At 25.7% G+C, this 72089-nt stretch overlaps 1 protein-coding gene across 1 annotated transcript; it reads left to right on the top strand.

The window, feature by feature from the left end:
* The first annotated feature begins 22210 nt into the window (after positions 1 to 22210).
* LOC129610389 (probable G-protein coupled receptor No18) lies at positions 22211 to 52566 on the top strand. Its single transcript, XM_055522955.1, has 3 exons — positions 22211 to 22255; positions 41397 to 41454; positions 50560 to 52566. The coding sequence occupies exon 3, from the start codon at positions 50779 to 50781 to the stop codon at positions 52564 to 52566; it is 1788 nt and encodes a 595-aa protein (XP_055378930.1). The 5' UTR covers positions 22211 to 22255; positions 41397 to 41454; positions 50560 to 50778.
* Positions 52567 to 72089: the final 19523 nt, after the last annotated feature.

Genomic DNA, 72089 nt, shown 5'->3' with positions numbered 1-72089 from the left:
TTTAATTTTATTTTATATTTTGCGACAGTATTGTTGTGTATGTGCGATTTATCCTTACTCAAATAATGTTGTAGGTCATTTAATTTTTAAGTTTTCATATTTTTCAGAGATGCATGTATCTGTGTATGTGCGTTCATAAGAGAAAAAATTTATTTTAATTAAAAAATTAAATAATTTTATTAGCTTTTATATTTTTTTTTTTTAATTTCCTTTAAAGTGGTAAAAATTTATGAAGTGGGTTGGTTTAAAAAAAAAATGAATTACACTCGATGTTCTATGTAAAATTTTTTCATAAGGGAAATACAAATTTTTTTTAATAATATTATTAAATTAGAATGGTATGAAATTTGTTCAACTTGTTTTTTTTGTCATTTTACGGCTGTATAACATTTCGGTACAGTTTTGAATTTTTATTTGTGATTTAATTATAAGTAAAAGGAACTGATGCTAATATTTTCAGCACCTTTGATATTTCGAGTTGAAAAAGCTAGAATTACTTAATTACGTGATTTAAGATTGTTAGGATTGTAAAATTAGAAATTTTTTGAAAAATTTATATTAAGCGTATATGCTAAAATTTTTAAATCAACAAAATATTAGTTTGATTTCTGCAACGAATTACATACAATTTAAAAAAATTATATTATAAGGTTTAAAAAGTCTTTTTTTTTAAATAACATAAAATAATTTGGAAAGCATACTCGTATAAATATATTCAAATGCAAATAATAAAAAAAAATTTTTATTGTACCCACACAAACATTATAAAAATTCGATTATAATTTAAAATTTTTTCATTTTTATTTTAACAATAAAATTGTCTGTACAAATATTTGGATTTTAAAATAACAAAAAAAATCATTGTTTCGCAGACTAATAAAATATTTATTTTGCTAAATCGCTTTTTCAATTTTCAATTTTTGGTAGCTATGCATTCTTTTTTCTAAATTCCGAAAAAGCAATATGGTTTATAAAGAAGCACATTTCGCTTCAAAATATCCAAATATTTTTCTAAAAAACAATCTTCTATCTGAGCCACCTACCTATTCCTAGTAATATAACAAAATTGTATTAACTAATAAATAATTTTTGCATACTTTTGGGATGATTGCAAATATTAAAATAAGCGGTAATATAATGGTTAAATTTGACTGCTAATTACGGAAGCTTTTTGATTTAATTAAAATTTGAAAAAGCTTCAGATTACAAAAATGAGACACGAAAATTCAGAAGGCGAACGAGATAGAAAAGGGCGGTCTTTAAGAAATAGTGACAATTAATATTGAAATTCAAAATTTTGAGTGAGCACAATTTTTAGAGGGGAGGATGTAGGTGAAACTGTGTTTTAGTAAAAAAGGTTTTTTCGTATTTATATTTAGTTTTATGTGTAATCCGAACTGTAGCAGTTCTAAAGTTCTTTGAACAGACACAAGGACAGAGGCAGACAATGTAATTCGAAATGTGCTGTAAAATGTATTTACAATGGTAATTTTATATGTATGCTGATAAATTATGAATGTTTAATACATAAACTTAATGGTCTTTTGCGATGTTCATAATTGGATTAGAAGCTGCATTCATTAAGGTAATAATAATAAATTTTAGCTTTAAGTTGTCATCAGCAATAATGTACTAAATTTATGACATAATTAAAATAGAACTTTTACTAGGGCGTTTGTAATTATTGTAATTATTAAAAGTTCCGGAATTTATTTTATTGTTTTGCATTTAAATCGTTATGTTTCGAGCATCATTTGAGCTTAATTTGAAAATGAATCAAATAAATTTAAGATTGACCTGATTGAACTAGTTTTGTTTGTCATTAAAAAAATTTGTTGGGGTATGATTAATGATATTAGGATAATGCATTCCAATTTCTTGAAATAATCCCAAAATTAGTCCGAAAATTGTAACAGCTTATAAGTCACTTTCCGAAATACATAGGAACGGTGCTCAATTTTCCGTTTTTTTTTTAATTCTCTGGGTCTAAATTATATTGATATACCAAAGTTATATTCTTCATTGGCAATAAAACCGATTTAAGACAAAAAAAGGCAATAAAACCAATTTAAACCAAAAATAATTTAGCATATGTTAAGAAAAATTGATTTTTTTTTCTTCTTGATATTGAATTTCTTCTTGAATTTTCTTTTAACAGAAAAACCAAATCATTACTTCATTCATATGCTAATATTAAATGAAAAAAATAAATATCTACATATTGTATTTTTCAATAACATAATATTGAGAAACGAGAAAAATTTATTTATTTATTATTAACAAGGTTCAGACAACTTCAAGATATGATGCTGTAAAATTTTTGCAATAAGAAAAGATATTCGATGTATCGAGAAAACATAGTCGATCTGACAATATGTTCGTGAGATACTTCCAAATACGCAAAATTATTCCAAATACATGTTAACATTCTTTCCCAAATATTTTAGAAGTAGAGGACTATTAAAAATATTTTAATTTACCAATTTTTACTTTATATTACAAACTGGAAGACGAATTTCATACAGGTAAGGGTATTCATTTAGAAAAATAAGAAATTCATCCTTATGAATACAGAAAAAAAAGGACAACAGATTTTTATTTCTTTGTTTACCATTATGCTCGTTGAATAAATGACATTATTTTTATAAAACATTTATAAAAAATATTTTCAATTTTTAGTTATATTGTAAAATAAGAAGAACAATAAAACAAATATAATATGCCATTTTGAATAGTTTTCTAAGAAATATTTCTGCCATAACGTACGAATTGAAATTTAGTATACGTAAAACCCAAAAAAAAAATTAATATCTTGTGTAAGAAAATTTTATTAAAAAAAGCAAAAAAAATTTGAATGTATTACATAATATCGTAAAATTGTCAACTGGCTAAATTACAAAACTATTTTTTCTCTTAAATGACTTGAACCTCTTGTAAAAAATGTAAATCATTCGCATTGATTTGAGCTAATATTGAATATTAAGGATAATATTTAATAATTTACCTTGAAATCCTAATAAATGGATTATAATCTGAAAAGTGGTTAACTTAGAAACATTATTTGAGTGAGAGTGTGTTACATAATATCCATTGTCCATTCCTTGAAATGGGATCATAATTGAGATCTATGGCATTAAAATTTTGTTTTACTCTCTTCTCCAATATGTTTGATATTAAAAAATTCAATTTTAAAAGCCAATTTCATTTTAGTTATTGCAAAATTTTAATTTACTTTTAGAATTTTAGAACAGGGGATTTACAATAATATTTTTGAAATAATACCCTCACTTTTTGTTTTTCAGCTCATTTTTTATTTGTTATCCATTAGTAAAATAATATTATTGTAATATTATTTGGTTCTCTAATATATTTTTCTCATTTTCTATATAAATCCGCGGTATGATTTCATCTGCTTTGCTGTACAACTTTTATGTGATTACAGCGGTATCCATTTTGTCATTGCTTTGGATATTTTTCTAAAGATGGATTTAAAATAAGTAATTTAAAACAAAATTCTAGTTATCCATGGAAAAGTGAATTTATATCCTTTCTATTACAAATAATGTTAGATATGAATTTATTTATAAAAATTTTCCTATATATTATGTGAAAAACAAGTTAAAATAGTGTTTTAGAAAAATTACTAGAAAACAAAACACTTTCCTATGATTATTTTATGTCCTTTAATGTTTCTGTAATACGTGAATGTTGTTATTTCGAATGGGTTTTCCTTATTTAAGAACAATAAGTAGGAAAAAAGGGGAAAACAAGTGTTTTTTACAACATTCTTTGCTCTCTTGTTTTGTATTATTTTTTATTTATGATAGTTTTTTTTTCTTTCTTGTATGTTTTAAGGATAATCTAACTTTAAATGTGTATTTATGTTAGAATTTATATTATGAAAAATATAAAATAATAATAGGGTGTTTCTTTTTTTTTGCTCAGTTAAAACCTATACAATGCTCAAAGCATTGAAATAAGATGCCATTTTCCGCTTATTTTATAGCAAAAATAATCACCAAAAGAGACAATAAAACTAATTGCAAATCTGAATGAATCATCGTTTATAAAGAGGAGAGCGGGCGAATGATTGAAAATGATGGACGCATCAAAATAAAATAAAATGTTTCAAACATACATCCGACAATGAACAGAAAGTAATTGTCCCAACATAAGAAAAACTATCTTGTATAACAGATTAAATTTTTTCGAAAAATATTTTTGCTAACGTTAAAAAAGACTTAGAATTAACATAACTCAATATTTTATTTCTCCCATATAGTCAGTATCATGATAGCAAGTGTTATACAACTCGCCAAACCTCAAATTTCCTACATTATCTCCAAACCTGAAATGTTGGTTGCAATAAGTCTACGTTAATGAGCGGTAACATAAATTTTTATGGTGGAAAACTACGTGAATCAGAACAACATATTCTGAAACACTCATCATGAATCAATGATTTCTCGCACCCCAAATATGACCTATTAAATTCTCAAATTTAAAAAGAGGACCTATTTGATTGCCTTTATGGCCTATGTTACACTTTTCAACTATTTCTTGACGGGGCTATTATGAAGGCACTTTTTCTAATGAAATTATTCTTTTTTTGTAAAAGTTACGAGAGAGTTTTCGTAGTCCAGAAATGCCCTTTTTATATTGTTCAATGCATTCTAGGTTGCATATGGCTCATGTAAAAATATCCATGAATTTCCCATCCCTTTTACCATTATTTTGTATATGAAGAAGAAGTAATCAAATATTATTTTAATATTCACATTTTTTTTGTTGAAAAGAAATAAAAAATTTCATTAGTTTTATTCTTACTCTTTGTTTAATGTTTTTTGATGAAAGCAAAAAAAAAGGATTAAAAGCTTTTTGAATTTACTTGTAATCCTTATATCCTTTTGATAAATGTTTTTATTTTATTTTTACAATATTTTCTACTTTCATTGCATTATTGTAAGAGAGGAAAATAAAATACCATTTTTTTTCTCAAAATGCATTTTGATAATATTTTAAAAATACTAAAGATATTTTACTGATATTAAAACTTCTGATAAATGATCTTTTGAAATTGTGAATTTTTTATATTAAATAGTTATAAGGATACGCAAAAATATTTTTTTATGAAATTTATATTAAATTTTGTTGTGGATTGGATTTTAATATTGACATGTATAGAAAGTATGGCTGATTAGAGTTATTGTGTAATAAACAGCCTCCTACACTTTTTATTGGTTGCATTTCATTTAGGTTGTAAGACTGTATTTAACAGTTTACGGTTTTGGCCATGTAAATTTTTGCTTGAATTAGCGAAAATCCAAAATTTACAGTTTATCTAATTACTGGTATGCTGCACTCTGGTATACTTTGCTTGTATTCGTTTTTCAAATGTATACAGGGTGCTACGTCACCTAGAAAATTATTTACGTTTTTTTGAAAATGAAAAGATAAAGTGTAAATATTTTCAAACTTTAAAGCCATGTGATTCCGAAATATGAACAGATTATAACTAATGTAGGTATTCATAAGAAAGCCCTTATTTAGAGGTTTTCAAATCATATTTAATAATGCGTCTGCCTTACGCAGGCACGGAATTATGCTTAAAATTTCAAAAAGGAAAAAAATCAGTCACAAATTTTTGTATTCCAGAAAGTATTTATAATTCGTGCTAGCAATAGTATTTTCAGTCCGTGTAATCATGTCCATCCGTATTTTTTTTAAAACACTCATTGAGATTTTGTATTCTGCAAATAGATACATTTTGTTATTGCGAATAGGCAAATATAGTAAATGTGTGCCAGAAATGACGTATAAGCATTGTCAATAAATTATTGTAGATTTTATTAATTGTAGTTAATTGAAAAGTGGAAAATTAAAAATATAAGGGAATAAATATTTAAATTTTTATAAATATAAGGAAGTATATAGTATTTGGAGTGAATGATTTTTTGCGTGACTTGGATTAGAAGAGCTTTAAGAAACAAATTTAAATCTGCGTTGACATTAATTTGTCGTATCTAATTAGTATAATTTTCATTGTTAATTCAAAATAATAATTTTATTGATTTTAGTTTTCAGAAATATTCAACTATATTGAAATTTTACAATGATGATAATGATTCCTAAAATATTTGAACCACCTCCAATGGGATGAACGCACTAAACTGCTTCAGTTACCCATTTGTCTTGAAAAATATATGGTTATAGATAAATAATATGTAGGAGTTGAACAAGAACAAAACATCCACTCTTCCATATTTAAATTTTCTTGTGAAGTAAATTACTCTTTCTAAAGAAATTAAATTAAAATTTCTTTCACTTCATAGATTTTTTATAGTTCGCCTATATACTGTGAAACTTGAATTAATTTTCATCTATACGTTTTAATGTGTATAAGAAAATTTGAGTTCTAAAAATAAATTTAAATTGGAAATTCTTACTGTTTCAATTTTTTTATCATACTAATGATTTTCTGCTTTTCTATGTTAAAAATTCTATCTTTAATAACATAAGCTCTTAAGGAGATTTTTAGACAAGTTAATTTATTTTTTCTTTTGAAAATAAATTAGACAAACGAAATTATTTCCAATTAGATTTTTTTGTTTTATCATAATAATGTAATTATGTGAATTAAACGATTGTTAATGTTGACATATCTATTTCAGAAAATATTAAGTTTTTTTTAGAGTTTTATAAAAATAGTTTGCCATATCAACTCTGTGATGCTTGCATGAATGAATGATTTTAAGTGCTGTGTATTAATTGCCACACTCTTTCATACGTATCCCTGCTTTTTTATTCGTTTATGAAAAATTTCGCAACCAAATAACTTGAATTTGTATGGCAGCTACCACCACATTTCAAAAAATTTCAACCAATTTTATCACATATAAGAGCCTTAATAATATTTTTGTTTGTACGAAATTTTGATATTATAGCTTTGATAATTTCTGATACATAGCAAAAAATCTTTCGCACAACTGCCTCGATGAAATTTAATCAAATTTAAATAGGTTTTGTCATTTTTTGGTATAAATCATTTTTGAAAATATTTGGTGAGCTTATCTCAAGTAGTTTTTGAGTTGTAGTTGGGATGAACGAAGAATTTGTATTTATTATAACAGAAGGACATTCATAGTGAAATCGGCTCTTCCTTCGAACATATGTTCGTACGGATACAATTAAGTTAAATTTTTATGTACTATGGGGTAAAAGAAGTATAATAAGATGGAATAGTTGTGACATTGTTGCAAAAAAGCCAGTACACATTTTGCTGACTTCCTTTCAAAGACTTTAAATTTTTCAACTTGTAATTTTATTTTGAAATCAATTTGAATTTATTAACATAAAATTTTCAGAAAATTAAAGGCGAAAATGAAATTAATTGCAAAAAGAAATAAATTTTAATTGTCATGAATGCACGCTAATAATAATTATAGCGTTTCGTTTATAATGCAATGTAAAATATACGTGGGTATAATGTCTTTTTTATCCTTAATGAAATCTCTTTCAAATAACTCTACAAAATAAATTACTCTGAAAGATTGAAAAAAAAATAATTAATGTACATAATTTTAGATTCTTTCTCAAAGTATTTTTAAATTTTTTTTAACTATTATTCTACTTAATTTTGGATTCGTGTTTTAATTAGGATTCCTTATTTGAGGATGCGAAAATAAATTATATTTGGAAATTTTAAATTTAATCAGCAATTTGATTGTTCTCAAAACAGTGAAGTTCAAGCACAAACGTGTAAAACGTTAACATATTGCTGTTAATATTAATTAAAAATATAGCAAAGATTTCTTGTCGTTATTAAGAAAATAAAAATAAGTCTTGGTTTTTAATTTTTGCTTCTTGATTAAAAGAATCACGAACTATGTGTTTTAATTAAATTTCCTTTTTTTTAAATTAAATTTTTCGTTTATCCTGTAAATATTGTCTCATAAGGATTGCAATTCAATTTCTTTCTTTGAAGATAAAATAATATCCTTTAATGATAATTAAAATGAAAAAAAATTTCTTTCAAACAATATTTTTGAAATATGTGAGAATTAATATATTTACACTGACAAAAAAAATTTAAACTCTTTGAAAAAATTATTGCATATTGAAACTGTGAATGGAATAACAAAAAGAAATCGCGCCATTAAATAATCCACAACAGAGGGTAACTCTTATTGAGTACTGGGTAAACGATGGTTCGTGTATAGTGTTTTAATAAAACTCTTGGCAATGATATTATTAATCATAAAAGATGAGGCCGATCAAAATGTTACACTGATTTGTCACCTTCATTGTGACACAATACTACTGAAAATTAATTAAATAACAAAAATCTATTAATTGATAAAATCCGTGATTATTCGTATGAACGTATATGTTCGAAGATATTTTTATCGAAAGGACAAATATTTTTGGGTCCAAGTGCTTACATGCTAGGCAAATATCTAATAATAATATAAGAACAAACGGTGCAAGTGTAGTAAAATTTAACAAAACTACTTGCAGTCCATTTACATAATCGTGAATACCGTTTAAAATTCAACAAACAAAATTTAATTACAGTAGACTCGAATTTATATGAACTAATTTTTAAAGAAATCCCGTACATTATTTTAAACGGTACTATTAGTATAAGTATTTCAAAGGAACGGAGAAAAATAGTTTGTTTAAATATTAAGATGTATGCTTTAGAAAATAGGAGTTTAATTAATATACCCGTATATTAGGTTCTTTTTTAATAACCAAGAATTTAATTTTGATGGATTTAAATAAGTGACTTATTCAGGAGTTAGAGTTATTTTTGCAATAAAACGCAGCATATTCATCAGAGCCATATAGTGCAAATCTTCGTTCTTTAGAAAAATCTGATATGCTACTTAAGTTGTCATATATTAATATTTACTTATGAATCCCGCGTGTGTATATTCTAGAGTACATAAATATAAGAGCGTACTATAATTTATTAAATTAAGTGAAAAATAACGCTTACAATTTCATAAACCAATTTTTAACTTTTATTTTAAGTATGCGAATATAATTATAAAATTAATTATTAAAATTTTGAAGAAAAAACAAAACAAACTTATGCATAAGATTTTCCACGAAAACTGAAAATTTAAGAAAATGCAAAATTTAAAGATTAAAATAGAGAAAACAAAAAAATGCCTCAAGGTAAAAAGAAAATCTACTTTTGTTTTTCTCTTCTCTCTTTCATATACTTTAAAGCTTCTTTTACGAATATTAAAGTTTTAAGAAAATTTAAATGAAATTCTCTGTTTGAAAGAGAACAATTTGGAGAGTAACTTTAATTACGGTATTGCAAGATTGTTAGTGCGAAAGTAACGCCAATTTCATAAAATTAACAAAGTTTTTAAATTCAATAAAGATCATTAATCAATAATTGATGTCAACTGTTAACTGCTCAACATTGCAATTTGGATGAAATGATTAAGATTTTAGAAAACGGAGTCCCACGAACTAAACATTCACTACGGATTAATTTTATATTTTGAGGTTAACTTGAAATTTGCATTTTAATTTTGATTTTAAGCTTAAAGAAATTGCGATAGAATAATGTGAATCTTTATCTAAATAAGCCAAATTTCTATGAAGTTAGTGACTCTAACAGAATTTGTTAAAGCAGTTGCAAGAGAATTGCATTATATTTGCAAATGCAGGAGAATCTCGTTAAAACAAACCCCGTTTAATATTAAAAACAATGTTTTCTGAAGTAGAATTCGAAATTTACTTTTAAAAGTATTAAAGATAGTCAAAATTTTTCGCGAGACGGCAAAGAAGTTGATTTTTCTGTTAATTTTGCTGTTAAGACTTTCTTATACGAGTAACAACAAAACTTACTAAAATTAAATTAAAAATCGTGTCTTAAAAATAGAAGAGCGTAACATTAAAATTTTCTACACTTGAATAACGGCGAATGATATGTTAATAATTTCCTGTAATGCAAGTATCTGTTGGCACTTGGTGATTTTATGGTTAATAAATTCACTTTGATAACTACCCTCTATAAAATTTCATTTAATTTTATTTATTTCAAGAGAAAAACGTGAATATTAAACAGAGACCCGCCTAAACATTTATTAAATTTCCTCGAGTCTATATGTTCCTATTTTATTTAATTTTATTATTATTGAATTATTCTAAATTTGACTTTTAAGTGTGATAGTCAAAATAAATTTAATAGAAAGTTTTTAGGCAGTTAAAAAATAGAATAAATAAATAATTTTCTCACAACCTTAAAAAAATATAGGTATAAATTTTCTGAAATATTCTCACGTTGTACATATTTTTAGGCTAAAAAATCTACATATAAAATAAATAACAAAATTTTCGGATCATTTACTATAGGTTAGAAAAAAAAAACAATAATGAAAAAATTTACAAAAGGCATAAATCAAGAAATTAATCGACAGTGAAAATATTACACACCCTTACTTATTTTTCATATTATATTTAGTTTATGTTAATAAAAATGTGTGTGCGTATATTAAACAAAGGGCTTTCAAAATAAACAAAATTTCATTGTAAAGATTTCATAAAGTGATTCTTCAATTTGTTGTCAATTATGCTAGAATGTTTTTTGAGAAACACAAAAGCATTTTTGACACACACACGCGCTAACAAAATTCTAATCTGAGAAAATTTTCTCACTTTTAGCACTGTGTTGCCAGTTTTCTGTTTAGCCTTTTTTATTCTCCTTATTTATTTTCATTTTTAATAGTCCTTTATTTGTATTTTATACTTTATCCTTTAACAAGAAAAATTAAAGTGTCGACCACAATTTTCTTTTTTCTTTTTTTTGTTATTTGTTTATTTTACCGATTTTGTTATTGTTTTTTTTTCTATTTTTCTTTTATTCTGTTGCTGTCTATATCGAAGTGAACGATAAATTATTAAAAGAAATGATGAAAAAAAGGAAGAAAAAAAAAATTTTTTTTTTTTTGCTAAGGTAAATATTTTTTCAGCCTTCCCCATCGTTTATTTATTTTATCATGACAATAAGTAATTTTTTATTTTGTTTTGTGAATTGAATATTGTTGAATAAGAATTTGTTCTCTGACAAAACAGAAAATATGTAGTAGATCTTGAGGAAAAGGTGACGGAGGAGAGTTTCGGGCAGAAGAATACTCAGCATTTATGTACCTTAATAAATAATGCTATTTTGTTTTTATTTCTATTCTATATGACAACTGGGATATGGAACGTGAATATGAAAATTTGAGAAAATAGAAAATGAAACCGGATTAGCTCTTTGCACTTTATAAAGAATAAAGTTAAAAAAAAATTTGTGCTACTAATCAAATCAATTGATTAAAATTGAATTTCTAAAATAAAATTTTGCCTAATTTAAATATAAAATTTTGATATTTCGTAATGTACTACAAATGAACAGAGTCGCTCTTTCAGAGCCATAGCAAATTTGTTATATTAAAAAAGTACCTTTTAACTTGGGCTTTGAAAAGTATTATACATTGTTTTCTGAATACCATAATTGAAATTAAATTAATATTAAATTGGTTTATAAATCATTAGTAATTTGGCATACAGAAAATTTATAACAGTTTGTATAACATCATAATTCAATATAGGCAATTAATTACGGTAGTAATTTTTTATTCAAATATTTTTATTAAATTGGATCAAAAGTTTTACTCAAATCAGTTTTATTTAATTAAAGCTGCTGCATTATTGTAGCAACGCAAATTAAAATTCTAATTATTAAATTACTACTGAAATCCATAACCTTCTGTATTGGTATATCGTAAGTATGTAGCCATTAAAATAGTACTGTATATTTTCATATAAAAACTTGAATATTTTGTTTATGTGAATATTTTTCATTTGATTTTCCGTGAACCTATCCACCCATTTACATACTTTGTATCATCAATCGTACAATCAAATTGCATAAATTTTAATGGTTTCATCCAGTAAAATCTAAAGGTTATTTCAATGCTTTCAGCAGATTTGAATGACACTTAAATTACTTTTTGCGTATACAATAATACTATATCGTAATATACATACATCCATACATGCATACATATACATAAATGTAAATGTAAATACAAACGTAGTTAGATTAATAAATTTTTTTTCTTTATTTTTAGATTTTATTTATTTGGTTCGCGGTCCAAATTTGTTTTTGGGTTTTTCGAAAAAGAATATTGTGATAAAATTGAAATATCAAGTACCATCGTGTACAAAAAGAAAAGAAAATAAGAGTTGTGGTGAAATACTAAAGCAAAAGATAACTGTAAAATGTGTGATAAGGAAGACTAACATTTTCATTTCCTTTCTGCTCTTTGTTTTTGATTTTTTTTTATTATTTTATTGTTGTTCTTCGTTACATTATAATATAGGTTTGGTAATTTGCCGAATTCTTATTGAATTTTTTCAATTTTTAAAATGAAATTATTCGCTACTTTGCTATACCGTCTTTTCTATTATTTCTGCAATATTTCAAATATTTTTGTATTGTTTGTTTCATCTTTTCCAGAGTGAGAAATGAGAAAATAAAGAGAGGGTGTTTGGTTGTTAGTTGAAATTATTTTTTTTTCAGGAAATAATGTTAAAAATTATTATTTATTCTCTTTCTCTTTTATCTTGTCTTCGCAATTTGCACAATCTTATACATATATTGTATATGCATACATATTAAATAAAAGCCTCCTTTTTCAACATATCTTTACCATAAAACAGAACATAGAGTTGTCGCTCATAAAAAAATTAGGGGCTCAAATATTCAAAACAAAAATAGCAAAATTCAAGCAAAAAGACCTAAAAATCGAAAAAATATTCTAATTTGCAAGTAGAAAACTTATTTTAGTAGTGTCATTTAAATTTTCGTTTATTTTAAATTTTTTACTGCTATTTCAACTTTAAGTTGTGTAAATATACGAGCTACAATCACAATATAACGTTGACGTGAAAACTTTTGCAACCACTTTTTATTTATTACAACCCAATCAATGGCTAATATTAATATTGAATCTCTATTTTCAAGGGCTTAGTACACAATTTCACAATTTCACAATTTTGCATTTTCATAATCAAATTGTATTATTTCAGGGGTAATAGGGGGCAAAATAAAAATAGGCTGTGTTTGGGCTCATTTGGGCTAAAATGGCAATACTGAATACAAAATGAAAAAAAGTGTAATATCGAGTTATTTTGTGTTAACCCAGCCTTAGCTTACCTATTTATACATACATACATATCTACTAATATGTTCACACGAACTCATATTATATATGATTTTCTAAAAATTGCTCAGGGTAATCAATTTTATTCTTTATGGAATGGAGTTAAAATTGTTTTAGTACTTGATTAGATAAGCATATCAGGTGATGATCTGGTAATAAAATAAAAAATTTCAATGATAAAAAGCAAAAATAACAAAAAAAGAAAAATTGTTTTTGGAAAATATTCTCTATGAAATAAGAAAATTCTATTTTAATCAAGGTCACAAATTTTTAAGGATTTTATAAAAAATTTTGATTTAAATTTTTTCTTTTTTCTTCAAAAAAAATTTTTTTTTAAATTGATCTTGTTGGAATTTTTGTGTAATCATCATCATATTAACACTTACTATAAAACATATACAAGTAAATAATAACATACAGAATTTTGGAAAATTTGGCTATCAACAAAATATGAGTAGTAGGGTAGGTACCCTTATTCATTATAAACATTAGGCACTCATTATAAACAAGAGTTTTAAATTAGAGTTTCAATATTCCAGTATAATATTATTTATATTCTATTTGAATTTGCATATATTTAGGAGGAACATACAAAAGAATTAATTTTTTATATAATATAAGAGTTTTGAATTTAATATATACTAAGAAGAAACATACTTTATGAAGTTGTTATAAACACGTTAAAAATTTAATCTTTGAACGATTTGGAGAGTCACAACGTTTCTACGGATTTTAAGATGTAATTGAACAAAACTTTGGCTTTGAAAGTCATTTTCGGAGTTATATGTATATTGTAACACAAAAATTGGTTTTCCCATTAGATAATCGAAAACGTTGCAAAGTTTTTTTTTAATACAATCCCCGAAATTTTTTATAAAATGTTTCTATTCTTGCCATATTTCGTTAAAAGTGCAACAAGTGACTCTTGCTTGAAAATTCGTAATTGTCACTCACTAGGGGCATTAAATTCAAAATTATTCAACAAATTGTAAATTTTAAGACAATTTTCAGTTTGCCTCGTTAATATCAGTAATTTTTTTTAAATTTACTTAAAGTTTCTTCGTTTGATTTTGATTTTAAATGTCTTAGGTGTTCAATATTGTGTGGTTAAAGTTTTGGGTTGTGTAAATTATATTTTTAAACTTTACATACAACAAAGAGTTTCCCATAAAAATAATTTCTATCAAAAAATTTAAAATGAAGAAAATTACTAACATTAATTTTTTTTTTTATTCCAACTTATTAAAATACAAAAATGTGATAATTTGTCAACAACAAACACTTTCAAAGAAATTATGAGTTCTTAAGGTAAAAAATTTCCTTTTTTCTCTTAAAAATATGCTTTTGATGTAAAAGAACAACATAGCAACGTATTACATGCTTCTATGTTGTTTAGGTATTTGTATAACAGTTCTCTTTTATTGTAGGTAATACGTTGGAAAAAGTTAATTTCGTGTACACGAGTGTTTGAAAGTCATATGCACCATCTTAATAAAGGAAGAATGTTCATTTTGAAATTATTCTTTACGTACGGTACTTGTACATAAAAGTTTTTTAAATAAACAGACTTAGATAAAAATATACGAGGAACATTAAAATAAATAATATAGTTTATTATGTTCTATGTAAGAAAATTCATATACAAGATATAATGATATAAAATTATTGGAGCTATATTGTGTATAGTTCTTAGAATTTTAAGTAATGAAAGTAATATTGATATACATATGTGAGTATAATTTTTAAAGTTTCTACAAATTTTTAGACAATCTGAACAGAATTTGAATATATATTGTACAATTTGACATACTTGAATCAAATGAGTCTGCTTTTTGGTGAAATTCAAAGTTTATATGGAAAATTCTAATTTCTATATTATAGATCGCGAATTCGTGTCAATACCATTTACATGGTATTCAATATAATTATCTATAAACCGGTTCGAAAGGGGTTATTTTGAATCCGAAAACTATACCAATGTCGAAATTCTTTCCTCACATCATCCAATAGAATGCTTTTGTATTTCAGGTCTTGAGCACTTAACTAAACTACGTACTATTTCCATAATAGACGGATTATTTTCATTGTCCGCCAATGTACATTCACTCAATTTGTCCGGACGTATGTAATAGCAAACTAATGGATGTATGTAATAGCAACTTCACAAACTAAATAATATATTCTTCGATCTTACTATGTTCGTCCGTTTGTTTGTCCGTCTGCTATTGAAGTGATCATTTGAGAACGCAAAGAGTTAGAAATTCGAAATATGTTACAGATGTGTATTCTTACTACACACACACATCGACATTGAAAATTATCCATCCTTCGGAGTTCCTGACGAGGGTCTCAAAAAAATTTCGTCAAGTATGGTCATCCGACATGTCGTTGAAAGGATTTGCGAAAACACTGCAACTTTTAATCGAAAATCGGTTTTCCAACTTCTTAAAATGAGCGAAATCAATTTCAATTTTGACAAAGACCAAAATTTACCTTTTTACTTATTTTTTCTAAACTTTAAATGGATAAAAACATTTTTTTTCTAAATTTCATATGATTCTGTAAAAATTGGCTTCCCTTTTGTATTATTCCAATTTAACAAATTATTTACCGATACACGTACCTTTTTTTTGCGCCCTCAGGTGATGATTGTTTGTTTTGCTTAAATGTTATTTGTTGCGTATAGAACCAAATGTGTACAAAAAAAAAAATACTTTTTCAATAAATTCAATGAAAAATTTGCCATTAAAAAAAGTTGAAGGAAAGTTTTATATTTTCTTGGGAAAATGGGGAAAATTTTATATAAATTTTGTGTGAGTGTAGATTTTGTATATTGTATAACTTTAGTTATATAACAAAATAAATAAATAAATATAATTGTGTTTATTTTTTGCAACTTTTAAAATGCTTTGATAATTTTACAAAAAAATTTTTGGCTTTTAATGTGACATTCTGCACATAAATGTTTCAATAAATTTAAAATTATTGCTTTAAATTGATTAAATCGATGAAGTCGAAATGAAAATTTATTTATTAAATTAATTTTAATTAAACTTTTTTGACCTTCTGCTTTACTTTAATTATATTTATAATTATATTAAAAAACCTTCTCTACTCCGCGTGGAAGTACCGCTGGCTATGTAACGCCGCGAAACCCTTATACTTTATGTTTTGTTCTCCACCATGTGTTTTTGAGGCGCGCAACACTTCTTCCCCTTTGTGGGTTCCACGCCAGTGTCTGTTTGGTAATCGTTTCGGGTGATCGCCGTAGGGTATGATTAATCCAACCCCATTTTCTACTCCTAATTGAAATTTCGTTTTTGTCTACGCCTAATTGATAGTTAGTGTCCACGGAACATTTGTGGTCATAGTGCCCAATTACTTGTTCTTTTGGGCCCGTATATTTTGCAGATTTCCTTAAACATCTTTTTATAAACACCTGCAGCTTATTGATAGAGTTTTTCTGAACCAGCTATGTCTTTGAGCCGTATAGCAGCACAGACTTCATACACGCGTTGAATGCAAACAACTTAAAAATCTTGTTATGTGTGAGAACCTCCAAATCGCCCACAGTCTATAAAAAGCCAACTGTTGTTCATGGTTCCACATCTTCTACTGGTATAGCATTGACGTTAAATGGGACTGAGTTTGTTGAATTTATATGGAGCAACTTTGTAACAAACTTGTTTGTAACATGTTGATCTTATTTTGCATGTCTGCATATATATGGGCCAGTAGGATTTTGTCACCTGCATATTCCAGATCTTCTACATCTTTTGATGTGGATACTACGTTGCACTAAATTCAATTAAATTTCTAATATAGACCTGCAATAGTTTAGAAGATTTCAAGTTAAAAATAAATTCAAAATTGTGTTAAAAAATTTTCAAAATCTCATAAAGAAGAAAATAATTTCTAAATTTAAAATAAGGGAATTTTTTTACAATTTTCTATATTATAAGAATAGTAAGTTTAAAATTAGATCGAAATTAACTTATATTAATTTTATTTATTGTTATTTGAAAAGGGTGAGTTGGTTGGAAGGAAAAGAAATGATTCAGAGCATAAATCTTTGCACAAAATGAAATGAGTCTAATGAATGAAGTTATTTAAAATTTATTATACACAATAGTTCTTCTTCCAATTCTGAAGAAATTCTGTTAAAGATTTATTACATGAACCATTATAGATCAAGTTTATATCATGTAATTTTTCTTACCTGATAAATGCATTTTAAAGCTTTATACCATTAGTGCAGTAAATAAATTCTCTTGTTTTGATGACAATAATGTTTCAAATTGCCAACGTAAAAGAAAAATGACAAAAACAAATTTTTCCTAAATTTGGTGTTTTTTTTTAGTATTTTTTGTATAAAAATGGAAAAACAAAAAAATATTCTTATTAGTTTTAATGTGTCCATTTGTAACAGAACTTAAAAATTTTGCACCTATTTATGAAAATTAATATTTGTGCGAAACTTATCCCTCCAGAATTCTGACGGTTTGAATCTTGTACGAAACAAAACTGCATTGAAATGTCAACCTTGCATAAAGAATACCAAACATGTATAACGCACACAAAATGAAATGAAATGAATAGTTTTTTTTTTTCAAAATCAGAAAAATTTTTTCGGGACTTACGTAATAATTAATGCATAGCATTTACTTTGGGCTGCTCACATTCTCTCTCCAATAAATAAATTTTATTTTTATTATAGAGAAGAGGTATGAGAAGTATAGAAGACGAGGTAGTGAGAAGTATACTCAATGTAAACACGTGCAAACCGGACGACTTTGTGACTGTTCTAATACTCCTTCTCTTCTACTACAGGTATGCAACAAAATTATATGGTATTAGGAGAATAATTTAAATATAAAATTTTTTTTTAAGAAAAATATTTATAAAAGGGAAATGTGCTATTTTAATATCCATTAGTTTTATTCAAGTTTATTTGAAACGAGAATAGCTAGAGTTGACCGTGTCAACTTTGTGATACTCGTACAAATGATTTTAAGAAATGTATTTTACTGCCCAACTGTTTTACACGACTTTGTATTTTAGATCTATATTGCTATTTTATAGATACATACATATATGTATGTATAACAGTAACCACATCAACTCATACTATCTCAAAGATTTTTACTAAACATAAAGGTCATATTACCATGTCGTTTATTGGCAGTTACCACCACGAGCCTAGAATTTTCAACCAGTTTTATCGAATATAACAGCGCCAATAATATATTTGTTTGCGTGAAATTTGAAATTTTTATATTACACCTTCAATAAATCATTTTTGAAAATTTGGTGAGCTTAGCTCATTTAGTTTTTTGAGTTATGGTTGGGATAGACGGACGGACGGTCAAACATCATTAAATCAATTCAGAATTCAACGTTGTCCGTATATATTCTATAAAACGTATCTATATTCCTATGTCTATTATTATTTTTTAGCTTTAAAAGCGGTAAGGAAAATTTATAATACCTTTCTAACATAATTTCTTACTGGTACAATAAGGATATAATGAGTATACATACATACATGTAATATAATTCCTTTCATTTCACATTATTTTGTATTTTTTCACATTGTGCAATGTACTGAGATAATTTTGTTTTTGTACATTGAAAACATAAAAGAAAGAAATATTTTATATTTTCTTTAAAGCATTTTGTAATCCAAGATTTCATCAATATAGTACACATGCTATCTGATATTTTGTATAAAAAAATAGAAGATACAGAAATGTTATTAGTGTGCAATAAGAATAAATGATTTTCTTTGTATAGTGTGGGGACAAGAGTGTACGTTTATATTTTACATAATGTAGAAAAAATATTTGCAAGGAAGATGATAAGGCAAAATAAATGGACAATATTGTTTGTATAAAGGACAATGTCAATGATGCGATGACAACAAATGAACGTGAAAATTATGTTGTTAAGTGTAGTACCTACATGTACCTTTAATAATGGAATGTTATAAACTTTAATGAAAGGGTGATATTTCTTATCAAATTCAAATGATTAAGTACAAAAAAGGCTATTGTATACACTTATTCACTTGGAGTGTGTAACAAATTGCATATTTTTTATTAAGAAATGAAAAATTAATGTAATAAATTTTAGTGATTTCAATTTTGGAAAAATTCTCAATTTTTAGTTCTCAAGTATATTGTATTCTAAATATTTTTAAAACTTAGCTTTTCCTAAGTATGCTAATTAACATTTTTTACTCGTATAGTATATTTTATTGTAAAAGAAATCTTTTCTATTCTTATTCTAATTTGGGTAATTTTACGAATAGAATTTTTGAATTTTGCTCACAAATTGAGTACTTTATATTAATTTTGACCCGAAGAGCATAACTAACAAAAACTTACAAGAAATTGGTAAATACATTTTGTTCCTGGATATTTTATTGATCGTAAATATTTATTAGTTTTTATTTTTACGCGCTTGCGAAAGTGAAATTGTGGCAACTTCATGAGAAATATGAAAAAATACATACAAATTTTTTTAATTTTTATATTGATCCCACCCAAAATTTTTTAATAAATTGGAGCAAACCAATAAATTAATAGTAAAGTGGCATTTTCTCCTTGAACAAGTTAAAATACAATTTTAAAAAACAATCTACTGCTTTATTTAATAAAGTTGGGTCAAACCAATGGTTTGTATTGTAGCACTTTTCCCTTCAACAAGTGAAAATTCTGCTTTTAAATACAGTCTATGTATACCTATCACACTATTAAAATTATTTTCATTCATATACAAAACTATTTCTAGGGTTGCATATATTTAGGATGATGCATATATGCAGTCTTTGAAATAAAGCAAAAATTAATATAAAAAGGGGTTAACATAATGTTCGATTTTAAGGGTTAGTTGTGTGAGTTAAGAAAAATAATTATATTTTTTAATTTCATGGAATTTGCCGTTAACTTTTTGCGTTTATAGAAATTTGAAAAAGCTTGCGGTTTCGGAAATATAAGGTGTCAAAAATTCAAATTTTACGAATTTCAAGAGGTGATAACTTGAGAGGGGGTGGAGATGGAAAAAAATTTTCTTCTAACGAAATGAACTATTTGTTAATGTCTAAAAGCTCCTAAAATTTCAAGCTTCTACAGGCTGGGGTCTAGAAGAAAAACGACATCAAAAATTTGGAAAAAAAGGACTTTAGATAACGGTAAATTTGAACGGCCATTTTGTTTTTCTAAATTTTAACTATAGCATACCGCGCAAGGGGAAGCAAGCCACTGTCTTTCTGAGTTTGCAAAATTTCAAAAATGCTTATGGTGTCATTGCAACAAATATTTAAAAAAGGCCATTTCTAGGGTTTTGGAGGGGTATAACTTCTAGAGGGGGGGAGATAGGTAAAAATTTTGTTCTACGGAAATAAGTTTCTAGTAAAGATCTATCTACATACAAAATTTCAGCTTTCTATCTTCAAGGGTGTAGAAGTTTTGTAAACAAAAAATGTGTCCACGGACGGACGGACGGACGGACAGAGTGAAACTAATAAGCACTTTTTTCAAAAAATTTTTTGCAAAAGTGCTAAAAAATTTTCATTCATGTATTGAAATATATAAAATTATTGCATACATTTGGGATGAACAGAAAAAAAAAATTATTCGAACATAATAATTGAATTGGTCAGTTAAATAAAGTTGTTAAGATATTATATCACTATATTGTTTTAAGGCATCACATATATTTTTGCTTAACTCAAAAATATAAGATGCTGACAATTCAAATCTTACGAACTTTTAATTTCAACAGCGGCCATTTCGTGGTAGAAGATAATAATCATTACTTTTCTGCGTTTTTAAAATTCAAAAAAATTCCATACAATGAATGGTTCAGAGATTTCAATTTTAGAACTTTGGAGGGCTATAACTTTCAGAGGGAGCCAGATCGGTAAAAATTTTCACCCAGAAAAATATGGTTATAAGTAAAGATCTCATTCTATTTTAAAGTGTTTACTTTCTATTTTAAAGTGTTTACAAATTTTGTAAGCCGGCAAACAAATTTTGTGGACGGACGAAACAACAGAGTAAAATTCTTAGTTAGTACTTTTTTCAAAATTTTTTTTTGGAACATTGCAAAAAATTAAAAATACAAAATGTATATAAAATTTTCGACTAGTATATGGGGTGACAAATTCATTGGACACCCTATATAGTTGGGAAAAAAAATATTTTGTAAATGCATGATGTTATTACAGTATATACGATGTACCTACATTTATGTGTAAGAAATGATAATATCCGGTTTTTAGGTGATGACATTGGCAGGTTCATTTATAATACAAAATGTATACATGTTAAATATTTGTGTACTCTTTATATAAATAATTATATATATGTGATAATTTTGTTATATTTTTGTTATTTATCGAACATTTTGTGTATTATAATGTGTGATCATAATAAGATATATTTATTTATATAACACATATATGTATGTGTGTACATTATATTCAATATAAAATTATAAATAATGAATGTTAGAAAATATTTTACCTTTAAATCATGAAAAATCTGATAAAATAAAAGGAAGTTGAACGTATTCTTAATATATGTGTGGGTGTATGAGTTTATTTGTAAGGTTCGATGAATGAGAATAAAGTTTATTGGATTTTGATGAAATAAATGTGGTATTCGGACCAACCATTCAGTTATTAATAATTTGTGGATGTGTGGGTGTATGTATGTTTTATAAAATTCGGAACAAATTTCTTATTTACTATTTTTTATTTAGTTATTTTTTTTTTTTTTTTGTAAAATTCAAATATCTTGAATATTTTGATAATTCAATTTGAATTGGTTAATTGAAATATTTAAATATTTCAATTAATTTAACAATTATTTTACATAATTTACTTTTGATTGTCATTGTTAATTAGATAATAAATGTAAATTGTTTATAATTAATTGATTTATAATTGTTTTTTTTTTATGTTTATTTCAGGAAAATGCTATTTTTAAATTAATTGATTATGGAAACGGATAATTGTAAGTTTTACAGATTATTTTGTATACTTATCTGATTTTTAAATGTTATTAAATTAAATTATTTTTTTGTAATATTGTTAATTAAAACATAATAATATATTAATTTATTTTTATATTAACTAAATAACGATTTATAGTACATAATATACGAGATTATGGTATTTCACATTCATCGCACGATTTGAAAAAATGTTGCTGTACTCTTAAGCTAGATTCATTGGTTCGCCGTTTTTGAGCTGAGCTATTTGTATTCGAACTATTTTTGCTCTTGATTGTTCATTGGTTCGTCTGAAAAAAGCTGATTGTTTTTTTTATTATGATGCATTTATTACTTTTTTGACCTCCGCACTAAAGTTAAAGTTGATTGAACTTTTTGACAGAGAGAAAAAACTGTTCTAAAAATGAAGAGAATGTCAAAAATTCAAATTTTCATACAAAATACATCAGCTGGTCGCGAAAGCTTTATGTACCCAATTGAATTCATAATTTTCATTTTAAAATTTAATTTTTTATCTTATATCACAAAAATTTTATTCTTCAAATATTTCCAAGGTTTAATGTCTTAGCTCTCAGTTTTAAGTCTAAGGCTTAATAACTTGCCTCACCTCCCTGCCGTTCTTAAAAAATTACTTTAAATTGGCATTAATTAGTTCTTAACAAAAGAGAGAATAAGAAAAAAAATTTTATTCCCACCTTTTAGAGTATTCAGATTACCTACTGTAGGATAAATATATTTTTAATAATTTTAATGTTTTGGACCTGTTTCCTTCGAACAAACAATGGGAATACAGAAAAGTGCAATTTTTTGTTTCGGAGAATTTGCAAATCTATTTAGAGTATTCTTTGTTGGAGGCAGGCTTTGCTCTAATCAGTTCTTTCACGGCAATGAAGAACATGTAATAAGCAATGCACATTGCACATAATAAACACTTTCCTGTAGCTTTATCATTTTTCATACAAGATTAGTCATTGAATTAATGCTGAAATTAAACCTTCAGCTTTTTGTTTTGGAATGTTTCTATACATATAAGTACATGTGATCAAATTTATTTCGCTCTAAATAGAGAGCAAAAAAATTTGGAAAATACGTAATGGAAAAAATTGGAAAAATTTTTATTTTTTAAAATTTACTTTGCTTTTTTAAGTTTTCAATAGCGCCCTCTGTTTTTGGGCGCTAATTGCAAATGCTTACTTGACGTATGTAGTAAATCCGGTGTTGGTTTGCGGTCGCAAATAATCAAAATGAGTTATTATTTTATATGTACATACTAAAGGGATGGGTACGATATTTGTTTTTGTCGCGATTTTTGTTTCAACACTTATTGTGCTGTATTGTCGATAGCTAACTTAATATTAAGAATAAACGTAACTATTTAAGCACTAGTCAACGTCTTGAAATATTAACTTGCATAATATCAATATGCTTGACGTTTTATACAATAAAATTAATTTTTTTAGCTTCTTTACGAATACGAAGGAGGTGGAAATACGAATATATTTTTTTCTAATTTTTAAATTTGACTTCATACCCTGTGTTTCAAACATTAATAACACTATGTATACAAACTTAGAATTTATGACAATTAATCTTTAAGACATGTTTTTCTTTCTTAAAATCAACCCCAGTGTTTAGAAGTGCACGTAAACACGTTATTATTTTTAACTTTATTTTTAATTATGTTAAATTCTTCCTTAATTTCTTCGTTCTCATTAATCATAATAAACATGAAAAATATTTTTAAGAAAGAATGACGGAGAAAAATGTAACATAGCAAAAAAAAAAGGAAAATTAAAAAAAAAATTTCTATCATAAATTTTTATGCTTTGAAATTTGAACGTCTGCAACACGTCCTAACTTTTTAATTCTTCCGTTTTTTCTTTTTGACTTTTGTCTTTTTCTATTTTTTCGAAATTTCTAAGGAGAGAAAGAGTTTTGCTTTTTTTGTTTTTGTGCTTTTGTCTTGTTTTGTATAATTGTAGTTGTTGAAGTTGTTAAGGTTGTTGATGTTTTTGCTTATCACCTGGTGGTCAAGTAATTAACTTTTGAGAGAAAAAGTTTTAGAAAGATAATTCTTCATTTAGGTTTTGTTTTTCTCTCTTTTCTTCTTTTATTTTCAATTTTATCGTTAATTAGAAATTTTTTCTTTTACTGTTTTTGAAAAATTAAACGATATTTTTCCGTCATTTCAATATAGTTGAACTAAATTTGTATACAAGGCATACAGTATGGACATTATGCACGTAAATGTAAAATTTTTTATACATATAAATTGTAGTAATGTAAGCTTGAGACTCGCAAACGATCTCTGTAGGAGCTGCTTCGACGAGGGAGAGGAGGAAACGGTGACCCACCTCCTGTGCTCATGTCTGGCACTGGCGAACTCCAGGCAGAGATTTCTTGGGTTTTACTTCTTCGGTTGCGCTGCGGATCTAGCGGATATAAGTATTAGGGATCTGGGCTGATTTTTGAGGAGTTCCGGTTGTTTCGGATGAGGGGCGGAAAAGAAGAGAGCCTATGTGTACCCTTAGGGAGACCGCGTTAAGCTAAGCTAACCTAGGCTTGAAACTTCCTTTATCCTTTAGTATGCAATTATTCGTGTACAATTTAAAATTACTAAGAATGCATTAAAATATTTTGAATAATAAGTTTATGTTAAAACTTAAAAAACTTTCGCTACAACAAAATTATTCTAAGAGCATTGCTTAACAACTAAAGTGTGTCGGATTATTCTAAACCTTATAGTTTTGTAAACGATTTCCAATTGCGATAAATCATAACCATTATAATAAAATGATTTATGAGGAAAAATATATTTTGATTAAATAAAGTTTTTTCAAAGAAAATCAGGATAACATAAATATTTTTGAAATATTATTGAATATTTCTATTTTTATTAAGGAAAATGATTATTGATTAGAAAATATCTTATGGTCTAATGTAATTTATTATATTTTTCAATAATTTGAAAGTTTCTTAAAATTATGAGCATGGAATTGTAATTTGATATCTAAAATCCATATACTTTTGTTAAAAATAATAGCCATATTGAGAGTTTCATATGATAATTAAAATTATACTGTTACACCGCATCTTCCTGAAGTTAAAAAACATTGAAGTTGTTCTTCGTAAATTTGAAACTTTAAATGACCTAATTATAGAGCAAGTTTGATATTATAGCCTGAATTAAGGTTATAAAAAACTGAATTTCCTAAATTTGTTTAATATTTTTTACCCAAAAAGACGAATTTTTTTAAAAGAAATTACTTTTGAAATTCATTTTGGTATAGAAACATCGTGTATGACAACTTTTTCAAAATAATTTACCCTCAAAAATCTATGATGATCAAATTTTTTTTTTTTAATTTATATTTCAGTGAACACATTTAAATTAGTCATGATTGTGGTAGAATTTTTTTTCTCTTCTCTATTAAATCATTAACAAAGATTTCATAAAATTCACCGGAAATTATTGTGATGGATTTGCTTACTGTTTATGATTAGAGAAGAAAAACCAAAATATTTTAAAGGATTTATTTTGAAAAAAAAACTTGTTGAATATTTTACGATATAAAATGGGGATAATAAAACCGCTAATGAATATTTTATAAGAATTTTAAAAAAATTCAAAATAAAAATATTTTTCAACCTCAGATGTTGTTTTCTTCTTTTTTTCCCTAACTTTATTTTTTTTTTGTCAGGATAAAGGAAATTTGAATTGTTATAAAATTCATTTTTGATAAAAATTGTGAATTTTATTAATTGAATCTGAAATTCAGTCGGTTGTCTGAGTCTTTTGTGCCTTATCAAATTAGATAATTTAATTATGGATGGTTGAATGGAAATTTTTTAAATAACAATTATGACTTCATATAGAGTTTTTATTGAAATTAATAATACCTATTAGAAAAATTATTTCAATTTGCTGAAAATTTGTAATAAGACTAAATTTAATAATTAGTTATTTTCTGTAACGGGCTAGAAATATTGCCGATAATTCGTACAAAATAAATAGATTTTCTCAATCAACACAAATGTGAATCGTAAGTTATGCGAAGAAATTTCATGAATTTTGATTTTATTTTAAAACAGTTGTTTAAGCCATTTTGATAATATATTTGTATGGCTCCGTAATTTTAAAAGATAAAAAGATTTAATTTTATAAGACGCGCCTAAGAGATTAGGATTTTTATTCTAAATTTATAAATTTAAAAGCAGGGAATTCTTAAAAACTAAATAGATTAGAATACGAATTATGCGTATTAGAGGAATTTCATGTTTTGCAGAAATTTAAAGTTTGTTGGCTTAGAATTTAACTGCAAATGTATTCTAATTTTGTATTAGATCTGTTGTTGAAATAGATTTCATTATCTAGTCACTAATTTCTAAATTCCAATTTTCTAAAAAATTGTCTGTAGAATAATTAATTGTAGTTCTGCAGAATATTTTTTTTCTAGGAATTTCATTTTCTCTTAATTTTGTCTGCAACACCGAAAAAAAAGTGCAAAAATTGAAATTTTAAATTTGAATCCTTAAATCTACAAATTTAAACTGTTCACTGTGGTTTTTTCCTTTCGTATTGGACTATTGTCAATTAATGTTCCGTTGTTTGAATTTATTATTTTTTTTTTTTTTGGAATTATTAAATTCGAAAATTTTCCAAAAATTATTTTCTGATTCATTTGAATTAATAATGTAGAGTAAATGACTGATCCTCCTTATTTCAAAAGAATTTTTAATCATAACAAAAAAATCATAACAACAAAATATAAAAATGAAAAAGTTATTAAACGATTATGTAATTTAAGGAAAGGCTTTGGGAAAGTTAAATAAATTTTTCTTTTTCGGAAGCATGCCAAACTTTAAGTATTAAAACTCTGTTTTTTTTTGTAAAATCAAACAGAAGCGGAAATACAAACAAAAATTTTGTAACTTTAATATTTTTTTGATATGTTTATCTCTTGTAATGAATTTGTTTGAGTTCAAAATAGCTTTAAACAATTTTAATCTTTAAACATCCTTCAAATTTCATAAGTAGTTACATATATTTTTTTTTAAGTAGATTTGAAATTATTGTTAATACCTAACGAAATATGTTTGAAAATGAATTTAAATAAAATTTTAATTTTTTGGCAGTTTAAAATAATTTTTTGCGATTTAAAATGTTGAAATTTCGGAAAATACGAATTGCATATTTTTAGGGGTGTGTAATATAACAAATACAAAGTAATGGCACTGGGAGAAAATTTTTTGTGTAGAAATATACCATAACAGTATCATAATATGTTTATGAGGAAAAATTATGTTTTTATGTTAATAAATATAATAAAACCAAATATTATGACTTTTTTGCATTATTAAAGCGAACCAAGGTCTTTTAATTTTCATCTTAAAACTTGTAACTTTTCTTATTAAAATATGCAGCTAAAGTGTAATTGATGGCCCTAAAATTTAAATTAATTGAAACAAAAAAGTTTTTCATGAGTATTTTAAAAAGTTTATAAAAATGTGATACAACATTGTATATAAGATTCAACAGTATATAAGATTAACAGTGCAAACAAACATGACCTATTGTATGAAAATAAATTTTCTGGGGGTTCAAAATTTAAAACAAGGACAAACAGGAAAAATTTTATACAAAAGTAAAATTTTTATTTTTTTTGTCCACAAATTTTTATTTTCAGTTTTTTTTTCCTCCGAAAAACTTCTTAAAATTAAAGACCTTGAACAATTGTAATGAAATTTTGCTCATATGAAAAACAAAAAATATAAACTTTTAATTTTTAAATTAATTTTCGTTTCATTTATTCGATTAAGTATTTTTATAAAATGTTTGGGAAATTTTAGTGTGTGTTTTCAAAAAAAGAAAAGAGAACTCGATTTATTAGAAATTTTCTTAATTAATTTCTAATATATTAATTAGAAACGTTTTTAATTGCATTGAAGAAGGAACGCAACATTGACACTGCTGAAAAAATTATTTCTGTTGAGTTTTTTTACTACTTTAGCAGAGAGTAGATCCAATATTACTATAATTTTTTCTGATTTTGTTGTAACAAGAGTTAAATTAAATAATTTGAAATATTTAAAATTTTAGTCAAAAAAATATTTATTCGCCTTGGGGCAGTTGTATGCGAATTTTGGGATTAATTTTTTTTTAAATAAATTTTATGAAAAATGCAAATGAATTAGAATCTTCAATTAATTTTGCTCTAAATCGACATAATTCAAAACATAGTACATAATGAGAATATCAAAACAGGTTCTGAAAGATTGCAGTTAAATTCTTAAGAGTCATATAATTGTTTTACAAGAGGCAGAGAATAATAATATAAGTAAATGAACAAATAAATCGAAAATAAAGCTAAATGAAAGTAAATCTGTACATGTTAATTTTACAAGAAAAAGTTTAGTAAACCCACCACAATTAAATTTGATTGGTGCTAGAGTATCAAACCTAAATGCAGAAAATTAGCTAGAAATAACTTTAAATATTAAGTTTAGACGAAAAGAACATGACAAGATGAAAAAAATAGAACAAATATAGAAAAAAACTCTTGGCTCCCTGGTTGTAGTCCTATAGTTCTAAAATATATCAAGCAAATATAAACTTTCCAGAACAAGGTGTTTCGTTAACATAATGGGTGCTTTCTACGATATTACGAAGCTGTACCATATAGGAAAAATAAGGAACTGCGCCATGAAAAAAAGAGCACGTTTGAACCAACAGATGAATATTAAGACTTTCCGATTTGTAGTGGAGAGAATTAGGATAGAAAGACTGAAACAAACGAGACCTCTCGATTTACTTATAGTGCTGTGATAGTACTTCCAAGTGTTCCTTTACAGGATATAGAGAATTATTTTATTTTTTCTCAGTTATAATTTTTTTTGTTAAGACAGCTTTTAAAATTGGGCTACTTTCGATTATTTAAACGTAAAATCAAAATATCTGAATTTTTTCTTTATTCTCAGAACTTCAAATTTAATAAATTTTTTTTTTAATAAAATTAATAATGATCAGAAAAATATAAAAATTTTCCCACATTGCGGTACAATGAATTTGAGAAAATTTTATTTATGCATCGTAACCAACCATATAAAGTTGAAAATTTTATTAATCTAAATTTCGTGCTGAAAATTCAAATAATTTTTAACAAACTTTTCAATGTATAAAATGCAAAACAAAACTTGTAAAGTAAAGTGTTTTGGTTGTGGGAAATAAAATTGAATTTGTTTTTAAGTTTCCTTTTCTAAATTCTAATAATGCAGCCAGTCATTCTTATGTTAGAATGAATTGTGTTAGATCTGTTCGTATGAAATACAAAATTAACAAGAGAATTTTTATTTTAGGTTTTGTAAATTTTGGTTTATTGGTAAAAAAGAAGTTTGTACAATTTTATTAATTGAAGAAAATATTTAAAAACGTAAGAAATCTTGTTTTCTTTAGTATTACAACGTTGGGGTGGTTTCAATTTAAGGTTAATATTATATACGATTTCACTGTATTGATTTTATTTTTCAATAGTTGGTAATCTCGTTAGTTATTATATAATAGTTCGCATTGTTTTAAATAAGAATCATAAGGTCTAACAAACAACTATTATCATCTTTGAAATCTGATTTTAAATAAAATGAGTGGTGCTAGGCGATAAATCCTTTTTTGATAATAAAATATTAGAATCCTGCGAATGTTAAAAACTATTATAAAATTGATATTTTTAATTCAAGAAAATTATGAAACTGAATTAACTAAAATTAAGATAAATTGTTGCATAATAATAAATGTTCAATGCCGAATTCAGTATAATACAACATACTCTTAAAGGTTGCTTTCACAAGAAATTTAAATTTCAAATTAATAATAATTGAATAATACACAAAAATTTTTATTTTATGTTTTAAAATAACCGAAGATGTTTCTAAAAACAATGCGAAATATTTTGTGATCTGAAGTAAATCCTTTTCAAAGAAACCGTATTTTGAAAATAAAGCTGGATTAAATTAATGGTTTGTAAAGGAGCACTTTTCCTCTTAACAACGAAAAATACTGCTTTTAAAAGCAATAATGTTATACATAGCATTATGAAAATTGCTTTCATTCATATACAAAAATATTTCAAAGTTTGCATACATTTTGATGAGGCAAAGAAAAAATAGAAAGAGGTCATAACATAATGCTCAAATGTAATGATTAATTAAGTGAGTTAAAAAATAATTTTATTCTTTAATGACATGACAATTACCGTTAGCTTTCTACATTTATAGAAATTTTAAAAAGCTTGTATAAAATGCCGAGAATTCAAATTTTACAAATAAAGAGACGATTACAGGTACAGGCTGGAGATGGAAAAAAATTTGTTCTAGCGAAATAAATAATTAGTGTTTAAAAGCTGTTAAAATTTCAAACGCTTACAAGTTGCTTTCTAGAAGAAGTACGATATTAAAAATTTAGAAAAAAAGGGTTCTAGTTTACGATAAATATAAATAGGCATTTTGTTTTTTTAAAATTTAAATATGGTACACCGCGGGAGAAGAGGCCAGTCTCTTCTTTTCTGAGTTTGCAAAATTTGAAAATTACTTATGGTTTCGCTACAGTAAATAGTTAAAAATTAAAACTTAACGTTTTCGAGAAGTTATAATTTTTAGAGGAGGGAGATAGGTGTAAATTTTCTTCTACGGAAATAAGTTTCTAATAATAAGTATGTACACATGAAACATCAGCTTTTTATATCTTCAAGAGTGTAGAAGTTTTGAAAAGAGTTTCAAGCACGGTTGGGCGGACAGAGTGAAACTAACAAGTACTCTTTTTAAAAATGTTTTTGGAAAAAAGCTAAAAAATAAATTTATACATGTTTACTACATTTAAAGTTCATTCCAGAGCAAAATGTGAATTTTTTTCCATAAATAGCTTCTTTTACTTGAATATTTCAGAGAACTATGGGATATTTTTGGTATCAGACTGATTTTACAAATAAATACGGTACTGAGTAAATTTTTTTTTGTAGCACCTAATGCTAATCGAATAACTGAAATTATTGCTATATTGTAATAGAATTTGCAACCAATATTTTTGTAATAAGTATATGAATATTGAAACCTTGCCTTAAGTAATATTTTCGAAAATTTTGTATTAATACGATTTAAGTTTAGAGTATAAGCCAAAAAGTGAAAATTTCGCTTTCCGATTATCTCTTAATTTTGACTCTAGAACAACGTACTGACTTTTTGTTGGAAAAAGTGCTATAAATTCCAATCACTTATAATTATTATATAAAATATTTCTTAAAATTCAGCCTTTTATTATACTTTCATTGGCATATTATAAGAGGGGTAATAAATGCATTATAAAAATGGCAAACTATATATAAAAACGAGCGCAGAACCATTAAGAGGTAATAATATTTTCTTGCCATGCATATGCATTCATATTGTAATATGGCGGATAAAAGAAGACAATGGGTTTTTTTTTCCATCATTTACAAATCAAAACAAAGCAATTTCGAACTTTTTTCGAGAAAAGAAAAATTATTGTAAATACGAGAAAAATGTAAAATATTTTATTTTGTTTTATGCTATACAAGCATAGGTGAATAAAAAATTTATTCCTGAAACGTGATACATACGAACCTATTATATAATTTTAATTTTTTTCTCTATATAATAGTTTATGCATGTATGTGTAATGCTAACAGTATTATTACGGAGCACATATTGTTTTTATTATTATAATTAAAAAGAAAAGCAAAAAAAAAAAATACAAAAATGAACTGTGGATCAGTAAAAAACGATATGAAATGTTCAAGGATAATATTGGAAGAAAATGATTGTAGGAATAATGTACCTACATCATGACGAAACAATATATGATGTACAATCGATAAAGTTCATAAGGATAATGTTCCTTATACTGTAGAATATAAAATATATTGAATGGAAATTGAATATGCATTGAATATCCACATATGTACATATACCTGAGCTTGGGAATGAACAACAATTGAAATTTATGCACGCAAGAATAATGAATATCAATTTATTTTTTTCTGTTTCCGATTACAAACTTTTTAAAAGTAAAAAAATTTTAAATTTTTGGTATAATTATGTCACAATAATATATGTAATTCACAAAACACAAATACAATATAAGATAGCATGTATTGCAGCTATTTAAGTTGTTTCGTATCGATAGAAGAACTGTCCAATTTCTGAAATGTTTGCATTATTTTTAGGGTGGAATATTATGCTGATTTTGTTTTCCATACGCATATTATTTATTTTTGTAAATAGTTCACCATGTCTTTGTTAATAACGGTATAAGTCTGGAATTGATATTAAAACATATTTCTTATATGAATAGTTTCGGAAAATAATTTCTTCCTAAATGCCATTGTAGCTGATTTAGTTCTATACCTAAATGGATGTATTCAGTTATCAAATGAGTTATTGTTTTAAATTTGAAATCCCTGGAATGACGAATCACCGCCTTCTATTCAAATTTTATTTCTAGCATCCGTTGTTAAAACTGAAAAAAACTTTCTTCGTTTTTTTTTTGTCATTTTACACAAAACGTCATTTGTAACAAAATGTATTTATTGCTACAGGGTTCAATAATTAAATTATAATTCACATAATTTACATAATTTACACAATTTACATAACTGTCATATAAATAATATTATTTGCAATAATTCGGAATTCTAACTTTAATCAAATTCGAATTTGATCCGTTGGTTAGGTCAGCCTCTGTTAACTAGCTAGAGAATCAATATTTTTAAAAAACAAATTTGTCTGTATCTTTTTTGTCAGGTTTGCTAATCTGAAAAATAAATAGGAATATGTTTTTTGTTCAGTTGTTTGAGTATTCTTAGGAAATGAAAGTCTCATTGCAATATGTTTAATGTTAGTTTTCCTACGAATCCATTTATTTTGAAGAAAATAAAATTTAGTCGTGATAATCTAACATGAGATATTAACTTGGGATATTGGAATGATTGATAAAAGAATGAAAATAATGTAAACAATTTAAATATTAAATAAGAAATGGAAAGAAGAAATTTGTTGAATGAAAGAGAAGAAAGAAAATTTTCTTCCCTTTTTATGATTAACGAGACTTTTTTTATCGTATCTTTCGTTGAAGAGCGCAATGAATAAATAAACTTCACATTCTCCAAATTTTTTAGGAAATTTAGCTTAACTTGGTACACTCATCTGTATTGAAAATTTTCCTTTCAGATTTAAATATAAAAAATTAGCAGATAAACAAAATCTCGGAAAATTATGAAATTTTTTCATAATATGCGGTTCTTTCCGCTTAGTTGTGGTCCTTCGGCAAAATGAAATTTTAAATTTGGAAACAAGCTGCATTGTCTAAAAGCATTTGTTAATTAGACTCAAAAATTCAAATTTATCGTTGTGTCGACCAGGTTTTACACAATTTTCGGAGTAATATTTTTCCAACATGAAATATTGGACGACAATGAAGCTTATAGATTTAAATTTTTAAAGAGACTTTCGTGATATTTCGATCAACCATGAGCTTAATTGACTACATACTTTATATTATGTAAATTATGTAAATTAAGTTTGTTTAACCATCTTCTATACGCTAAAAAATTTCTTTTGTAAAAATTTATTAGATAACTAATATTAAGCATTCATTGATATTGACGTTAACTTGTCAAGTTTGAGAGGAATAATTAATGTTCTTTATCAAATAAATTGATTTATTTTTTAAAATTAAATATTATTAATATTTTAAATACCGCAAAAAGTTTGAAAAATAACATAATTTACGGCCGTGAATTTTAAAAAAAATAAATATTTTTTTCAACTTGGGGCAAATATACATGTCGCATTGTATACATATATCATTGGTTAACTTTAACATATACAATACAATTTATTATATTATACAGTTAATTGAAAAATATATGTATGTATATAGAGAAAAGAAAGGGCTAATTATATAGAAAATTGTTCTTAAATTTCACATTAATTACAAAGTGAATTGTTTTTCTTTTTATTATTATTGAAATGAATTGCAAAATAATGGGGAGGCAAAACTTTATTAAAATATTCTTTTGTAATTTAATAGAAGGCAACATCTATGTACCTATATGTATTAATATAGCGAGAACATCCGAATTATTAAAAGTTCTGATTTCGTCATTATCTATTCTTGATTCTATTTTCTTTCTGCAACAAAAAATATTATTACTTTGCGATATTTTTCTATTTTAAAATTCAAATTAATAAATTTTCATTAATTTTTACTAAATGAAAAATTTTTGATAGGAAATTTGACTGTTTCTCATTTTCATGATATTCCTACTTTCGTATATACATATATTATATTGTACTTTTGTATATTTGCGTATACAGGGTGATTCACAAACAAGTTAGAAGTAATACGAGTATATTGTCAAAAGTGAGTAAAATTTTTGTTCAGAACATAAAGTCAAATCGGAACCGTTTCGAAATTACAGGGATTTTAAAAAAATTTACCTAAATTTTTAACATACCGAAATTTTTTTACGTATAACTTCCTTTTCGAAAGAGATAGAAAATTCAAACAAAATATTTTTTGAAAGTGCTGTTAGAGGGCTTCAACCAAAGAATAGTGCATTATTTGATTTGACATTTTTTTTTTTTTCGGAAATGCAAGCATTCGAAATTTAGGGAAATTCGAATTTTTCTCATTTTTTATTATTTTCTTTTCGCGATAATTTTATGAGTTTACGAATTGGGCTTTATCTTCCGAACAAAAATTTTCCTTATTTAACACCGTCTGGTAAACCCGATGAAAATCTTAACTTGTTGTTTAAAGACTAAAAGTCACCCTGTATATTCTTCCCTGTATATTTTGTATATTGTATAGTATATTTATTTTGATGAATATTTTTTATTTATTCATTTAAAAATCTTGCTTTACCCATCATTATCTATTATTAATGAGCAAAAAAAAAAAATATATAAAATTTTATGAAATTTTAAATATTTTATTATTATTTTTCTTCAATTTATTTTTGTTTTTTTTTTAATAACCTAGCTTTTAATAATTTTCCCATTTCTTATTTCGATAGCTTTCCCCAAATATTTGGCAATTTATGATATACGCATAAATACATAATAACATATATAACATACATATAAATACAAGAATCTTATACATAACGAAAGAATTCAAATTCTTTAGAAATTAAAATTTTATATTACTACCTCTTTCGATTCTTTTTTATATAAATATGACTATTATAAACAGAGTTCTTTTATAAATAAAGTTGGGTCAAACCAATGGTTTGTATTGTAGCACTTTTCCCTTCAACAAGTGAAAATTCTGCTTTTAAATACAGTCTATGTATACCTATCAAAATATTAAAATTATTTTCATTCATATACAAAACTATTTCTAGAATTGCATATATTTAGGATGACGCATATATGCAGTCTTTGAAATAAAGCAAAAATTAAATTAAAAAGGGGTTAACACAATGCTCGATTTTAAGGATTAATTGTGTGAGTTAAGAAAAATAATTATATTTTTTAATTTCATGGAATTTACCGTTAGCTTTTTGCGTTTATAAAAATTTGGAAAAGCTTGCGGTTTCGGAAATATAAGGAGTCAAAAATTCAAATTTTACGAATTTCAAGAGGTGATAACTTGAGAGCGGGTGGAGATGGAAAAAAATTTTCTTCTAACGAAATGAACTATTTGTTAATGTCTAAAAGCTCCTAAAATTTCAAGCTTCTACAGGCTGGGGTCTAGAAGAAAAACGACATCAAAAATTTGGAAAAAACAGACTTTAGATAACGGTAAATTTGAACGGCCATTTTGTTTTTCTAAAGTTTAACTATAGTATATCGCGCTAGGGGAAGCAAGCCACTGCCTTTCTGCGTTTGCAAAATTTCAAAAATGCTTATGGTTTCATTGCAACAAATATTTAAAAAAGGCCATTTTTAGGGTTTTGGGGGGGTATAACTTCTAGAGGGGGGAGATAGGTAAAAATTTTGTTCTACGGAAATAAGTTTCTAGTGAAGATCTATGTACGTATTAAATTTCAGCTTTCTATCTTAAAGGGTGTAGAAGTTTTGTAAACAAAAAAAGTGTCCACGGACGGACGGACGGACGGACGGACGGACGGACGGACGGACAGAGTGAAACTAATAAGCACTTTTTTCAAAAATTTTTTTGGAAAACTGCTAAAAATACAATATAATGCAATATTGACAACAATGGCACTTTTTCACTAAACGTAGGAAGTTGGAGGTTTGGCTGTTAGACCTTGAAGTGACCGAGAAGTTAGACCGAGAAGTGTTGTGACTTTTTCTCGCAATCATATCTTATAAAAGGTCTAACAGCCAAATTTTCAACTTCTACGTTTAGCCGTTATCACATTACAGCCATTCAGGATGTGTGATCTAACATACATACAACAATTAATATTCTAAAAATCGTTTGTCAAACACCCTAAGAGGTTCGTGTACCGTAAATTTTTTTTAAAAATTTTTCATAAAATTTAAAGAAAAAAATTCAAAGAAAACTTTATAATAATTGTGATAGAGTTTTTTTTTATTTTATTTGAAATTAATTTTTTATTACTTGTTTTGAATTCCCTTTGTAAAATAATATCGGAAAATGTTGAAATATTGAGAGTTTTCTTCGAAAATATTGAACTGAAACTGGATAAATCTTTTATAAATTCTCAATATTTAAAATAATTGTGTAAAAAGTCGTAAAATTTCATTGTAAAAAATATTTTTTGTCCAAAAATTTTTAACAAAACTATTTTGAGTAAATTTAAAGTAATTGAATTGAGTATACCTTTTGACATATTTTCAAATACAAAAGTTTATAAAGAAAGACCATTGATGTTATGGATGTAGCAGAAAATGGTAAGAGTTATAATAAATTTTGAGCAAATAAAAGATGACTAACATTTAATTTTTGTCGAATTTTTATTTTATTTTTGATTTTATTTTCTTTTACTGCTGTTTTCGATATTATTATTCAAAATTCAATCAAAATAAAAACTCTTTATACTATTTTATCAATTGATATTTCAATATTTACTATTATTGCATACCTATAGGATAAAAAAAAATGTTTAAAAGAAGAGTTAATAATTATAATGATCAAATGCAGACGAGCTCGGGACAGAAATTGCTTAGGCCTGTCTTCTTTCAAGTGGTTAGTGAATAAAAATTCTAAGGACTTTTCAACTGGTTAGTGAATGAAAATTCTAAGGACTTTAGTCGGTTTTTGAAAAAACTACACTGATTAGGATAAGAAAGTGAAAAAACGAGAAATCCTTTCATTTCAAAGAATGGAAAATATTTTTCTTTAACGTGGAAATTTTAAAGTATAAATTTCTTTATTTTTTTTTCAGAATTTTGTTATTTTTGTTATTATTATTTCCTTATAAAATTTTCGTCAAAGGTTAATTTAGTTGGAAAAATTCCGAATCGGAAAATATTTGGAAAGCAAAACAAAAAACGATATAAGAAAGAACAATTAATGATCAAATAATTTATTTTGTTTATTTCTTCTGTTTTGAAGGACACAAAATTCTTATTTATTATTGAAATACAAATAATAAATAAAGAATCCTATGAAATTGAATATTATGAAAAGAAATGCCTGCGTAAACATAAATTTTCACACTACAATTTATTTTTCATCACGAATGAATTTTTACGTGGGCATAAAGGATATTTTTTTATTTATTTTCTTTACCGTATATATGGAAACGATATGAAATTTGTTTTCTCAATATTTTGTACAAAATGATTGAGGTGTGGTCGAATTTTAATTTATAATTAAAATTCAAATTAAACCATTTTGAAATTAATGATTAAAATTAAAATCTCATTATCATTTTATTTATTAAAGTAGATGTTGTAAAGGACTAAGTGAATATTTTTTTTAGAATTAAAACCAATATTATGGGAGGAATTAAAAAATTTCATAGCTGAAATTATAGAATTCTAAGATACAATAACAAAAATTCTGAACAAAGAAAAATTGCGAGCTCCATAGTGAGGACATTTTTTTGTTACTGCTTTACTCCCTTTGGGAGCATAGGGCTTCCACAAAGCTTCTCAAAAGAACTCTGTTAGGGGCCATTCTTTTTACTTCTGCTCATGTCATGTTAGCCGTGGCGATTTCTTTCTTTATTGTTCTTTGCCACGTATTCTTTGGCCGTTCAACACTTCTTCTACCCTGCGGATTTTTCTCCAATACATGTCTTGCAATAGTTTCAGGCTGGCGTCGCAATGTATGGCCTACCTATCACCATTTTTTCTTCTTTATAATCCTTGCGATTGGTTCTTGGTGGATTAAATCCCAGAGGTCTGTGTTGCTGATTACTCTGGGCCAGAATATACGGCAGATGATCCTTAGGCTCCTATTTGTTAATACCTTTTGTTAATACCCATTTTATTTGTGTATTCATTTTTCGCTAGCCATGTTTCGGAGCCATACAACAGGACCGGCTTCACATGTCGATGTTATGCTGCCGAGGTAGTTGAATTGTTCAACATTTTGTATAGTGGCTGTATTTATGACGAATGGTCGGTGAATTAACTGCCTAAATTTTTAAATTAATTAGAATTAATTTAAATTATTTTGAGTAATCCGGTTCTATCAATTAATTCTTCAAATTATTTTCCTCCTGAGTATGTAACTCACTCATTTTCCTTTGGTCTAATATAATTTGTAAGATGATAATTCCATAATAAGTTCTGATTAAAATTTCATACCAAATATTTCATTTGTTTCTAGACATACTCCATTACATATTCCGTAGTCAAATTGTTGTCACAATTCTGAGAAATATTTTCTAAATATCATGTAAATACAAAATATGATTGTGAATTTCACAAATGGGGTCCATTTTCATGCAGAGAATTTCCATGAAAATACCAAAATGAATGGGTAGAACTTTCAATAATACGCACAATTCTTTGAAAATTATGTGGGCTTCAATTCAAATATATTGCTTTTAAATCTTTGATCTTGAACTTTAAATCTTGATACTTAATTGATTCCTTGGTTACAATTTATATTATTAATTTTTAATAATGTTTGACCTAACTGGAATTGATTAACTTAGAAAATTAACTTTTACTTTGAATAACATTTTTAATTTAAAAAATTTACATTAGTTTTTGTATTCCACATTCAATAAAATTGATAAAATTTAATGTCCTTTAATAAGAATTTCAATTTTATCCTTTATTTTTTTACCTATAAAATGGAAAATAATTTTACTGCTTTAAGTTCTCCTTTTCTTCTAAAATATGTTTTTTGGAATACAAGCAACAACAGTTGAAAAAATAATTTAAAAACTTTAATTGACCAAAAATCGATTTTTGGTTTGAACAATTTTAAAATTTATTGAAAAGTATAAAAAAAAAACTTTTTGTAAACCACATAGATGTCATTGAATAAAATTTATTGAGTTGATCCAGTCAATTTAAAGGTTTTGTTATAAAATTTGTTAAGAAAGAGCACAATAAAAATAGTTTTCTACTATAACGACGATTTTTTGGTTTTATGTATTAAAAATTGAAAAACTAAGATCGCCTCCTTCTAGTTTCCTGGGGTTGCTGATTTCTGGAGTCTCTCCAGTGAGTAGTCCTGATTTTATTCGTTATATAATATTGTTAACTTAATTTTTAATATGTCGTACAAGATTCTGTTATACTATTCAAAACATTACACACATGATTATTGTAAATAGTCTCCGATTCAATACTATGGTAGGAATGTGGTACGAATATGATCAATAAATTTTACACATCATAAATGAAAAACCATTCAAATTACATACGTCTCCAATGATGATTTGAAATGAAACTGAATAAATTTGTTGTACTAGATTTTGAAAAATCTTTTTATTTATTTGGTATTGTCGAAAAAATTCATTTTAAATTATATTTTCCATATTGTATTGCTATTGAATTTGTAGTTTTGTTTAATGTTTATGTAATTATATTTGGATATTAGTTCATTTGAAAAATATTCTACATAAATCTATTCAAAATTCATTAAGTAGGACTAAAATTGAAAATGAAAGCTATTGAAAGTTGAAATTGCTTCAGTGTAAAATCGATTTAAAAATACTTTGAGCAAAATATGTGAGTTCAAGAGAAGCACATATTTCCTTTGAAGAACGATTTATAAATTTAACATTAGGAAAATTAATAAAAAAACCATATAGTTAATAAATTTTAAATTTAGAATTGAATTGTGTTACTTAAAAAAATTTTCGGAAGTCTGGTTTCGAAAACAGAAAAATTAGCCTATTTTTCAATGTATTTTATATAACATCAAATCCTCCACCCCTTGTCAAGTTATCGTCTCTCAGAATTTTTAAAATATGAACTTTTTTCACTTTAAATTTCCAAAACTACAAGCTGTCCCAAATTACTGGAAATGAAGAGAGCTAGCGGTAAATGCAATAAAATTAAAAAATTTAATTATATTTCTTAACTTACGCAATTATCTCTTATAATTTTTTTTCGTCTTATCCTAAATATATGCAATTTTTTTTAAAATGTTAGTATATGAATGAGACAAATTTTACAAATGTTACGGATTGTTTTTAACAGTAGTATTTTAGGTTGATGAAGGGAAAAGAAGCACATTACAAACCATTGCTTTTTTTGGATATTTAAAGAAAACTACACATACATAACGTATGTAAGTAAATATTGTTTTATTATTTTCGAATCGCCTTAATAATCTAGTAATGAAAAACATTTTTTCGAATTCTTAAAATAAAGTGTATTGTCTTTAACATTAATAAAATATTTATTGTAAAAATTCTTAAAAATTTCCTTTTCATTTTAAAAAAAATATTTTGAAAATTTTAAAATAAAAATGTGATCTTTCTCTGGTTTACGATTTCCTTTAAAAAGTGAATTTAAAAAATGTGAATCAAAGTTATGTAGAAACTATTTAAATTTTAAAATACAAAAACATTCCTTTTTTTTGAAAATTTTTAAATTTTTGGTAAAAATTTTGCTTTAATACCAAAGTATGTTTAATTTTTAAAATATTAATCATTTTTTCATTGTAAAAAAAATACAAAATTTTTGAAATTAATATTGTTCTTAATTTTTTTTGAATTTCAGACAAAATGAATAACAGAATCACACGATGGGAAATAATTTGGCTTCCAATAATAAAACTGTAAGTCTATTTTATAAATTTTGTTCATTATTAATTTTGTGAATTTTATAGCGTGAATATTTTGAAATAATTAATCAAAAGATATTCTTGGTCTTTGATTACAATCGAAATTTTAGTTTATTAATTTTGTTTTACATATGTATGTACATACATATACATACATATATTAAACTAATTGCTTATGCAAAGCATCAATTGTCATTCAAATTAATATTGCTCGAAAGAGCTAAAACAATCATGAAGCTCGAAAGAGCCAAATATTCATGTTCAAAATGAAGCTTTCAGATTGCCAAGACAATTTTGTGAGACAATGAAAGTGGAAAAGGTAAATTTTGGGATTAAATTTTACGGAAGAATAAAAACAAAAATAGAAGAAGAAAAACAAATAAGACCTGAGCTACAAAACTACTGATATCTAACAAGTTTAGATCTCAGAGCACCCTTATCAATATTACGATCATAATTACTTAAGTTAGAATTGGCAACACGCAACTTCCTAGTTATCGAATTATTCTCACCATAATCCGAACTGTGATGACAAATAACGGTCTCAAGTTGTTCGAATTATTCCAAAAAGACACCTACCCCAAAACGGCAACGCAACGCCGTATAATTTTTAAATAATCATACTCTTCTATCAGTAAAAATATCCTATCTTCCCGATTGCAAAATAATCAGTTTTTCAACCGTTTTTATACAGTCTAGAAACTTTATCAATTTTACTTTAAGCTGTCAAAATTGTATGTTTTGATTTTGTCATGTGATTTTAATATTTGTGGTTGCCTTGTCTTAAAACATACCAAGTTTTTTAGGATGAGGGAAATAACAGCCAAATAGTTAAAAATAAATAATTTGTGACTGAAAAATATTAAATTATTCAAATGAACCACAAAATTGTAATCTAACTATCTTGCTTATAGTAAGCCTCGTCTTCTAGCATTGTCATTTTTTTTCTTCGATTTGGTCCTCTTTCCCATTCACATTATGTGGTCCAGATATTTTATGAGTTTATCACTTAATATATTATAGATTCAGTCCAATTATTTGATTCAGATAACATTTTCTGATTCAGAATGTTACGAATTAAGATTACGTAAACATACATACCTAAATATTTAAATAGTTAACATATTTTACAATATCTTTGAAACATTTCTCTTATGTTCGGCATTATTAATGTTATGCAATGGCAAAATACATTTTGCCCATTTGAATTACGATAAAAGAGAATTATTTGTGGGAGTGTAAAACATAAAATTGGAACAGAAATTTTATAGTAGTTCAAATTTATTAACAAAATTATTTAAAAGAAAAAAAAATTAAATTCTATACATTCAAAAATTGAATTTAGTTTTTTTTTTTTAAATTCTTTTACGTGTTCTTTTGTTATGCTTTACGGTACAAAAAATGTTAATAAATTTAATTTATTTCTTCAATTTTATAGTAGGTAGCTAAAACATTGAAAATTTACTAAATATTTTTTTTTTATTTTAATGTTTTTTTTTTTAAATAAATAAAAATTTCTTCGAAAAAATGAAACATTTTTTAAATATTTTAAAAGAAATTCAATACAAATTATGTGCTCTTTTCCACAATACAATATTCGAATATAATTTCGAAATGATATGTAGAAGCTAGTATTTGTACAATAAAAAATATGTATGCAACGTATGTAGTTTACGAGTATAAAGGAAACAATTTCAAAAGAATTTAATTTTACAACAAAATTAATGTAAATAAAAATAATAATAAATTTTGCTAGAGGGCATTTTTTAGACATTTTGAGTATAAAATAACCAGGATTAAAACATCAAATAAAATATATTAGGTACAGAATAACATATTATTATTATACCCCTATATTTCATATTTTTTTAAAGAACCAGAAATACAAAAAGAAAACATGAAATGTTCATATACAAAAAAGTTGTAATATGCAAATTTTGAGAACAAACTAAAGAGAAAAAAAGCAGTGTTTCTCAATCAAATGAGTATTTATTTTAGGAAAAGAGACTGATTCAGGAAAAGAGACTTCATTCATTCTCAATTTCATGCAGCGATAGACTTTATTGTGGATGTACATACATACATTTCTGTAGAAAAATATCGAACCGGAATATAAGAGTTGTGTATTGGATGTTGTTATAGAGACGAATCGTCAAGTGGTTAAATGTATTAAAATTTATTGAAGGGAACCTTTTTAAAATATATGGTACAAACTTTATTAAAATTTATGAAATTATGAAGAATTTTGAATACTATCGAATATTGTGAACCCTGTGAATACTATCGACGTGAGCAATATCAATGTCAAGTGTTCCGGATCATTATTTTTAATGTTTCCTATTTTTGAATACAAATTAAGTTATTTGAATTTATTACAGAAGGATTTTTCTAGTTGAAAAGAATTGAAGAAAAGCGGCTAATGTAAGCAGATTGTAAAGTTATAGGCTCTAGTAAAATTAAAGTACTTTTCCCTATACTAAAACTGTATAGGGAAATAAAGTACTTTTTCCTATACTAAAATTGAAAATTTTATTATTTGAATATTCCATTTGAATACTAGGTCGCTCTTTGAATTACTAGAATATCGTTGTAATTATGTGCAACTTGGTTTAATGTCGATATTTACTGTTAGAAGGATTTAGGTTTTCCATAACTGAAGTTTAAATATAATTAGATATTTAGAGCCGAATTTTGACAGTATAACATTTTATTTCATATAAGAAAAATATTATTACTACACAAATTATGAATCTGACCATTGGTGCAGTGGTTATGGCACCGGTCCTTTAACCGAAGGGTCTCGGGTTCAAACCCCGGTCAGGTCACTATAAAAATTATATTCAATATTATTATAACTTAATATACAATACTAATAAATATTATACAAGTAATTTTCAAATATTCGTAATATTCGATATTAAAAAACTAAGAAAAATAAACAGTAAATATTAATAACCTCAAATAATTAATATAAATAAAACTACGGCAGGCTAGTCACCAATTAGTTAAACTCTATGACGCTATGAAACTAGTGCATGAGAAATCATGCCTAGCCCTAGGCTTCTTCTAGGAGTGAATAAGGAAAAAAAAAACACAAATTATGTAATTTTCAATATTCATCTATTTCAACTTCTTGGAGTGACTATCTCTTCTCTACGACAAATAACTTAGAAATTAGTTTGATAATTAGTTTGCAAAAATTACATTTCATATTAAAAAAAATATGTTGAGAGCAACTGTTTTAAAGTTTTTAGTGTATCATGCTTGGGCTTTTAGGGTTTCTTTATGAAAATATGAAAAATCAGAAATTATTTTAATGAATTCGAAAATCACAAAGTTTTGTATACTTGTACATGTGTATGCTTTGTACATATTTTAATGTTGTATGGCCTTTTTTTGTTTTTGGCCTTTTTTTTTATTTTTTTGTTTGTAAGATTATGTATTATGTATACCTTCGTCAAAAATTACTTTGTAAATGTTTATAAGTAGATAATAATAAGAAGATATCCTAATAAATATCACAAAAAAGTACAAGAAATGAAAGTTGAAAAAAACTAAAATAAAAATTTAATCTCATACTGCAAAGATATTCCAACTATAAGACTTCTAGGAATTTTTGTAGCTTACAGGTTTCTCACGAAAACTCTAAGTCAAAATACTTTCGTTTGATTCCAATTTACGTATAGATTACTTTTGTTGTTTTATTTAATTTCAATGTAAAGTTTTCATAAGAAAATTTGAAAGAAGCAAGAACGAATCAAGTTTGAATGCACTTATACCTTCTTAAAGTACAAGTTAGTAAAAATAATAATAGCTCCTTGCGAAATTTCAAAAAACTACCCACTTGCGGAATTCACTTTCACAGAACCTATAGGTCAAATACCGCTTCGGTTTAACATTCCTAACGTTATGTACGTACATATGCGCGCATACTATATTAAGAGCAACAAAATTTTTAAAATTTATAAAAGTTTTGTGTATATTTTTTAAGAATTAATTTTCATGTATGTGCATGACAGGAGCCCTATATTTTAACATAGAAACTATAAATTATACATGTATCCATTAATTTATTTATGAGTGAAAAGGGCGAACAAGTTTTTGTATAGTAGGCGTTTAAACAATTTTTTTTTGGTTTACTTGGTCAAGTAAAAAATTCAAATAATGAAAGTTGGTCATTAAAGCTAATTTCTTTTTTTAAATTAAATTTAATTGAAATTTGTACATTTGAAAAAACATTTTAGTTTTCGTAATTTTATTTTTAGTTTTATGACCTTTTACAATTGGATTATGAAAGAGGATCATAAAATTAAATGAAAATTTAATAACGAAAATAATTTGGGTTCTGGTTTTCTGTATTGAAATATTAAGATCGCGAGGGCAAAATTAATTGTGAGGTTTCATTTTTATAAATACATTCATTGTGGTTAAATACGATCGTAATTTGTAGCATTTCAAAAAAAAATTTCAAAAAAAAATCCGTCCTTTCGTCCGCGGACATGCTTAAAAATACACTCCTGAAGATGGAAAGGTGAAACTTCATATGTACATAAATTTTTATTTCCGTAGAAGAAAATTTTTACCTATCTCGTCGCTGTAAAAGTTATAGTCCCTCAAAGTCTCAAATTAGCAAAAGCTCAAACATTTTTTAAATCCTGAAATGTTGTAGGTGGCTCCTTCTACGGCGGCATTCCGTATTTAAACTTTAAAAAACCAAATAGTTGTTTACCTAAATTCCGTAATTTAAATTGGTTTTGTTTTCCAGAAATCTGCAATTTTAGCCACTAATAACTGATTCTTTTCGTTTGATGAAAATTTTTTTCCATCTTCACGCCGCCTTAAATTATTACTTCTTGAAATTTGGAAAAATTGCAATTTTAGCACCTTATATTTCCGAAACTGCAAGATTTTTCAAATTTTTATAAATGTAGAAAGCTTATTTTTCTTAATTCTTATTGATTAACCCTTAAAAACAAACATTACGCTAACGCCTCCTTAAATTTTTTTTGCTTTATTTCAGACACTTCATAAATTGTTCATCCTAAATGTATGCAATTTTCGAAATATATTCGTATATGAATGAAAGTAATAGAGAACATACCTAGAATGTTTTTAAAAGCATTATTTTCATTTGTTGAAGGGAAAAGTGCTACATTAGTACAATTCATTCATTTGACCCAATTTTATTCTGTTTTAATTCCATATGTAGGATTTCTGCTGTCGTTTCTTACAAATTTAATTAACCTTAAAAACAAATGTGATTTTTATAATGGTTTATCGTTCGTTTTCATATAAAATCATAGTTTTATAATTTCCGAAAAGTGTTAGAGTGAAGTTATGTAAGTCTTGGAAACGTTATCAAGTTTGTTAGATATTTTTAGGAGGAATTGAATTTTTAATTCAAACCGAATTACATTGTCGATTAAGTGAATTAAAACTAAATGTGTACGATATTTTTTAAAAACAAACTGCTTATACTTTCCACAAAATAGCTTGATAGATTTGAGCACGGGTTCAAATTTTGTGTATTATTTTATTGGCATAGATTTTAATTAATATATTTGTAATAAAATCAGTTTTATTACATATGTTTCATATTTTTGAAATTAATTAAAATCACGATTTGGGTACAAATTTTATTGAAACTAATTCAAAATAATTTCTTAATAGATCTTGATTAATGTCATTTTAATTGTTAAGATTAGAAAATTGATAAATTTTCATATGAAATACAGAACATACACACAAAATGTGTGTAAATAATTTTATTTGGTTGTGGATTTTCAATTTATTCGATTCTTAATTTTTAATGAATCGTTTTATGATTCTTATTTTTTTTGTTGATTCTAAATCATTATAACTTGTTTTTATGATTTTACGTGATCTTATAAGTTCTCAATAAAATTAATAAGGATAATATATTACAAAATGAATTAATTATAACACGTAAAGGACCCTTTTCTAATAGTAAAATAAAAAAAATAATAAAACGAAATATTTTCTATTTAAAAATTATAATAGCCAATTCGGCTATTGTAGAAAAGAGATGATAAACGAAGCAAAAAGATTCTCATTGATAGTTTAATCTTTTGTTCAGATAGAAATTGAATGATAACAATTCATTGAACTCAATATTTCAAAAATATTTCATAAAAATCTTTAATAGATTACATTTTTTTTCTAAAAATAAAATGGTTGCTTTTATGTGTGTTTTATTTTTATACACAAGCACACATATCTACATTACCGTGTGTGTTAAGGTTAACGTGAGTCAAAAGATATTAGTTTAATATATCTTCAACTTGCACCTCTGCTACATTCTGATGATGTTGATTTTGTTATGATACAAAGTAATGAAGGTTACTAATACAAAATTTGAAGGCATTCTTTGAACCTACGAACTCATATAGTCTAATTTTTGGGAAATTTCCGCAAAAAATTTAGGGTTTAGGATGTTTTCAATTGTATTTTTAAATCGCGGCGGTCATATATACCATAGTTGATAGAAATTGTAACGGGACGGCTTTGACGTAGCAGAGGTATGTCCCCTTATGTATGAGAAAAATTGATACGGTATTCAAAGGCGGAGGTTCTGCTTCCTCTCATGTGGAGTTTGGTTGTGGACGGCTTTTTGCGTTGATGATAATATCTTCATTATTGCAAGGAGCAAATATGGCGGTCCAATGTAGGATTTAAACCACGTGTGGTGACACACGACTTTCCGACTACTGTGTGGCTCAGTAGCCAAGGTTATACCATTTAGGTGCAATAAGAGTGTGCGCAGTGTTATGATGTCAGATGAAAGTCAATAATCTGAAGTTCTTTTGAGAGAAAGCTCCTTTAGTGAAGGTAGAAGACACTGTGGTTACGCGTGATATCCGGATACTCATGTTGTGGAATGTCACATCAGACAAAACGTGGTGTTGCTCTATGCCTTTGATGAAATGGATGTATACTGAATAGCATGACGGGGATGTTTAACCCATGTGGCAGTAGTGGGAAATGAAAGGGTAAATCTCTAGGGGAAAATTATTTTTTCCTATCATCTGTTAAACTTGTACTATTAAGCATTATTTCTGAAGTTTTGACTAACTTTCAACTAACAAGTAACAAAATAGGCGTTTATTCTTCTTCGTTATTCAATTTGCAATCTGCTTCCTTAGTTTGATGAATGCTTCATTTCAAACAAAATATCGATTTCAAACTAAATATAACTTGTATGATATTGCATAGGGTATGAGATAGAATTAACATTCACAGAACATAATTCCTAAATTGAAATTAAATAATTTTTGTGTTTATTCAATATCCTGTGATATTGAATATGTGGATTTAAAGTAAGTAGTAGGACCTTTTATATATTTTATCAATAATCCGGTTTTTTTGATGTATCGATAATAAATTAAAGTGTGTAACATAATGCTGTCTATTTCCCTTGTTTTTTGCCTTTTTTTTTGTGGTATAACACATTGTTAGATAATATCAATATAAATTTTCTTGTTCATGTACATAAATATACGCATACATTAACATTATATGTATATTACTTATAAATTTTGTATAACATTCTCATTTAAACGATGAATAATGATCGGAACGCATGAAAATATTCATCAAGGATGTAAAATAGATTTTTGCTTATTGTTCTATTTTTTTTTGTGGTGGGCTTTAACCGTTATAGATTTATTTTACTTTTTATTTTTCTTCTCTTTTTTCATGTGGCAGAATATTATAATTCTATTGTACCAAAAAAAAAAATGTTGCGTGCCTTCTAAATGAATCAATTTGTCAAGGACAAAAATGTATTCAAAATATATGAGATATTTTGTGATGTATGAATATGGGAGGATATGGGAAAGTGAATATGGGAGTAAATGTATTGAAACACACACACATACCAATATATCTTTTTAATTTAAATATAGTAACAATAAAAATAAGTAAAGCGTTTTGTTATGCCAAAAATTTTTGGAATTCGAATTTTTTATTTTATTTTTGTTTTTTTTTTGGGATCATCTTGTTATTCTTTTTTCCGGCTAAGCTGGTATACTTGGTTCTAGAAGAGGGGGGGCGGGGAGAAGCAAGTGATGGCTGAATGATGACTTAAATATTATTATGATCATAAATATCATTAAATTATGAAAGATGAGAATATAAACGTTATTAAATGTAAATTTGTGGTATGCGCCACAAATATTTGATTTTTTTTTTGTTTGTTTTTAGAATGTGTAGAAGAAAAATTCATTTTGATAGAATTTAAATCTGTATCGTATAATAATATAAAATTCACAGGATGTTACCATTATTTTCATGTTAATATTTTACATGATTAGCGTAAAAATTTACAATTTTCAGCATAATGCTCAGAAAATATAAATAGGTACTGGGTTTAATAAGAGAAATTTCTTCTTTGATTTTAAAGTTCATAAATTTTTCCTGCGCGTAATTTTTATGAAATTATTGATGACGAGACAATAATTTCGGCAGTAAAATTTTTTTTAAATGAGAAATTTTCGTTAAGTTACATTATTTGTATATTAGGGGCAATTTATTCTACTTACATATATAAAATATATTTTCTATATTCTTATATAATATCATCTGCAATCTTTTATTAATTTGAATCTGATGATATTATTCGGTAAAATTGACAATAAATTTGACTCTGATTTGCATAATTTTAATTTTTAATATTCGTCGCCACTGTACAAAATCTGGCTGGAATAATTTAACGACTAGAATGTTTTCACCTGCTTTTATCCTTTCATTTATATACAATATAATTTATTATACCTTTAGCGTATCTGGATTATAGCTCCGAAATTATGAAAAATATTTTCAAAATAATTTACGATTTTATGGAAAATAATTTTTAAATTTTGAGATTACATCCAAAACAGTTAAAAAATAAAATTTTTATTAAAAATAAATATAAATATTGAATGCTCTGGAAATAAGCTTTTTAAAATTAGCAAATTTTTCAAAAACATTCAAAAACAGCTATGTAAAGTTGAACATTTTTTTAATTATAACAACATTTCAACTGCATTGTATCGAAATTTTTTAAAATTTTTTAATATATTTCTTTTTTTGTTTCAGATTACGTATGCCATAGGAAATGTTTTCAACACTTTTCCAAAAATATTCAACAAATAAAATTTTGACTTCCATTAATATTTACTGAATCAACAAAAATTATAAAACAGAAAATTTACAAATAAATTCATTAAAGCAAAATAATTCATTGATCAATAAATTTCAAATAGAAACATACTTATACAAATAGCAATTTAACAGGACGGTAACAGCAATTAAATAATGTATTCAATAGTGCAAAATATATCATTTGAATATTTCTATAATACAAGCTCAGCGACATCAGATGGATTATATTTTTCATCACCATCAACATCACTAACATCACCATCAACCGAAAATTTATCAATATCAACAACAGTAGCTGAAGTTTATGTTGAAGAATGTGAGACAAGAGATAAAATATTTTATACTAGTTATTTTGGTATTTATTTAGCTGTACCAGATTGGGAGGCAATCGTTACAACAATAATATTATCAATAATTATAATGCTAACAATTATTGGAAATGTATTAGTTATATTAAGTGTATTTACATATAAACCACTTAGAATAGTTCAAAATTTCTTTATAGTATCATTGGCTGTAGCTGATTTAACTGTTGCCATATTAGTCCTGCCATTTAATGTTGCATATTCAATATTAGGACGATGGGAATTTGGTATACATTTATGTAAAATGTGGTTAACATGTGATGTATTATGTTGTACATCATCGATATTAAATTTATGTGCAATTGCATTAGATCGATATTGGGCAATAACAGATCCAATAAATTATGCACAAAAACGTACTGTCGGTCGTGTATTACTATTAATTGCTGGTGTTTGGATATTATCATTAATAATTAGTTCACCACCATTAATTGGATGGAATGATTGGCCAGAAGAATTTTCAAGTCAACATCCATGCCAATTAACATCAAATCGTGGTTATGTAATTTATTCAGCATTAGGTTCTTTTTATATACCATTAATAATTATGACTATAGTTTACATCGAAATTTATGTAGCAACACGACGACGTTTAAGAGAACGAGCGAGAGCATCAAAAATTAATGCGATTGCATTAAAAAGTGGTACGGGTAGCAGTGGTAATACTGGTTATACAATTGGTAATAAAACTGGTGGTAATAGTGGTATTAAAATTCCTACAAGAAATAATAGTAATAGTATAGATAATGATGGTGATAGTTGTATTAAAGATATACCAACGATATTACAAGATCCAGAATCAAATAGTAGTGAAACAAATCATAACGAAACGATTATTAAATTAGAAAAAGAAACAAATAATAAAAATAAAAAGAAATCTCGAAGACCAAAAATTAAAGATTCAATAAGATATGATCGTAAAAAAGGAAATAGTGGTAGCGGAAATCAAAATAATAAAAAAAACAATCAACAAGAAAAACAATTATTACAACCACAATCAGTTGAAGATTCTGTAACAGATAATTATGAAGAATCATCGGGTAGTGGAACGAAAAAAAGTACTGGTGATGAATGTGATGGTAGCGGTGGTGTTGGTGGTTTATGTGGTAATGATAGTCTATGTGGTGGTGTTAGTGGCGGTAGCTCAATGGCTATTGGCAATGGTAGCGGTTCAACAACTATTAATGGTGATAATATTAATAATTTAGATAAAAAGAATGTTAAAATTATTGTAAAATCAACAAATAATAATTGTAATAACAGAGCATCAGTTAAACAACGTTCAGCCGGTGTCTATCAATTTATTGAAGAGAAACAAAAAATTTCATTATCAAAAGAAAGACGTGCAGCTAGAACATTAGGTATTATAATGGGTGTATTTGTTGTATGTTGGTTACCATTTTTTCTAATGTACGTTATATTACCATTCTGTCCAACATGTTGTCCCAGTGATAAATGGATTAATTTTGTTACATGGTTAGGTTATATTAATTCAAGTTTAAATCCTGTTATATATACAATATTTAATTTAGATTATAGAAGAGCTTTTAAAAAGTTACTTGGTATTAAATATTAAAATTTGAGTTATATTAAAATTAATAAAATTAAAAAATGTAATTGTAGTTAATATAAGTACATAAAATGTGAAATACAACGTGCATATACATTCTTTTATTTTGTCAAAATTCCTATATGAAAATTTTGAAATATGAGCCGTTTATGATCGAATCATGAGAAGGAAATTTTAAGAATAAAAGAAGGAATAGTTATTTTGCTTTAAGTAAAATAATTTTTTTTTTTTTAACTTAAAATAACCTTATGTTTATATTTTAGTTTTATACATTGTTGATTTTATATTTTAAAAATAATTATATCAAATTTTCATATTCATATAATTTTAATAATCTGTTATACTTGGTATTTCATATTGGGGTATACATAGGTGATTTGAAATGATAAACGAAAAATGTAAATTGAAAAATTTTGTAAGAATTGAAAAAAATTTTATAGTTTTGTGAATTATGTGATTGGTGCTAATCTGTTACATATGAGAAAGTGTAATATTTCAGAAGCTTAAGAAATCGGCCAAATTTTTCGTTTGAAAACTAAAATATTGAAGTTGTAAAGCTTAATTTTTCAGTATTCTATAATCAAGTAATTGTAATTGGTAACTTCTAAATTTGTACCCGCAAAGACAGGTAACTTGCATATTTTATTCAAATTTGTAAGACTCCCAAAGGCATTGTTACTCATTTTAGTCTTTCTTTACAGTGAAGCTATTTTAAATACTCAGACCCAAAAATTTTAATTTTAATATTTTAGTTTCATTCACTGTTTAAATTAATTACTACTCAAGGGATTTTTGTAATTATCACGATGTTATTTGAATAGAATGAGTAATATTATAATTCAAGAATCGTCTAACGTTTACGACTTTTCAATAATTTTCAGGTTTACACTGCAGTATATAATTGATTTAAAATAAGGTTAGAAATTTAGTTCAGTTAAAATAACATGCTAATATTAATGAATAACTAATTGAGGTAACTGAATTTTCGAGAGGTCAGGACTAAGAAAACATACAAAAACTTGAAGTACAATTGAAATACACTTTTTTAAACAAAAACTTTTTTTTAATTTAATAATAAAATAAAATAATTAAAATTAAATTTACAATAGAAAAACAAAGGAAAAAAAAAAACTTTTTCAAAAGTTTGTAGTAGAAATGAGTATAAAGGACTTCATTAGCCTTAAGGAGGACAAATTTTAAAATGACTTTTATTTGTTTTTATTCTCTTTCTCTCTCCCTGCCTTCCCCAACTCCTATTTTTTCTCATTTTGCTTTAAATTTTTTTTGTTTATGGTTTTTGATATCTTCAAACCGAATTTTAATTTGAAATTGCTAGATAATGTAAAAAAATTTGCTTTCAAGCTATTTTTTTTTTTTATTTTGACAAAAGATTGAGAATATGTCAGAAGCACCAGTAAAATAATAATTATAAAAGTTATTATACTTGGATGATTTAGGTAACAGAATAAAAAATAAAAAAATTATAAAAAGTTTTAAGAGTTATTCAAGTACAAGAAATCTAATATTAAAATTTTAGAGTTGGACCCGATCTACATACATGCACGTGTATGTATACCTTTAAATATATGTGTGTTCATTTAATCATATTTGTGGAATTTAAAATTTATTAAATTTTGAAAGTATTTTTTTTTTTTTTTGTATACTTATATATTTTTTAATATTATATTTGAAAAAATATTTTCTAAAACAAATGAATGAAATAAAAATTCATTTAACTTTTCTACAAACTTTTGTAATATTTAAATTTCAATAAAATTATTGGTGAACTTTTTGAAAATTTTTGGGAATTTATATAAAATTTTGGTTATAAACAGGAATAGAACGTAGCTATTCAATAATTCAGTTTAAAATTTTATATAAATGTGCATGTGGAACATAATATTTTAGATTTTCGTAAATTGAAAAATTTGAGTGTGAATATTAAAATCATTTTTCAATATACGAGTAGGTCATTGATATTTTTTTTTCGAAATAATTGTAAAATTTACCAAATAAAATTATTTAAAAAGCAAATTAAAATGCAAATTTTTATGATGGAAAACATTAAAAATTTACAATATTGCCTACGTAACTGGGGATTGTTTTACATTTTTATCCAAATTTTTTTATGAGATCAACTGCGAATTTTACCATGCTAAGCTTCAAGACTTTATTACTGCGTTATTTTTATTATTGGTAATTCATAAAATATAGGTAAAAATTTTTAAACATTGAACATTTTTAATTTTGTTTTTTAATTAATTTATGATAATTTAAACTTCAGTATTGAAAAAATAAAATTATTAAAAGGTTATACTATAATTATAATAGCAAATAAAAGGTTACTAAAATTAAGAAATATTGTTATAAAAAAAAAATTATAATAATTGTTGGAAGTGATTTTATCTAATGAGATTTTTTAATATTTTTATTAAATTTTACCAAAAAACATTATTGTTGCATTTACAAAAATTGCAATGCAGCAATTTGATAAAAAAATATTTTGTAAGGTAATTGAGATTCGAAAATTGTATTTATTCAATTATATTTAATTTCATGTTGTTGTTAAAATGCTAATTAGCATTTCGAGAAATTTTTCCATCCTCTAAATAATTTGCATATTTTTAGGCGATTAAAAATTTTCAACTGTTGATTTTGTAACGTGTTACTTAGTCAGACTTCCAAAATATTTCACATATTTTTTTACATAACATCAGCAAATTGTTTAATAATCATTAATATATAAAAGGATTTTTTTACATTGTATATTTTTGAAATTGTATTGATTTTTATTTTAAACCCAATCCTATTGTAAAAAGGATTTACTTCTTTAATTTCAATTTCAATTTAAATACCAAATTAACTTACGCTTTAATTCTCGCAAATTTCCACGTTGTAAATAAAAGCTTAAATTGGCACAGATGCTGTAATTGTTATGTAATTTCTTGAGAGTTGTTTTTGTAATTTTAATAAATTTTTTAATAAATTTTATTAATATATAAAATCTCCCAACATTACTCTGATCAGCCATAAAATTTTAAGACAAAGTAAAAATCTAACCAGTTCTAATTATTGCAAAAAAGAAAAATAATCTAGGTATTTAAATTTTATTTTAATTATATTTTTTTAATAAAATATTTTTTAATCCTAATATTTTAAAAATTTTTTACCCATAAAACCATAACCCTAATTAATAATCCTTCATCTAATAAAACATAAAAAAACAAAAATAGGAAAAAGGGTTATTTTATTGAAATTGTTGTTTTGAAAGCTCAAAATTAAAAGAGCGAAAGAGATAGATAGAATATTGATTAAGAGAGAAAAAGTGAGAAAAAATAACACAAATTAAGTGTCAGAATTAAGATGTGGTAAGGAAATTTATTGCTATAATAATAAAAATTCTAATAAAAAAATTTTTTTCTTAATGCCCACATTTTAAATTATTAAAAAGTCATAAAATTGAAAGATATGTAGGTATGTAGAAGAGAGAAAAGAAATTTAAAATCCTCAACTTTTAGAAGAAATTCGTAGTTATGTACAATCACATACATTATATTTGTATATTTGTTTGTTATACTTTAATTTATTAACAACTTTGCTATTTCTTTATATCAATATCAAGAACAAGGAGAAGAAAATTTGATTCAAGTCTATGTTATATAAAGCTGAACATTTTCCTTGAGTAAAAAAAACACAATCGATTATTTAGTTATTTTCATAAATATTCCAAAATTGATCATATTTATTGCATAATTTTAGGGTCATGATCGAATTTAGGGACTAATATTAGGTGGATCAAGATAAATTATTATATTTTTTTGATGAGAAGATATTATTTACCATTAGTTTTCGGCTTTCATACAATTTCAGAAACGCTGAGAGTTTCGGAAAAATAAAATGCCGAAAATTGAAACTTGAGTCTGACGAACAGACTGGAACAGATGGATAAAATTAAATTAATAAGCAAATCCTTTTTAATTTCATTGAAAATGTGCTTAAAAGTAAATGAATTTAATTATATTTTGAGTAAAATTGACATTTTAGAAAATTTTTGAGTTAAATTGACATTTTCAATAGAATGAATGTCAAGGAAAAAAATTTTGCTATATAAAAAACTTTTCTATATGGATTTATAAAACTTTATTTCTTATTTTTAAAATTTCTATATTAATATAAAATCTATCGATTAAATTAGAACTATATCGATTGAAATTGGAGAATTTGGATTGAAGCATTGGAATTATTTGAAATTTATAAAGTCGGCATAATAATCGTGAAATGGAATGTTGATTTTTGAAAAGATTTATCAATAATATTAAAAATTTGTGGCAATTGGTTTAACACGTTTGAAAAAAATTTGAAGAACTATTAACAAAGGTCCAGATTGTACATTTTAAGACTATATTTATTTTAATATTTAATTTTGCGTATGGTTGGAAAGCCCATTCATTGAAATTTTTTAACTAGGTTTTCAAAATCCTATCATATCAACCGAAAAAATTTGATAATTTTTTAATTTGAGATTTGACTTTTTTCGCCGTCATAAAATTGTTTGGATCGAATGTCCCGTATTCATTTCTTACTGGAACATGAAACTTGAATCCGGGAAAAATGAAAGAACGTAGCAAATACTACAATGCAGTTGTACCTTATTGCCCCTGAATAACGGAAATTGAAATGAAGAATTATGATATTATTATTAAATTTCACTAATTTCTGAAAAATCTATTTTAAATTTTCATGAAAATTTTTTTTGAAATTTTTTTCTTTTGACCTCTGTTTTTAAAATTTTTAGAGAGCAGAATAATTTTGTGACAAAAATAATCTTAATATTAAATTGATACTTTTTTCATTCAAAATAGAATTGGTTTCTATTTTAATTACAGTTTCTTATTTAAATATAGTTTAATTATCATGAAGTAGTTTTTTGTTTTCTGTCCGTGCATTAGTATTTTTAGAAAATTTTCAAAAGAAATCAGAATTTTTAACACTTTTTCTAATTCATTTTGTAAAAATCTCACAGAGGTAATAGAGCTCGGTGGCGGCTATAAAATTTATTTCAAACTAAGTGTTTTTAGCCAATAAATCGATTTGACCATATCTATCAATCTGTCCGTCTGTTCGTCCGTCTGTTTGTCCCAACGATAAGTTCAAAAATAAATTGAGCTAGGCTCACCAAAATTTCACAAATGATTTATAATAATACATTCCGACACACTATTTTAATTGGATGTGATCGAGGCAGTGGTTCAGAAATTATTATAATCATATTGAAATTTCGCACAAGGAAATAAATTGTAAGCCTGTTGTGTGTTATAAAAACTATTGAAATTTCTTGGATTTTTGTGGAAGCTGTCATACAACTTCAATAGTTGTTTTGTTATATATCTTATAGTAACAATATTGAGTTTACAGTACTGAAATTTTGCATAAGTTAATATAGTAATACGGCAACTATTATTTCTGTGCGCGTGCATGTTCGAAGGGTATTGTAAATTCACTTATAGGATAACAAGTTTGTACAGTTATCACAGAGTTCACTTGATCAACTATATTTTTTCTCATTTAAAGCGAATCAAAAAAATTTCTAAATTTCATTGAATATCTTCATTATATTATAGAATGTTTGCTCAAATTGTACTTCATACTTAATATTTTACTCAAACATAATTATATTAAATAATAATTCCTTCATACATAGTATTATTAGTATATAGTTAGTGATTGTTTTAATTAAAAATAATCTCATTTTCATGATTAAAATTGAAATAGAAGATTAAATAAAATAGCATTAATAATTATTAAATTTAAAAAAAAAGAAATAAAATATTTAAATAGCGCATTATAGAGTTAATAATTTAATATAAAAATATTTTAATTGTATAACAATTAAAATAAATTTAATTTGTAAATATTTGCATATAAGTAGCTATTTACATAAATGCATATTATATAAAGAATAGTAAAAAAAAAACAAAATATTTAATTTATTACTTAATTATTATATATTTTTTGATTTTGTATAAAAAAAACCAAACAGCTAGAATTAAAAAAATTAAAATATTAAATTATTTAATAAATTTAATTTAATTTTAATAAATAAAATAAAAAAATAAAATGTTTCGTGAATCATGAATTAAATCATGGCGTATAAAAAATAAAAATGGAAAACGATAAATAAAAATACAAAAAAAAAGAAATAAAATAAAATTATTATGTGAAAATATTTGAAATTAAATTTTGGTTTTAATTTTTGAATCTTTAATGTTAAAGGTTTGCTATCAGTGATTATAATTGGTATTTTAGGTAAGTTATAATGATTAAAGCTTCAATATTATTGGCAATTAAGGTAAAATTTTTATAATCCTATCAAAAGTAATCATACACAACAATTAATTAACAGAATCAAGCCAGAAAATTTTTATAGACCGCTAATGATTTCCTCAATTATTGCGAATATTCGGTTAAAACAAATTTCTATGTCACAAAAAATTTAAATTGTAAACATAATGCTGCGTAAAAAATATCATACTGACTGTATTTTCTCCATGATTTCTGAAGTTTCTCCATGATAAAGAAGTGTTGTAAGTCACATCGATCTTCCGACATGATATTGACTGATATCTGTCGGTATGCTTGTTTCACTCCTGCATATCATTTTTGGCTTAATCAAAATTTAATTAAAAATTATATTTGGCTTTACTTTGGAGATGAGATCAATAACTTTTTGAATGTCCTTATCTGGACAACTGGCAGAGAACTAAAGTAGTAAGTGTTCAAAAAATTTTTTTATATTCTTTTGCAACTAGTCAAAATTGAATTTTATCAAATCTGAGGAGCTAATTAGGCAAATATTTTCATTAAGATGTAGAGTTTGTGAAATTTGCACTTGTAGAGCTCGCCTATGGTAGAGATAAAAGCTTGACTGTATATAAAATTTGATAACTTGCACGGCACGATTATATGAAATTGTTTTTGGTGGAATAGTTTTTACTCGCGTCCTGAAAATTCTAATAATAATTTGAGAAGTACATTAAATGAAAAAAATTCTTATACTTGAAATTTTTAAACTAGAATTGATATTACAAAAAAATTTATACTTATTGGCTTGTTGACTGCGTAAAAGGAACTATTAAATAATCGTTTCAGTATAGATTCAAGTATTTACGCTTAGGCACTGGTCTAGGGTTATTACGAGGAAGTTATTAAGTCTTTAGTAATTTCCAAGAATTTCATAGTGGTATGAAATAATTTTTCTCTGAAACTTATTAAATATAAATATTGTTGAAAAATATTGGATAAACAAATGGAAATATAATACGTATTCATTTTGTGAACTGACAATTTTGAAGGCTAAACAAGGAAGTGTGAAAGATTCTAAAAATTTTTAAAATGAAACACCCACATATCTTTCTTAGGTAACTTTTAACACATCGTTTCTTTGCATGTAACCATATTTCAAAAATAAAATGTGTGTAGGTATAAAAACCAGAAATAGAATACTAGGAGGTACAAAACAATTTATTTTCAACATAAATAACCCTTTTAGATCATTGAAGATTTAAAGTTATTATTAAAGAAGAGGAACATCAAAATCCAATGAAGGAAATGTTACTTAAGATTTAAATGATAATATTAAATAGAACCTAGCCTGTTAACTAGGTTTTCAGGAAAAAAATTTATTTTTATACTCAAAAATTTTGGCTACTATTATTAGCACTAGGAATTTATTTTCAAACGCTAAAGAAAATAAAAAAAAATTTTTGAGAAAATTCGGGATTTTTTATTTTAAATTTTATTCATGATTTGCAATTCAAAAGATTTTTGAGATTTTTATTTATTCGATGATTTTACACTTATAAATAAAACAAATCTAATAAATTAAATTAAAATTTAATTTAAAATCTTCAAACGCAAAGTAAGTACCTGTAGATCAATGAGTGCAACCAATCAGTTCGTAGAAAGTTGCCCAAGATAAAGACCTGCCGCCCTCTTATAATACTTCCAGAACTTCCAATATGCATATGAGGATGTAGTTCTACTCAAAGTTGCGTCTAAATTTGAATATTTCATTATGGATGATACTATAGCTACTTTACAGTAGTTCTTCTTAATAAAATGTTTCCGGTTATTCAGTCAATCTTGTTCTCCCGGAAATTTTTATTTCTTGGACCCCTCTTCGGGCAAACTTTTGTTTTATTTATTTAGTTCCGTTTTTTTTTGTTTATTCCATTGCAATTCCAAAAAATAAATTAAAAAGATTGCTTTTTTAAATTCATGTTTATTATTCCTATAAAACCTTTTGAGTCAAACACAAATGTATAATAGATTTAATAAATTTGACAATAGTTCTCTTTCTAACAGATTCAAAATGAAAATCTATGCTCAATATATCTATTTAAATACTTAAACTGATTCATATAGGATGGAGTGGGAACAACATAAATTTAAATTAACCTTTCTTAATTAAACCTCAGTTTTTAGATGCGGAGAATAAAAATCAGAATAGACAGGTAAAATGAAACTAATGACTTTGCTTTTTCTCATTTTATTTTCTCTCTTTCATATTTATTTTTGTTTCTTTGTCGAAATATTTATGTTGCTGGTGAAAAGTAATAATAAACCATGTGATTTGTTCTCGTTCTTAATTTAATTTTAACTGAAAAATGAGGAAAAAGGATAATCAAAATGACCTTAAAACAAAATGAAAAACAAAACAGAATGAAGAAAAAAAGAAGAAAATAAAAGAGAGAATAAATGAAATAAAGAAGACAAGGATCCTATCTGCTTTAATTTATGTTTCCTTTGTGAAACATACAAAATGTACTAACATAATTTTTTTTTTGAATCTTTTGAACCGTCCGTATATAAACTTAAATCTTAATAATATAAAGAATATTGTGAGTTGTGAGAAAAAAAGAAAAATAATAAAAATTATAAAAAAAGGGAAAAGTAAATGAAAAAGCAAAGAGTATTTTTAATTTCAATTTTTGGTTATTCTCCTCTCTTGCTTTTATTTGTAATCCAGAGAATTCAAAATAGGAATCTCGTTTTGTTTCTTTAGTTGTCGTTTTATTTTCTCGGTCTTGAAGTAATCGGGTTAAACTTAATGTAGCTATTATTGATGTTAGCTTATTGCATTCAAAGAGATTTCAGGGCGATCCTATGATTGTGTTCAAAAATAATTCATTAAATATAATAAATATATAACTCGGTCAATTTTGTATTCAGTTGAATTCTAATTTTTGTTTCGGACTATTAAAGGTGAAAATCGTGAAATACATTGCTGTCCACAAGTCCAGAATTGAATTAAATATACACCCAAACGGTATCAAATATTTTATTATAATATATGAAAACATTAATGCATGCAGTGATGACTTCTCTTCAGTAACTGCTTTTGAAATATGTTTCTTCAAAGTGTGAGAAAATCTTGAGATTTCTTATGATTTCCCACCTAAAATCTCACGTCATGTTTAAATATTTGGCTGTGTTTGTGTGTGGATCTATATTAAATTATTTCGACTTAAGGTGAGTTATCAAATTTTTGTATCATTAAAATCTAGATTAAGTTTTAATTGAATTCGTTGCACTCTCCTTTCGAATCAAGGTTTGAATTTTTGTAATCCATACGAAAGACCTACTTACATTTTGTCTTGTTGCAATGATTTTGTTGTCATCAGGAAATGTTGGTGTTGTCATTTGCTATGTTAATGTTGCTAGTGTAAAATAATATCGAACCTTAGTTATATTGTTATGGCGTGGACATTTGGTGTTATTAATCGTGCGATAGTATTCTTTTCACTTAAAAGTTGACCTTAGTATTATAATTCACAATTAAATTACTAAATCAATTAACTTTATCATGACACAGTTTAGAAAAGTTAAATGTGAGTTAAATCTGCAACAAAAATGCGTAAATAAAACTGCAGTTGCCCTTTTACTATCAAGAGAAATTTATGGTGATTTATTCTCAAAGATTTTCTTTTCATTTTTCTTGCGTTCATTTTTAAGCGTTTAGTAAAGGTGTTTGCATTTTGCTTTCTTCTTAATGTAAGTATATGTAAAATAAAGAAAAGGGATGAAATCAAAAGTGAAGAACTATTTTTGTTTTGTTTCTTTTGTTTTGTTATTCATTCTTCTTTTATTTCTTTGTAAATTTCAAAGCCGCCATCATTACATTATAAATTTTGTGAGCATTTGGGAATTGGGCCTTAAGGTCACAATAAATTATTTTTCATTGAATCTTATGCGTTCCTTCTGTTCTTTTTGTAATGTTGTTTTCTTTAATAATAATTTTAAATCTGAATAAAAAAAAAAAACAGAAAATCTTTTTAGTTTTCCATTGAATATTTGATCCTTTCTAAGAATTAATTTACTTCTTTAGTTTTTGAAAATTATTTTGCAGTTTAATTTTTTAACAGAAATTTTTTTAACGTGCTCCAATATTTAGAATTTAAATAAGGGAATTTGAAATCTTAAGAAATATTATTAAAAAAAATTTCAGGTTATTTTTTGATTTTGTATGTTTAAATAATAATTATTTCAATTTAAAGTAATTTAATGTCTATAGAGAATAAAAAGATTTTTGGTCTAATTTTTTCAATATTAAATTCGTAAAATCAAGCAGTGTCTGTGTTTTGTGGTGGTTTCTTTATTACTTTTCATATAAAAAGGGAAGACTTTAACTAGAAAGCTTGTTCAAGCAAAACACTTTTTAACTAATAGCCTAAGGAGTTCATATAGTTTTAACATTTTTCGAACTATGTCGGTAAGAACGTACATAGGCGAAATTTCGCCTAAATTTTGCTTAAATATTAAAATTGCATTGGTCAACTGAAGGTCAAATCCGCGGACGTTTGGAATAGCGGACTACTCGTACATGTTTTTCTGTTTTTCAGATCCAAATATTTGGTTTCCCTAAATTTACTCTGTTAACTATTTTACCTGGTTTTGTTGTTACAAAGTACGAGTTGAATTTTGCACAGACAATGAAGTTGCGGAGCACGTAATCCAAGCTGTTAGAAGGCTTATTTAAAGCATTTATAAATGAAAAAGGCCCTTTAATTTTAATTGAATCGTTTGATTTTTAATAATACAGAATTATTATGCGTTCAAATCGTTCAACTTGCTAAAATTTGTTATTACATCCAATTAAATGAGAATTTTTTTTTTAATTTTTCAAAGAAATCACCATGGTATTTGCTAAAAATAGGACTATTTTCGATAAAAATCTAAAAATAAAAAAAAGAACTTAAAATTCTGTCAATTTTTATGAAAATATTTCAATGGAGAAACTGTTTTTTTTTTTGAGAAAATTAATACAAAGCATATTGTGTTCTTTTCAAGGTTTAAACACGAGCAGCACAAGATTGAATAAAATTTTGAAATTTATTTTATTATTTTTGTTTTAATCATTTTTTTTATTTTTTAATAGTCTACCTTTAAGACACGAAACTTTTATAATATGTATTCTATAACGTTAATTCTGTCTAGTAGAATACCCGCTGGTGGAGGTAGCCTAAATTATTTTTTGTTGACCCAAATTAAATAAATAATTTGACAGTGATTACTTTTTTATAATTATGAGAAAAAAGCAAACTTTTTAAAGATTTTTCTTTGTTTCTCTCTCTCCCCCCCCTTTTTTAAAAAACATTTTTTGCTTAAAATTTCTCTTCAAAAAGGTCGAGCATTTGAGAGTTGTAAAATGTACAGAATGCCGCTATATTTTAAATGTGATTATTTAGAATAATAAAATAAAAAATATCAAGCGTTACATAAAATAAAGATTCTCACACGTTATTCTTACAAAATGAGAATAAAACGTTTATCGGCTTAAGCACTAAAGTTTTTGTGAAAACCATTGACATAGTCGTAGTAAACTGAAGGCAAAACTAAGTTCGATAGAAAAAAGTTTAAATTTTTTTGTTTCAACTCTTTCTTCAAAAACTTTCCAGAATACTTTAAAAAAATCTTTTCAATTATCTTTGTTGGAGTTCAGATGTTTGTATGTATTGGAAACCTATAGTGCATGAATAGACATTTATATCTGTTTGTTGATCAATTTCAGTGAGGTAAGTTTTCCGCTTTCATATTTTGTTGTTTTTTTTCCTTGAATTAAATTTCATTATGCAGCGAGAAATAGCACATGAAATCCTACTAAGATGAATTTTTTTTTAACGAAAAATTATGTGAACTCTGAAACATCAATTTTCGCGTTGGAGAAGCCAGTTTACTTTACAATTTCGGTAAGGTCTTAAATCTTACATAAAAAAGTAATATTTTTTTTAAAAAATCCAAAATTTTGAAGTATAAATAAGTAAGGAATAAAAAGGCAGCAAAGAGAAAGGCAGCAATTTTTTAATTGGCTTTTATTTTGCTCTCTTGGCTAGAGCGTAGAAAAGCTATTTTAATGCTTCGAAGCCCGAACTACAAGTTTTTAATGCTGATATTTAAGTACTACCAGATTATTTTAAATTTTTGGTTCGACAAAATCTAGTAAATTTTCGAATAAAATAACAACAATTACAAGAGATCAAGCATATTTTATAAAATTGCGTCCCCCAATTAAGAGACCTTACTAAAATACAAACTTTGTTTTCAAAACACTTTGCTAAAGTTTTTTTTTTCGAATCTTTATGCCATTACAATTGTTATTTAATAAAAATCTAAATTAAACGCTTAAAATTAATTTCTAATTAAAATTTTTTGGATGGTTAATTAAATTCTATCATAAGTACCATAACGGTGTAATTAGTAATACAAAATACAAAAATAGAAACAATGCCAAATTTTTGAAATTGTTGACATTTTATTTATTTAACACTATTTTTCATTTTCCGCTTAAATAAATTTTCCAGCTTACATTCATTTTTAGATTAAGAGAAAAAAAAAGTTACAAAACATTTTTTTGTCTATCTTTTTTTTTGTTGGTCAATTTTTAGCTAAAAACGAAAAAAACGATGGTGATTTTTTATTTCAAAAGAAAGCATTAGAGTTATTGTTAACCTACAAAATAGTTGGGAACGAGTTAAGAGAGAACAAGAATAAAAATTATCCTTTTTTTTTGGGGACTTTGTTCGTTTAAATTTTCAAATTTTTTGCCATATTTTTAGTACTCGTAACCTTTTTTGTTTGTTAAAATCCTTAAAATATTATAAAATTTTTCCATGTTTAACTGTCGCTGATTCTGCTGCAGTGAATTTGTCATTCTTCTGTAAGGGTGTAAGTTCTTGAGTCCATAAAAATTTGAATACAATAAAATTCTAACAGTCATTGTAAATTCAGTGGTCTCAAACACAAACCGCCTAACTCGAGTTAAGACAAAAATGAGATATGTTTACCAGCGAATTCTCCGTTTTGAGTTTCATATGCTCACAAATTTTGGTGGTTCTACGACTATTGCAGCCGGAGTTATTGTCGGATTCACACATGACCTAACTCGAAATGGCAACCATATGCACTTGCACTAATCGCCTAAATCGAGTTAAGAGCAGAAAACATCTTTTTTATGTTTTGGACAAACCACTTATTTCGAGATAGGCTGTTGTTGCAAATCGAAATTAGTGACATTTTTTTTTATTTGTATGAATGAAAAAAATTGGTAGTTTTTTAAACTCATCTCGAGTTAGGCGATTATTGCAAATACAATTATATTCCAAAAGGCTTCTTATGTCGAGTTAGGTTTTTATAACGCGTGCAAGTAAGAACAAAACATCAAAATTAAGCGTTTAGTGTTCAAAATAATGCATAATCAGTATAGAATATTTTTTAGTTTTTTATAATAAAAAATATTTTATAACGCTTAACATATTATTTTATGTGATATATAGTGTAGGTATTTTATGTCCGTGATTTAAAACTTGTTCACTATAGTTAAAATTAAATCTTACATTCAGCGACAAGTAAGATAGTTGTATTTTTTAACCCAAAATATAAAACATCTGCACAAGTTACCTGCATTTTTAATGCTCTAATTACCCAAATATCCCATGTTTAAGATTTGAATTTTTTTATTTAACAAATAATATTGTAGGTCATTTCGTGATTTCCCTGCGACAAATGTTTTTTTCAATTGACGAAGTTCCCATGTTAAAATGACACGTGGCTAGCTACCTGATGGTAGATTGTTTTGCCTTTGTAGTCTAACATAATTGTATTATTAAACAAAGTGTTATTTTATTACGCCCTTGTAAAACACATGTTATTAGGAAGATCAAATTTTTGTGTTTAACAAGAGTTTTTATTTTAATGATTGTATTACAAAGCAATACTTTTATTATACACTAGTAAAACACATTTTTTTAGGAAATTCAAATTATTATAATTTGCAAGGGTTTTCAATAAATACAATTGGTACATCTGGGAATAACAATATTTTGTTATACTTTTTATTACTCATTTCCGTAAGATGAAATTTCTTCGATTTTCAAATATTTATTATATTTTTGTTATTTCGAAGGAAGCATTTTTTACAAAGACAGTTTTTTATTATTGTTTTTAAATGTGCTGATGTTATAAATTGTTAAATAATGCAAAAATTATCCAATATAAACTTTATTCACGCTTAATAAATGTACGTTAAAAATTTTGGAACTTGCTAGGAGAGCTGAGATGATTGTGGCGGATGTTAGAGGTATTGCAATATATTTGAAACTAACGTAACGGATTCAGTGTGTTTTAAAGCATAGAAATTAGCGAAACTGGGCCTATAGTTAATAAACAAGTATTTACACTACAGATCTTACTTTGAAAACCGAAGTTAATACAGTTTTGAAAACCGCAATTGACTTTGGTCGTGCTGACTGTATTAATGATCCTGATTTTAAAATTGACAACCTTCGAAAGCAAGTTTTTGAGTCCTATAGGGCATGTGAACATATCTGTAGAGATATAAAAATATGAAAGGCTTTCTACTTTTATTCTTTTAAGAAAAATCCTTTTACAATTTGCCGAACGGTTAGAAAATTCGCTTAATCTTTCGCGACCGGGCTTGCTGAATGCACTCAAGTACATGAACGCTCGAAACTGACCCGTGGTTAATTTGTATGGAGTCTTAATTGAAAAGTAAATGCTGACAGCTAAAATAAAAATGTCGAGCAAACTTACAATATTCTTTGTTTATTTGATAATCAAATACTTATATACTCTATGATAGGAGAGCAAATTCCGAACCAATTTACTTTACCACAACTTTTTAAGGAGATCTATATACTTTTTACGGCAGAACTTAGAGAAAAACTGACGAGCAAACCATTTTCTATATGTAATTAATAATACGTCTCCAAGATTTAATTTTCACAAGTATCGAATCATTATTTTCTATACGAGTTCGAGTTCACTATCAAATTTGACTTTTCATTACAGTAGTTGTAATGACTCACACTCGATTTCAGTTTGCTTTCGATTTAAAAATTTTAATTAATTCGCATTTAGTATCATTATGAACAAGTAAGAAGGTCATATGGACCATAGTGCATAAATAAAATAACAAACACCAAACTCATAAACTCATTTTAGAAATTACTTTATGTACTAATTTTTACAATAATGTAACAACTTTGTCAGATCCGTTGCACAATGAAGCCTTTTTGTAATTGAATTACTTTTTGAAATTCTCTTAAGTGGAAAGAGTCGCACCACAATTTCAAAAAATTCACTTCCAAAAATATTTTACAAGAACAGTTTATACAAAGATTTTTTATATTTTAAGACGAGGTGTTAACTAGTTAGATTTTCAACACATGCTCCAAATTGAAGAAGAAGAGAAAATTAGTACCAAAAAAGAAAAACTTAGAGTACTTGATGCAATTTTTTTATCTGTTGTTTACAAATTTTACAAAACGATAAAGACTGGAGATTTAGCAGATACTCTTCCATATTTAGTTGGAGAATCCGAGAGAGAATAAAAGATACTGTCACCTTTCTTAAATTTAATGAAAAAATTATTTTTAAACTTTTAGAAAAAATTTTTATTTGAAGTTTATTCATTTTTTACCTCAATTTATGTTTTTTATGACAATGATTTGGAAAAAGAGTGAAAAATCACATAACGTAAAAATAATATATATATTTCTTCCCTTTTCAATATAACTTAAGTCACCTAAAACCATATTTTCAGTTTTGCAACAACAGCTTAAGTCGACTTAAGTTTGACGAAAATGCAAAAGTAATTTTTCACAAATCGCCTAAGTCGAGTTATGCTTTGCAAAGTGCTTTTTATAAATTTTGTATAACCGCTTATCTCACTTTTTTCATAATTATGAGAATACTATTAGTTGTTTTACTTCAGATTGTGAGTTAATCGCTTCCTTTTTTAATTATCTTTCGATCAAAAAAAAAATTGGCTCAAAAAACTTCATAACTTTTTTCAAAATTAAATTCAAAGTTTAAAATGCATTTATCTCGAAATCACTAAAACAGACTTAAGTCGTTTGTGCTTGAAGCCACTGAATTTAATGTAAAAGGTTAGTGTTTTATCACACTCCCAGTTGAAGACTTCCCAACAAGATGTCAAAAGTCTGTTGCTATAAATGCCAATTAATTGGGGCGATAGCTTTCAGATTCAATAGTCACCAAGATGCTTTTCAAGATTGAGCTTTCAAACTCAATATTATTTCATCTGGAAGATGGCAAGTAGTTCAACCTGAAAATTTTATTGTCACAAATTCTTTCTCACTGTGACAGCAAAAACCGGTATTCTTCCTTGAGCTGACTTCAACAATTATTGATCTGTTTGTTAATATACACTAGAGAATCCTTCCCTTCTCCATTCATAAGTGTTTTAAGAAAACTTTTTTCTTATTTTAAGAAAAATTTAAGTTTTTTTTCTTGAATTCAAAATATTGAAATTTTAATAAACTGCTCTCCTAATACCCTTATTTTATTTGCTAACTTAATTTGATTGTATAGTTTTTATAACTACAATTATTTTGATAAGACAAAATGTGCAAAAAAAAAAAAAAAAGTTTTTCAAATAAAACTTAAACTGCTGTTTGTTTCTCATGGAGATAAAAATAATTTTTATTTGAGTATAAAAACTTAAAGGAACTTAATCGGATTGGATGATGTCAAAATTTTTCTATTTTGTTATCATTTTACATTTTTTGTTTTGTATCAAATGCATTTTTTGAAATCTTTCAAATTTAAAGATTTATGAACTCAACTAATTGCCATCACGTGAATACCAAAGGGCTTAGTTGTTAATTCACCATTTTAACCAAGAGCGTGTTTTCCTAAAGTTCATTCGTAATATTTAGTGATCACACCCACTAAGAAACCCTCAGGTACATTGGAGTGGAAATAATTAACGTTTTTCTAAAAAAAATCATTGTGGCATTCACTCATTTTTCGGAAAAAATTGTTGGTTATATTAAATCTAGTTTTAATCAGTGACTTGGAATTTGTGATTTATTTTAGATAAAATTACAAAATAAGTAAAAAAATACTGCGGTTACAAAATTTTATTTTGCGCAACAAAGTCGAAATCCGGCTCACAAAATAAATTGTTTAAATTCGAAATTTTAATTTTAAAATTTCTTTTAATATTCAGATGAAAATATAAGAGCGAAATGAAGTACCACTTGGCCAAACAGGGTATGTTTTTTAAAAAAAAATTTAAAGAATTTTCCATTTTAAATGTAATTTTTTTTAGATCTATAGCTATGCCACGTCATTCAAACAAGCATTGACGTAGCCAAAGACTTTATACAATTTGTTCAGATAAAATTTTTAGAAAATTCCAATTAGAGAAATAGGTTTGGAAAAATCGGATTATTGCTATTTAGTCTTAAGAAATTGTATTTCAGCGAAATTGATGTTAATAGAGTCCTGAACACGTTATGGTTTTTATGAGAGAGTTGGAATAGACATTGCTTGGCTGAAGGTTTGCAAATTTACGAGAACTATATTAGAAGACCGGTTTTGTATTTGTTTTTTACAGGCATGGTACAATTTCAGATATTTTCCGCTAATTTTTAATTGCGAGTCCTTAATAATTAATTTTTAAGTTAATTTTCATTAAGGTTTTAAATTTTTTTCCATATGAGCATTCCGTGTGTGTTATATTAAATTCTTTTGTATAAAATAAACTTCATCTTAACAAAATGTTGAGTGACTTTTGAAAAATGTTAGTAAAGAAAAAAATTTAATATTAAAATTTTTTTTTTTTTATGTTGCACTCAGTGTCGTCGTTATAGAAACTTCAACTCTTAAAAAAGCAATCTAGAATCTATATAAAACTTTATTCTGTTTTCATGGTATAAAAAGGTAAAAATTAAAGTTTCTGAAATAATCGAAAACGTTTTCTTCTCTTTTTTTTCACTTCAAGTGCTTTAATTAAAGTCATGTTGATGACATAATATGGTATTCGAAAAAAAAACACACACACAATTTTGTTTTTATTTAATATCCTTTGGAAAAAGAGTCAAAAACAAAAAAAATACAAAAAAATTTGTTGCTTCAAATAATCGACTTATTGTTCGACTATATCAAAAACAACAACAACAATAGAAAACGAACAGAAAATCTCATTATTAAAAAATATTTTCGAAACCATTTAATGCTGGAAAATAAAAGATAAAGAATTTCATACATTTTTTTTGTCACATCTTATATACCCTTGTACTATATACATACTAACATACTTATACACAATATACATAATATTCCAAAATAAAATTTCAATTTGATGTCCACCAAAATAAAGGATGTATTCAAAGTATACACGCAAGTGTATCCTTCAAATGAAATAACTTTTCCGAGAGACTAAAATATTCGCATGGGAATATCCTTTTATAAACACAAAAGGGAAATGATATTTTGTTAAACTCAGAAAAAACAAAGAATTTGATGTGAAAAGCACGTAACCAACAGTAGTATAAGCTTTCTTTAATAATATGAAGAACCATCTTTCAGTTTATTCTTCTTGATTTGACGAAAGGCTCCTAAGCTCGTGAATACACGCTTAGAACTCATATTATATTTTCCCGAAATATAGTTAAAAAACGTAAAATTTGGCCTTGCCGTTGGAAACTGAAAATTCATTTAGTTTTCAGGTTCCGAACCCTGATATTTTCCGAGAATTTTCTTAATTTGATTCAGCAATTATTGTGGAAATCTCGAAAAAATTTACCGCTTTCACGTAAATACACTTCAAAGTGATTTTTCCAAGAGATTTACTGACTCGTCGTAATATCGAATAGAGCTTAAATTCAAGAAATTCCGTTAATATTATTTTCTTAAAAAAAATCATACCCCAAAATTTGATCATTCCAGCTCATGACAATCAGGAAGGTTTCTAAAAATAGCTTATTATAACTAGACTTACGAAATTTGGTGCCATTCAGCATCTTCTCATATTGCATAAATAATGTGGTTGGAAAAAACAAAAAAGTAAGAGAAAATAAAGCAACTGTACTGTACAACGCTGCTTTCGCAATACCAACAAGATTTTTTTTTATAAAAAATAAACTTTTTAATTACACAATCATGTCAATCATCTTTGATTTTTATTATTATGCTCTTCTGAG

The sequence above is a fragment of the Condylostylus longicornis genome, unplaced genomic scaffold (genome assembly GCF_029603195.1).
Source record: "Condylostylus longicornis isolate FDR11 unplaced genomic scaffold, ASM2960319v2 ptg000044l, whole genome shotgun sequence".
NCBI classification, from domain to species: domain Eukaryota; kingdom Metazoa; phylum Arthropoda; class Insecta; order Diptera; family Dolichopodidae; genus Condylostylus; species Condylostylus longicornis.
The sequence above is the reverse complement of the archived record's forward strand: the minus strand, read 5'-3'. Positions and strand labels throughout refer to the sequence as shown.

Excerpts from the sequence above, each read along its gene's own strand:
- LOC129610389 (XM_055522955.1), top strand. The coding sequence starts at position 50,779 with ATGTATTCAATAGTGCAAAATATATCATTTGAATATTTCTATAATACA.